The following is a 72,089-nucleotide window of genomic DNA, read 5'->3' as shown; positions in this document are numbered from 1 at the left end:
TTCTTAAATTGAGCACCGACTATTTGTCACGCCCTGAACCTGGTATCAATGGCAAAATGGATCATACATCCAATTTGCGAGTAAAGTAAAAATAAAAACAAAAAAGACCTTCTCTTATAAAATAACTTTAAAAATTTTACCGGACGTACAAAATAAATAAAACTCCTTAAACTTTTTGTTTATAAAGTATTTTCCTTTGTTTTGTTGTACCTTAAAGTTGCACCGCAAACGCCCTGTTTATAGTAGAATGTGGCGGCTAAAACTAGCAAACCCAATGAAGCTATCTCAGCTTTAGCCAAGATTACTAGGCGGACACATGCCAAGAAGAAACATGATAAAGTTTGATTGTAGAGGTAATGATAAGGAATTCATGCCACCTATGTAGCTGACTGTCTACCTCCAGCTCGTGCATGCAAATTCAATTGGGAAAGGGATCCTCTCCAGATCCCTTTTCATCCAATCCATCTAATTCGGGATTCAAGCCGTTGAAATTTGATCTAAAGGAGACAATTATTATTATTTTTAAAGAGCTTCCTGTTTGTAGCATTTGTATCAAATTTCAACGACCCAGATTTTGAACTAGGTGAATTAAGTGGAAAGGGATCCGGTGATTTGCATGTAAAGTTTAGACCACCTCCAGCTAATGAAAAGGTGATTGACATGGTTGGCTCCAGATCATCAGAGGATCCTCGTCGAATCCTTTTTGTGAGGATCCTGGCCGGATTCTCTTTGTGAGGATCATGGGGATTCTCCAATCATATCAGTTTATCGTACATTGTGCGATTAGAAATTATCGCAAATTTTTTTATTTAAAATTGAATATAAACAGTACTTGACAAAAGCTGACCGCACGATATACGATGAACATATGTGATTGAAGGATTCCCGGAATCTTCACAAAGAAAGATCCGGCGACAAATCCTCTCTCGATCCTGATCATGCCACATCCTAATAATAGGGTTGACACATCACGAATAGGTTTAAAACCTCTAGCTTAAAGCAAGCCACCTGCCAGGCTACCACTTAGTTTCCCTTCAACTGGAGCTAGAGATAAGAGCAGCTCCAGCGTTTACTGGAGCCTGATGGATAGGCGACTTTTGCAACCTAGTAGCCCTAGCGACGACTTCTAGCCCATGCGGGCGATTGGGGAGGGGGGCCGGAGTGAGAAGCCTGGCACGAATTGGTGGCCCGATAGCCTGATGGCCAGCTGACGTCAAGCCTGGCGCGTGCATAACAAGCGCGTGGGGCGTGTCCCCGGCAACATTTCAGGCTCTAGGGCTCGCGATGCAGATAGTAGAAATGTTACCATTGGTGGCCACGTGGCTTTGTCTTGTCTGTTGGATTTCAACGGTTACTTTTTTGGACCGTTGGATTCCAACGGTAAAAAAAAAATTGAAACCTTTTGCAATATCAGCCATTGGATTTGAGATCAACGGTCCATGTTATTCGCTTTTATAAAAAAAAAAAAATTCACATTAATAAATTTTGAAATGTTATCGTTATGCCTAGGGGTGGTTCGGTATGGGATCCCATACCGAAACCCTTGTCCCGATTCCCAAACCGAAATTTTTGGGAATCCCAAATTCAATACCAATCCCAAACCAAATTTTCGGGAATCCCAATTTTCGGGAATCCCGAAATAATTTCGGGATTTCGGGACAAATCGGGAATCCCGAAATGTTTTTGGGCTTTTGGACTAAAATTTGACATATTATGTTTTTGGGCTAAAATTTGACATATTATGTTTTTGGGCTAAAATTAAGTTTCAATCTACCCACTACCCATTTGTGCACAAAGTTTTTGGGCTAATGCCATCTCACCCCACATTCCAACTTTGATTCCTCCTCCACATAGTTGTAATTAAATGAAAATTTTGGCGGCGCTCATGTCTGAAAGAACAACTATATTGTGTACTCGAAAACAAAAGAAAAAAATTTGAGCTCAACTAATTGCATGCCCTGTACCCACCTTGTCTGTGTATATATATACAATATATGTATACTGATATGTTCATGCATGCATAATGGTCTTTGCTCCTTTGTTTCCTTGATTTGCCTAGGTATGCAGGAAACTAATATCCACATATTAATCACACTAGTGGCTAGGTATGCAGGAAACTAATATCCAAAGATTAATCACATTAGTTGAGACAACTGGAATATAGAAACAAACAAATTGAACAAACAAACATTAGTTATTTAGTTGAGACAAAGATTAATCACACTAGTGGCTACCAATACCATTAATTAAAAAATAATTCTCTTATAATTAAAAAATAATATATATATATATATATAATATTTATTTCTATTCGGTATGGGAATACCGAAAAAATGGAGATGTAATCCCGAATCCCATACCGAAAATTTCGGTTTGGTTCGGGATGACATACCGAAATTTTCGGGAATTTTGGTTTGGGATTTTTTTGGTTTGGGATCGAGATTTTTTCGGTTTGGTTTGGGATTTTTGGGATTTTTTTCCAGCCCTAGTTATGCCACATGGCACAATCTGGAGTGTTGGATTTCAATTTTTTTTTAATCCAAAGGCAAATATTGATTAAGTTAATAAAAAATGTTAAAAATTAATAAAAAAATCCGAAAAAAAATTAAAAAAAAAACTTTTTTTATAAATAACTTCTCATTATCTTCTACCATATACCACAATTTCATATTTTGTCAAATACTTTCAACCACATTCCAATCTTTCTCTCAAAGTTTCAATCCAATTGGTTTCCAACAAAATGACTAATGATGCAGGTACGAATTGAATGCTTCTTGAAGATATTACGTTGTGTTCTAGCTGGGTTGAAGTTGCTCATGATCCGATTACGGGTAATGAGATGCAGTTGCGAGAAATGTGGAGTCTTATTCATACCAATTATCTTGAGAAAATAGGTGGGAAAAGAACCAAAGAATCGATGTGCAGTCGTTGGAGAAAACTCAGCCAATCGTTTAGTCTTTGGAGAGACTCCTTGGCACAAGCTAGTGCTAATCTTCGAAGTGAAGACAATTTAGCGGATCAGGTAACAATATATTATTTATTTGTTTGTACTATACCCAAATTTACATTATAATTATTTGTTTGTATTATTTATTTGTTAGCTATTTTGATTATAATTATTTTTTCTCTCGCATTGTGTAGATACTTCAAGCACAAGCTTGGTATATTGCCAAAACCAAAAACAAAAACAAATCATTCACCCGGTGGGAATGTTGGAATATTGTCAAAGATTGTCCTAAATTTAGAGTTGTGCCTATCGGTCCAGATGTTGTCATGAACATCACCCCTTTACACTCTACGCCCATTCATGACTCGCATGTTCATGAAACCGAAATCGAAGAAACGCCGGAAACGCCCCTTGAACAAGCGTCAGGGTTGACCCGATATCCTATTAGGCTTCCAGGTAAGAAGGCTTCAAAGAGAACAGGGAGTGCTTCCAAGAATGATTATGGAAAATATATGGAAGAACTTACTCGCCAAGGTGAATTGACTTTGGCACGGGAAATGGTTAAATTTAAGGTTGATAAGGCTAGAGAGGAGACAAAAGCTGCAGCTGTTGAGAGATTATTTCAAGCTAATGAGAGAGAAAGAGAGCTACTTAGGCAAGAAAGGGAAGAGCTTAAAGAAGAAAGAAGGGCTCAACAAGATCGTGACATTATAAAGGAGCTTGTAGAGAGGAAGTCACCGAATTCTAAATATTTTTGGAATTCGGAGAAAGCGGACGTGGTGCGAAGGAGACGTGCAAGGGAAGCGAGAGCAATAGGAGATGGTCCTAGCACCACAAAATCGTTAGGTGATGATTTTCCATTCACGAGGGATTAGGGAATTTGTTTTTAATCAGAGCCCATAATTTTCCAATCACTTTGGGTTGTAATTTCTTATTTATTTACTTTATGTTGTTTCCAATATATTGAATTTAGTACTTTATTTAAATTAGGAGTATATTTATTTAATTTGGTAATTTTTATTTAAACTAAGAGAATCTTTATTCAAAGGGCATAAACACACCAAATAAAATTACATAAACATACCAAATAAAATTACAAACACACCAAATAAAAAAAAAACTCACTAAATGAACTTAAAAGACATATAAAATTAAATAAACAAACCAAATAAAAACAAACACACTAAATGAACTTAAGTTTCTTGAGCTTGTTTCAATTCCCACTGGTGCTCTATCAAGTCAATTTGCCAGACATTGTGCATATATGGGTCCTGAAGTGCAATATATCGTTGAATGAGCCTTTCATTGTAATGTCCATCCCTTTGTACTGGCTCGTGTTGCACGTGTTCTTTGGTAGCGTCATGAGCACAATATATTTGTGTTAAGGAATTGTTCATTGTGTCTGGCTCATATTCATCAACAGCATCATAATCATACTCATCTTCTACAATCATGTTGTGAAGAATGATGCACGTCATCATGATGGATCGAAGCGACTTTAAATCAAACATTCTGGCAGTACCCCTAACAATCGCCCAACAAGCTTGGAGGATACCAAAACAACGCTCCACATCCTTCTTACACCCCTCTTGATAGCTTGCAAAGTGTTTTTCCTTTTCACTTTGCGAACGTGGCACTATTTTGACAAACGATGACCACCTTAGGTAAATGCCGTCTGCTAGGTAGTATGGTCCGTGGTACTTATGTCCGTTGACCTAGTAAGTGACTATTGGGGCATTTCCTTGCAGGATATCGTTGAACACTGGGGATTGGGTAAGGACATTAAGGTCATTTTGAGCCCCCGTGACACCAAAAAAAGCGTGCCAAATCCATGTATCAAATAATGCCATTGCCTCCAAAATGATACTTTTTGCTCATTTTCTGTCCCCATAAGCTCTTTGCCATGCACGTGGATAGTTTTTCCAGGTTCAGTGCGTACAGTTGATGCTTCCAATCATCCTAGGAAAACCTCGCATCTTGACGATCTCATTCTTCTTCTGAAGCCTTTGCAAGTCCATCTTAGTAGGTCCTCAGAGGTATTATGTGGTGTAGATAGATTCGATTGCGGAGCAAAACCTTATCTGGGACTCAAGAATGGTTGATTTCCCCATCCTCGCTATCTCATCCACTTGGTATATAGATGCTTTATATGCAAGCATCCGCAAGGCAGCAATAATTTTTTGCTCAGGAAGAAGACCCATAACACTAAAAACATCATTTTCTTGCACAAAGTAAGAATCATGGTTGCAAACAGCAATCATGATTTTGTTGAACAAATGTCGTTCCATTCTAAAACGATATCTAAAGTACGTATTAGGGAATGCACTGTTACATACAAAATAATCGTCCAATAGATATGTACCTCGTCGTTGCCTGCTTCTTTCAATGTTTGCAGAACTGTTGGGTCTGGAGAACTGAGCCACAGCTTGGATGACTCGATGGGCATGTGTGGCTATTTGGCTTTTTGCTTCGTCATTTCTCCTTATACGCTCCTCATCCTCTTCTTCTTCCATCTCATTTTTGCTCACCTGGAGATTGAACATTTCTTCCCCTTGCTTAAACAATTCTTTCTCTTGCTCATCGATTTCTCACAACATCCTTGAAGAAGACATTGTAAGAATGAAGCAGAAACTATGAATAATGATAGAGATTTTGATTTTGGTATGTGATTTCTTAGGATGGATGGTGAGTTATATGGAGGAAAAAGAAATGATTAGGTTGTAGATAATGCCATGTGACATGTTGTTATTCGTTAAAAATCTAATCGAAATCTATCCTTAAAGATTGTAAAAAAATTGTGACACGTGGCGCGACGTGATTGGTTAAAAATCTTATCGAAAATCTATCCTCAACGGTTCTGAAAAGGTAATGACATGTGGCACAACGACATTGGATAAATATCTTATTGAAATCTATCACAAAAATTGTCTTTTCGGATAATGATATATGGCGCAACGAGAACGATTTAAAATCTTATCCGAAATTACAAATAAAATTATTTTGTATTATTTTATAAAATAAAAAGTACTAATATTTTATTGCCTATTGTCATGGCTATTCAGTTTAGGGGTGGAGATGCAAAAGACAATTACTGTTCATTGGAGGCTATTCAATAGTGAGTTGCCCTAGGAGGCCTTTGCAATGCTAGAGTTGCTCTAAGAATATACCTCAAGACGTTAGATACCACACTGCTCACAAAACTATGATACTAATAGAAAATAATAGGGTTTACGTTGAAAAAAATTGCAATGATTATAATATATGTATATCTATTTATATATACTTTCAGAGATACATATAAATAGAGGATGAACTGCTAATTTAGCCCATGAATTATCACTTAGTGAAAACTAGGTCCTTAAACTATTTTTTTTTCAAAAAAATCATCATTGAATTATAAAAATCTACCAATTACATCTTGAAGATTATATTCACAGCTAATTTATTCAATTTTCAGTCAATTTAAGTCACGTTAATTGCATATGATATACCTTAGAGGGTAGATTGGTAGTTTTTCATAAAGAAATAGCATATGGAATTAACTTTGGAGAGTAAATTGGTAGTTTTTCATAAGAAATAGTGCAAGTTAACTTTGGAGGTTAAATTACACATTAGATTTGCAACCTATATGAAATATTAAGGGCTTATAGGTGAGAAAATAACAGTATTAAACTCTAAAGTGTGTCAAATGACTTAAGTTGATAAAAAATTAGATAAAATAGTTTTGAATATAATAATAGGGATGAAATTAGCAATTTTTAATGAATTTAAGGACTTATTTTACCAAAAAAATAATTCAGGAACTTAATTTTCATTGGAGTGAAAGTTCAAGGACTAAATTGGCATTTCACCCATAAATATATAAAAGAAACTCAATAAAACTCTTTTTATTTAACAGGTATTTTTAAAATACGAGGTCTCATACTATTTCTTAAATTGACTATTTATGAAATTAAACACAGGTACTAAACAATTTTTGAAATCGAACACTAATTATTTTTAGAACTGAACATGGATACTATCACTATTTCTGGAACTGAACACTAACAATTTCTTAAGTTGAACACAAGTACTACACTATTTATGAAACTGAATACGAGTACTATAAATGAAACTGAACACGAGAACTATTTATGAAACTGGACATGAGAATTATTTATAAAACTGAACACGGATACTAATTATGAAACTGAACACGAAAATTATTTATCAAACTGAGCAAGAAAACTATTTATGAAACTGAATACGGATACTATTTATGAAACTGAACACGAAAACTATTTATGAAACTGAACACGAGTACTATTTATGAAATTGAACACAAAAACTATTTATGAAACAAAACATAAAAACTATTTATGAAACTGAACACGAGTACTATTTATAAAACTGAACACAAGAATTATTTATAAAACTGAATACGAGTATTATTTAAGAAACTAAAAATATACTAAATACGAACAACGTGCCATTTTTTTTCCTTAGTGAGAATAAAGTAGAAACATACAACATGTTGAGTAAATAAAGAAAGCATATGCCACCACCAGACTTATATTACAAACCTAACTTTTAATTTGAACAACATTACAATTTCCAACACAATAATCAAACTAATTACTCAAATAGAAATCAGGAGTGCAGATCTTCTGTATCGAAAATCATATGTGGCCTCTCATTGGCTTCCCTCAAAATTTACACTTGTCCCTCAATTGATTCAATATAACACTGTTAACTATCCAAATAAAAACTCTGAAAAAAAAAAAAGAAAAAAAGGAAAACAGCACCCCATTACCCAGTCTTCACCTACCAACGCCACTGGCGCACAATCCATTATCAACCCCACTGCGTCCAAAAATGCAAAACCAAAAAACAAGGGAATTTTTTTTTTTTTTAAGAAAAACTAGTGAAAAAAATTAGAAAATTTGATTTTTAACGATAAAGATAAAATAAAATGTAAAGTGAATAGTATCAAGATTAATTTTTTAATGTAAAAATATGATTTTCGTTAAAATGAACAGTACTGAGAGTTTTTCGTTAAAATTGTTCTTGTTTTTTTGGATGAGGAGGGTGAAAGGTCTGCGATTCTTTGTCTGCGAGAAAAACAACAAGGGGCTTTGATTCCACCTGCATTACCAAAGTAATTTTTTTGTCCTCATGGGAGGAAAAGAAAAAAAGAAAAGAAAGGAGGATAGGAAGTTTTATTTGATCGAGGGGATGGCTAAAAAGGGGAATCAGTTTCTGTTGCCATTGCGAATCCATTGCTGGAGCCCCCAATCACCAGTGGTTTCTCAAGCATTTTCTCGTCGGATTCCTCACTGATATGATTATCCAAACTAATCACCCACTTTGACAAATCCAGTTCCACCGAATCAACCTCCATCCCTCCAAATTGAAATACAAACCCTCTCCTGTGACGACGCCCTGTGATGACGCACCACCCTTAGACTACTCAAATTCAACACCCTCGTAGACCTCAACTTTTTTAGCTTTCTGACAGGGGCAAAATTAAACTGACTGAACAAAACTAAACTGACTTAACCTAAAACGTTAGGGGTAAAATCGACAAGTAATGATATTATTTTGGTTGGGCCATTAGTTGGATTGATTTAGCATTGAGCTTTATACTAACTGTTAAATAAAATTATAACATGATTTTTGGTTAAAACTCAAAGTTTTCAAACTCTTTTTATTAATTTTGCTATTAAATAAATATTGTTGATTTTTATAAAAAAATAAAATAAAATAAAACTATCACCCTTCAACTCCAATTATTACTTGTGAGCAGTGTTCTAAAAATCGCCCTAGGCGGTGCCTAGGTGTTCGGCGGAGGTCTCCCAATCCGATTTGGGGGAAATCGTTACAAAAGTCGGTGGGTATCTAGGCGCTCTAGGCTGTGCTCAAGGCGGTTTGAAATTCTTGCCAGCGTTGAAGGCTCTGCAACTATTGATGTCTCGAACTCTCATCGGATCTGCAACTCTAACTCTTGCATTTGCATCGAAACTCCCATCTGCATCCGCATTTGAATATAGCCATGGTTGCTTTGCTAAAGGTTTCTGGAAAAAGAATGAGAGAGAGAGATTTCTGGGATTTTATGTTTCATGGGCTGATAGGAAATAAGAGAGAGAAAGATTTATAGGATTTTGTGTTTCACGGGCTGATAGGAAATTAAAGTGGGAAGATAGTTGTGGAAAGATAGATGTGGCTGTCTATTTACCACGTCTATGTCACTAAGGAATAAGAAATTTATTTTTATATAAAGAAATAAGTGTTGTAAAATCGATGGTGTGCAGTGGAATAAAAGAAACAAGACACAAAATTTACAAAGTTCCTTTACAATCAGTGTGACTGGAGTACGTCATCGGGGCAGCATTGGTGCTTTCATTATATAAAATAATAGGAGTACAAAAATAACTTTCTCTATTATCTCCTCTCTTCTTCCTCTATTTTCTCTCATCTTTCTTCTTTCACAATCTCTTCTGTGAACCTCTTCTTCATCTCTCATTCATTTGATAAGCAAAAAGAACATTATTCACTTTACAAATTTTCCACAAATGAATAGTGAAAATATTGTGCATAAATAGTAACAAATTATTCATGTGGGTCATCCACATTATTCATAACACTCCTCTTTGGATGGCCACAAGTCTTCGATTGACTTGTTAAAATCTTGATCTGTTTTGGATGCTCCCCCTGATTTCAAATCATTTAGGCTGATCGTTGATCCTTCTGCTTCAGTCTCTTAGCGAGAAGAGTTGCCGAAAGAGGTGTTTTACTTGTTGTTAACTTTCCACAGGCTTGTTCTTGAAATGGGTTGAAGGGTCTTCTGCTAGACTTCCTCCAAATGTCTGAATTTACTACTTTTATCTGGAGCTGAATTTGATTCAAGGGTGGTGGACACTTGATCTTGAATCGGACTTATGATTTCTTCAAGGATCGTCTAGGCTTGATCTTGAATGAAATTGGACCATGAGGAGCTTCATGTGACAAGTGATCTTAGGCTTTGTCGAGGATGAACTGGCACATGTTTTGTTGTGCTTGTCTCCACATGTTTCAATATATCATTTTCACTTGCCTTATCTGTTCCCCTTGCAGAAGTGATATTTTTCCTATGCAAGTTTAGCATATTTTCTTGTAGTATTTGTCCTCCGATGCAGGAGTGGAATGCAAACCTTGCATTTGAATGGTCCTTCACTTCTTGGTGACTCATCCATGCGTGGCAGTTTCAGTGTAAATAGCCAACATTATATCAATAGTTGAAGAAGAGTACTCGAGAGCAATGCAAGGTAAGCAACCAGGCAAAGGTTCTGGGCAATCAGTTCCAAATCATGAGCTTAATTCCATGTGGCGACTGATTGCTCTCTTTCCCCTTATCCTGCAGGTGAGAATAAGGACAAAGGAAAAGACAAGGAGATTGCATGATATGAGATACTCTTGCTCTTGTCTCTGATGATATAAGATAATCTTGGTCTGGTGTGACTGGTTTTGAAGAGGCATTCTCGGAGAGGAAGAAAACTGAGTATTTCGAAATGCTTTATTGAAGATGCATTCTTGGAGATGAGGAAGAATTAGGTATTCTTGTAAGTCTGCCTTGTAATGGAGAATGAAGTTCGACATATATAAAGATTTTTTAATAGCAAGTAGTGGTGCTATGCCTTTACTCTTGTAATCAATTGTAGTGTAATTAGAATAGTAAGATTTACGCGTTTTCAACTTTGTTAGATATCTTTAACAAAGTTGCACACGATATTCGGAAAAGCTGAGATTGCGTCTGAAAAATGCCAACGAACTTTATTCAGGAAAATCTGGCTTTTGAAATTCGGAGAGCGGTGCCTCTTCGATCTTTGAATAAGTGGCTCTATTGCTTCTTCTTTTATAGAGACATCAATTGTGTTCAAGAGTATGTTCAGAAAGTTGCTGTCTGTAGAAAATTTCCCTTTCTTGCATTTTTGAGATTTTATTTGACCTCATTTTTCTTTCATCATTTCTGAAAATGGCTTGCCCATCTAATATTTGCTTAGATTTGAGTCTTATGAGTGATACAAACGAGCAGCGTCAGGATAATATATGGCGCCCGTCCTTCTTATCTTCTAATGGTCCTCTTACGGTTGAGGACTCTATGATGAAGAATAACATAACCGCTACTGTGGTGGTTAGGAATCTTCTCACTCCAAAGAATAACAGAATCCTTTCAAAACGGTCTGATAAGTCGGCTGTTCAAGATTCTTTGGCTCTCAGTGTTCAATGTGCGGGCTCTGTATCCAATATGGGCCAACGCCTACTTGCTCGAACTCACCAAGTTGAATCATTGATGGCTGAGGTGGCAAGTTTTAAACAAAGAGATCAGAGGGCTCAAGCACGAGAATAGAGTGTTACACGTGCTTGCAAATAATTACTCGACGAACATGAAAAGAGATCTTGACCAGCTACAGGAATCTGAAAGTTGGATTCAAAGTGATTACCAGAGGTTCGTTGCTAGATTCTGGAGGCAACTGATGTCTTCCCCTTCTGGTGTTTTGTCAAGTACTAGGGTGCCACATGATCAATCTCCAGTGCCTCCCCCTTCTGGGGTATTGCCTAGTATTGAGGCTTCACATAAGCAACCTTTGTGAAGGCTTCTTCCTGTTTGTTTGTTTTAAATCATGTGTATGCACATATCTGTAATTTCTCAGAGATATTAATAGATAAGCTTTATTTCATTCAATGTATTGTGCCAAATACAATAAAGCATATACTTCATTAAAATGTGGTACTTCTGGACCAAATATCAATTTATCTTTACCTTTACGAAGATAAATGATCATTCTTAGTGTCTACATCATTTGAGTATTCAACTCATAATTTTCAATCCATATGATTCTTTAATATCATAAACATCATGGATAAGATTCGTGTTGGCATATTGTTCGATCTGTAATTCGAGACAATATTTCTCTCAACACTTTATAATTTTTCTTGACTTTTCAGGAGTTGTAATTTAATGTCATTAACTCTTACAAGAGATTTTAGTATGTTGCAACAATATCATAATGATAGTACTCACTAAGGCAATTTATACCATTCATTGGTATTAAGTACATATTTTATGATTTACCCTTCGGGGGCTTACTTCATGCAATTTGAATCCTTCAGGGATTTTCTACATTTCATGACACATTTTCCTTTGAGATTTATACAGAGCAATTTGCTTCTATGTATACTTGAGGGATTTACTTATGGAGATATGATGTGGGTGGCTCACAACCCTTCGTATATAATTCTCCATTCATATGAACTCATTTATAACCTTGCGTCATATAATGTGAGTGTATTTCACGGTATTACAAATGCCCATATGTAACCTTCTAGGTTCAACATCTTTTGGCTATTTGTATTGTATTCAAGTATGTAAGTCTATTTTTCCACGTTCTTACAAAATTGTAAAGGAATTGCTTTTTTCTATTTTGACCAATAATTTTGTTGACAGAAAAAGAACGTGACTTAATATCAACACAACTCATTGATGAATTTAGTAGCTACTTATAAAAACCAAAATTACTATTGGTTATCATCAATCGGTGATCCCATATTCTCATGTGCATGCGCATGCATAAAAGCTTTTCATTTCTTTGGATATCCATTGCCTCTTCAAGGGCATTACACTATCTCTTCTAGGATAGTCATAAAGCTCATTTAGAGCGTTATAGAGCTTGGATTTTAATCTTCACTTCGGGAGTTGAGTCATTGGAACCTATACGTCTATCATGCTTCATGCATGAGACATCAACATTCCCATGTCCGCGGATTATCCTTTCTGGGACATATATCCACACGGCGATTGTCATGCTTCTGGCATGCAACAGTTATGATTCGGGAATGTAATTGTTCAGTAGTATCATATTCTTCTTCTTTCAAATGACTAAATCTTATGAGTCTGAAGGTCTGCCACGCTTTAGGCCTGCAACAGATAAATTATTTACTGCATCATTATTTTTGTCCAACAGGGACATCAATTCTTGTAGGCACATTTGCAGCAAGTATATGTAATTTCATCACTTTCGTTGCATCATTAAATGCATCTAGCATTTGATTTGTATATCGTTGCATCATTCAATTATTCTCACTTCGTTTTTATATTGATTGCTTCATGAATCAAATAAGGCAAATTCTCTTCGTTCTTCTGGAACGGTCTTTTCTCATCATTCTTTTGGAATGATATTTTCTCATCGTTTTTCTGAAACAATGTTATTTTCTCCCCCTAATGGTGAGAAAATTGTCTTATCAAAATGATAGTCCGCAAACCACGCAGTAAACATATCCCCAATCAAGGGTTTCAAATGTTGAATGATAGATGGTGAATCAAATTCAACATAAATTCTCAGTTTGTATTGATGCCTTATTTTAGTATGTTATGGTAGTACAACAGGCACATGTATAGCACAACCAAAAACTCGTAAATGTGTAATGTTTGGCTGGTGTCCAAACACGAGTTGTACTGAGAAATATTGATGGTTGGCAACAGGTCTCAACCGAATTAATATTGCATCATGTAAAATGACATGTCCCCATGTAGAAGCTTAGTAATTTCATTTTCATGAGCAGAGCGCGGGTAATCAATTTCATCCGCTTAATAAATATTTCTGCTAAACCATTTTGAGTATGGATATAAGGAACTTCTGGTCCTTATTTAATAGTCTCTAGACTGAGACTCTTATGACTTTTATTACAATTAAGTTGAGGCACTGCGGCACTTTAAAATTACTGTACTCATCAAGGAACTTTATGTCCTGATCTTGAGGATCAAGGGACTTCATGCCCGATCTTTTTGTACGATGGAACTTCGGGTCCAATCATTTTATATGATGAAGATCAAGAAACTGCAGGTTCTGATCTGATCAAGGAACTTTAGGTCCTGTAGATACTCATCGTAACAAAAGATAAGTACAATACGTAAATTAAAGCAATAGGCGGTAATTCCAGCCATAATGCATAAATTGCATTTAAGTAAATAAAGTTTGTGATAAGGGCTTTAATTCAACACCATTCACATAAATTAAAACTTAAAGTAGTAGTCGGTAAAACCGTTCCTGATAAATAAATTGCTTTAAAGTAAATAAAACTTGTGAAAGTGTTTTAAGTTAACACTATTCACATAAATAAAAAGTATTAAAACCTTTTATTTTGCCACTTCTTTTTGTCCTTTTTATTTGTTAATTAAATTTTTTTTTTCTGTCGGCACCAAGTTTCAAAACATTTTCTCACATGTTGTACAATTCCTTTGCCTTTTACCTTTTTTATTTTTTATTTTTTTTCATGCTCATCAGTTCTTTTCCCTTATCACTTGATGATGCACCATCTCCTTTTTTTTATTTTTTTATTATTATTGTCCTTGTGGTGCCATACATATTTCATAAACTTTTAGTGCATGTCAGTATTATACACCAAAAATTCCACTTTACCAATCCTTTTCACACGGTGCCTGAAAACATCATTCCATAATCTCTCCTTCCTTTTTCTTCGTTCTCTGTCTTTACCAGTCTCAAACCCAAGACCATCTGGGTTGTTGTGGAGGTCACACATAACCAATTCAATCCAATAAGGCTACTAGAGACTGGTGTTGTTCTTGCATGACCTAGAGAACATGGCATCGCAAAGCAAGAACTTCCCTATAGGGACATAGATGATAGCGGAGTTGATGGAGGTACAAGAGAGGGAGGCCTGTGTAGAGTTAGTCCTACCATCACCATCTCAGACAACCGAGTATTCATAGGAGTTCTCGAGATTCGTCGAAAATGACGCGATCTAGGTTTCCAAGTCTGATGAGATTCTTCTGGATCTCTGGAAACCAGTTGTCAGGTACAAGTTTTCTTATCTCGTGATGACTACAGGTCGTTGTAAATTTCAATTCTCACCGAAATTTGGTGGGGTGCTTCTTGCGCGGTGGGAGAGACGAAAAATGGACATACCTTTGCTTGTTTTGTTGTACCTTTGTTTGTCCGAATTTATGGTGTTATGCTTTCCACTGACATGAGAGCTTCTCGTGTTGATAATGTGTTGTAAAATCAATGGTGTGTGCAGTGGAATAAAAGAAACAAGACACAAAATTTACGAGGTTCCTCTACAGTCAGTGTGACTGGAGTATGTCCTCGGGCAGTATTGGTGCTTTCATTATATAAAATAATAGGAGTGCAAAAATAACTCTCTCTATTATCTCCTCTCCTCTTCCTTTCTTTTCTCTCTTCTTCATCTCTCATTCATTTTATAAGCAAAGAGAACACTATTCACTTTTCAAATTTTTCACAAATAAATAGTGAAAATACTGTGCATAAATAGTAACAAATTATTTATGTGGGCCATCCACATTATTCACAACAATAAGGTTGTTTATGAAATGAAAAGCAAAGCCCAATCTTGATCAAGAAAAGAAGCAAAGTCCAATAATAATTAAAATATGTGGGTTGAGTCAATGTTATAAAACTAACATAAAAAACCCTAAAAATTTTACAAATATGCTCATATTTTATAATATATATAAAATCCACCTGGGCACCTGCCTAGACCCCGCCTAGGCGCTAGGCCCCTGCTCGCCGTCCGACTAGCGTCTAACGTTTTTTAGAACCTTGCTTATGAGATGGTGTGGTCATGCTATATTATCAGTTAACAAGATGTTTGAAAGTCTATGTCTACTAAAAGGCATGGAAGGGGAAAGGGTGAGATAAGCCTTACAACTAGGGTTTCACTTTCATAAGCATAAAGTTTTGATGTGAGTTGTGGACCTTTGGATTGATAGGTAATGCTATTTGAGAGTGATAGGAGGGTGATTTCCTTAAGTGGGGTTGTAACTTGCAACTTTGAAGTTCTTTTGTCTACGCACCATTATTTTCCTTTGAAAGTTATGTTTTTGGCAATTGAAATGACCCCAATATTATTAGCTCCCAACACTCTTAAAAAGGTAAATGATTTACGTACACTCATATTGTCATTGTGCACAATTAAGAGGCCAAACATAAACAAAGGCGTTCAAAGAAAGAAAATGAATGCGGAAATTCCCCTTCGTTAAAAATGACTTGTTTTAAACAATGTTATAAAATGATTCATTTTGGAGTCACAATGATCAAGATAATCTATTTCTCTTTTCTCCTGATCTTGGATATTAGAGCGAATTTTGCTATTAGCTACTTGAGTTATAAGCCATTTGCTAATGTAACTCAATTTAAACTAAAAAACAAAGATTGTAAAGATAATTAAGCGGTAAATATGATATCGTTTAGTCATTCAACAATTATCTAATGAATAGATGAACCATATTTTTCCCTTAAACATTGAATTACAAAATTTATCTTTTAGGGATGACCTAGAAAAGTAGATAATTTTGACATATTTACAAGATGACAAAGAGCCAAGAAAATAAAATAAATTGTAACTTATAGCTTCCAAGCTCCTTTACCCGCAATTATTTTCCTTTGAATATGTTTTTGGCAATTGAAATGACCCCAATACGATCAAGTCCCAATGTCCCACATTGAAAGATGACTCTTTTAAAATTCAATTAAATGATTCCTTTGGAGTTGAAAGGACTTCGATACAAGTAGTGACCAAGGAGAATAAATTAAACAAAGAACTACGGATGTAAGCGCAAAATGCACTTAATCACTGGAACTATAAGTTCCTTGACACGATAACCCAATTTAAGCTAAAGATAATCGCGGAAGACCAAGATAATTAAGGTAGTGACAACAGCTGCGAAATCAAGATAGTCGCAACAAATGTAGAGCCGAGATAGTTGTAATCTCAGATATTTATGTAGACATGCTAACAGTTGTAGATTTACAACTAGAAAATCAGCAGCACCAGGTTTCTAACACTGATGTGAGTGTGTACTCTTGCGGATGAGTTCACTTTTTGATTGAAAAAAGTACAAAAAAGTCTGTCCTATGTGGAATGACATCAAATCAACCAAGAAAACTTTCAACTAAGGTGAGGTTCGGTAATAAGACCGAAATTTGTTCTAGTTTTAATTTCAAGATGAACGAGGAGTGCTCAACTGAAATTTCAAAACATTCTAATGCAGCAAAATTCTTCAAACGATTAGAAAATACTGAATTAGATTGCAAGTGCACGTACCTAATAGATTAACGATCAAGGCTAATATCCAATAGACAAAAGTACACTGAGTAATTATCAAGTACTGATGAAAACTCATAAAACTCCGATGCGAGATAAAGAGAGTTACCCTTCCTTAATTTGAGGTTGTTGATCACAAAATGGCTGAACGGAGAGTAACAACGGCAAAATATGAAAGGCAAATAGAAGAGTAGCTTACGCCTAGCAGAGTCCATTAAACTGTGGACAAATCCAAGCTGCGCGCGGGTTGCCTTTCTGCCAAGAAGTCAGAGAGTAAAATGGTGTAATGGTTTCGTTCTCTAAATTGTAGACAGCCATATCAAATGGCCTGCGCTCAGGATGTTGAAAATGCAGAAGATCACATGTGTAATATATGGAATTAGGCTGGCACCCAGCAAAGTTTGAAGCCAAGAAAGACATCGAATGATTGTCACCAACAAACAAAGCCTCATCTCCAATGCTTTTGACCTCAACCTGCTCCACTATGGATCTGTCTTTCTTATCAAACACCACCTTGTAAACCTGGAAGCTATCAGTCAAAGTTCCATCACAACCTTCCTTTCGTTTCACAGTTCTTCGAACATGCCACAAGTCTCCCTCGGTTGATTCCACAAGATATGCCTTACGTGCAGACCTTTCAAACACTGAGCCTGTAAGCCGTGTGGCTTTTGGAACCCGTGGATGCTTAATTTTGCTCTTGATATCGAATAACACAATTTTTCCCCGAGTTCCAACTGTATATACCTGGCCCTTATAAAATACAGCATCAGAAATACACGTTATTTCCTTAAATTTGCAACAGGACCAATATGTCTGTCCTGCTTTATGGAAACACAACCTCAAATTCGTTTGGTAAAATAGAACAACCCAATAATCCTTCGGTTTCAAATATGGATCGGCAGACAAGATAACCTTTGGAAGGTAATTCATATACCGATCTTCAGTCATGTAGTTATCTTCTTGATCAGGGTTTAAGTCATAATAATCAATGCCAGAAAGATTAATGGGCGCCACATATTTTCTGAAAGGGTCCATGAGAGTTACGTAAAGGTAATCTAGTCCTTGATCTACCACAGCCAACCAACCATGGCTAGAGCCACAATACTTTTGACCATCACAAACCGATAGCTGAATATTGTTGAAGATGTGTCCTTCATAAACACTGTACACAATGCATTGGTTGGTCTCGCTATTATCCTCTTCTTGAGAAGATTTGGTAGGGATCATGAGCATGGGAAGTACCTTACGCCAGCGTCCCGTTGTTTGATTATACTCTTTCGAAACAAGACACCAGCCCTTGCAAACGGCAGCAAAACGAACATGGTCAATGGGTTCCACCAGCTTATCCAGAACATCAAAGCTTACTGGAAGACTTGCCCATTTCGATGGACAGCCACTGCCATTGATGATGCTAACAGCCTTGTCAGTATGACAAGGCTTCTTGTAAGCCCTAAATCAGTACATGACAATACAAGTAAGAAGCAACCAACAAGAACAAGGGAAGAAGAAGGAAAGAAAAGGCCTGCTATATGAGTGTGTGCGCGCATATGTGAGGAACTCTCGATCCTCCATACACATACATGTACTTTATTTTTATTTTTTTGTTTTGTGTAAACATCCATATAAAAACTCAAAAGCCAGAAATCAATCTGGAGCATTCTTGCACTCAGCAGGTTATTCACAACAAGAGGAAGATTAATAATAATAATATAAAATCACATCAAGCAATCAATAAAGCTGAAGAAGAGAGAGAAAGCAACATTACCCATTGTCTTCGTTCATGTTTTGGTTGGATGACAGTTACGAATCAGAGAGAATTTACCGATGAGAGGGATTATAGAGTGAGTGAGGGAAGTAAAGTGAGAGCCTATTGGAGGGAAATGAAATTAGGGTTTATCATTAGGGCAAACACATATTTGGGGTTTGCGTTGTGGACTTCAACAGTTGTGGGCCAAATTGATTGGCCCTCATACAATATATGCGAGTTCTTTATCTGTATTAGAGGTTGAAAAAAATCGTATATAGACTTGAAAAAAAAGTATTGTGCATGACGGTAACATTTGTTTAATGTCGTACATTTTGAACAAAAGATACATTGTTGGTGATCACTAAAATCAAGGGATTATATTCCTCTCCTTAGTATCTTTCCACTTTCTTCCTTTAGGAATAAACACTTAACTTTGAATCTCGAACTGGTTTTTTCTCCAACCATTACTTACGACTTTGAACAAACTACGTTGATGAACATATTTTATGTGCCTCTCTAAAGTAAGTGAACAAGTGACTTCTCGCGGCACGGTTCAATTCAAGCCAAAGGACATACTTGATTGCTCCTTGGTTGCTTTAGGGTTGAAAACATGACTGATAGCAAAATGTAACGCAACATGTTTTTTGACTCAATAAGCTTGACGAGCTATGATTTTGATACAATGATATCCTACACAAAGGCGCGTGAGAATTTATGTTGAGAGACTCTATGAATCAACTAAAAAAAAATACCACTAAATCTTAGTGTTGTGACAAAATACCACGAACAAAGAAGGCCCATATCCTAAAGACAAATTTATCCTCGAACCGTCGCAGCAAAAGCCCAAATTCGCACACAAAAACCTCTTTGTAAAACTCCGCAAATATCAAGGTCATTTCCGAGAGTTTACAATATCCATCCCCGCAAAACCCTAGCATATAATTCACAGAATTTCCCACACTCCGTCTGTCGCCTCTGTTGGAAACCCTAGCTTTTCACTCTCTGTCCTTCGCCACCATCAGCTACAATGCCGCCAAAGTTCGATCCCTCACAGGTCGTCGACGTCTACGTCCGAGTCACCGGCGGTGAGGTAGGAGCCGCCAGTTCTCTCGCCCCGAAGATCGGCCCTCTCGGTCTCTCCCCAAAGAAGATCGGAGAAGACATCGCCAAGGAGACCGCCAAGGACTGGAAGGGCCTCCGCGTCACCGTCAAGCTCACCGTCCAGAACAGGCAGGCCAAGGTTTCGGTTGTGCCGTCTGCGGCGGCGCTTGTCATCAAGGCCTTGAAGGAGCCCGAGCGCGATCGCAAGAAAACCAAGAACATCAAGCACAGCGGCAACATCTCACTGGATGACGTCATTGAGATCGCCAAGGTCATGAGGAACAGATCCATGGCCAAGGAGCTCGCCGGCACGGTGAAGGAGATTCTAGGCACCTGCGTCTCAGTGGGCTGCACGGTCGACGGCAAGGACCCCAAGGATTTGCAACAGGAGATCGCCGATGGCGATGTGGAAATCCCTCTCGATTGAGCTGCTGCTGCAGTGAGGCTCTTTCTTTTTCTTTAGCTGAATTAAAATTTTGTTTTGAAGTGTATGTCATTTCGGATAATTTGGGGATTAATTTTGAGTACATTGGTCAGATCGTTAATCACTCGTTTGGTAATTTAGATGAGTTGCAAGATTTTGGATCTCATTTTTAGCATGTTGGGTATGTTGATTATGATGTTGTTAGGATTCGGAAGTACATTGGCTTTTGTGTTTTGGTAGTTATAATGCTTTGATTTATTCGCTTTTATTTTGGATTTCCATATGAATGTTCATCTGTTGAATGCAAATTATGTTACTTTTGGTAAATGTTTATCGGCTTAAGAAATCATATGTGGGTTTTATTTGGATTAAATCATATTTTAAGAGTTTGCTGCTGCAAAAGCAGATGTAAGTGAGATGAAACATGAAACTGGGTTTGGCAGTTGAGAGTTGAGCTGAGAAAATGGGCTAGTGTTTCACTATATCATCCTTTTGTGTTCAATCTGTTATTGAATTTTCATAACCTTGGTCGGAGTATATGAAAGCTTTTGTAGGTCGAGGAAATGAACCTTCACTTTTTTTAATCGAAGATTTAGAATCTGGTATATTTTCTAGTTACTGATCCTTCCTCTATAGTCGTAGTTAAGTCTTACTTTGTGTTGTTCTTTGTCAACTGTGCTTTCACATGTTTTGTTTGAACCTCTCATTGAGATTTTTCGTACATATTTTTTAAAACCCTCTTCTCTACACCCCCAGTTGTATTTTAAACTAAAACACTGCACGATTGATTAGTTCAAGTGCAACTTGTCATTTCCCTACCTATTTTTCCATGATTTCTGTTTTTTGTTAAATATTTACTGTATATATTAAAGTTCATTTCTGAAAGCTTTGTCTTGTACAGTATTGCAAAGCACCTCTTGAAGCATTGTCTATGTCTTTGAAGTACTTATACTGTGTTGTGGTGTTCATTTCGCACCTAGAATCCTTGTTACCTTTGTCGGTTTTAAGTTCAAATTTAGTTTAGACTGTCCCACTTACGATGTGATAACCTTAATTTGATGTTGTTTTTTTATTTTATTTTATTTTTTCATCTGGTAGCATGTTTGGAGTGCTGTTGAGAGAATACACAAGACAATGGGTCTCCTAAATTGTCGGCTGCTCGTTCAACATGAGTCTCCTAAATCTACAATGTCAAAATGTATATTATTAGTAAAATTGATTCAAGGGGAAGACATGTTTAATGGTGTAGGTATGCAATGCAGCTTCACATACATTCTGTTTTTTTTTTTGTTTTTGCAGTTTCTTGAACTCGTTCAAGGTCATTGTAAGTTGCAACCCTGGTAAAGATAGAGTTATTTCGATGTTTTATAATGTCATTTTCAAGGAGGGCAACCTCCATATTTGTATTGATTCAAACCATAAAGATATGAATGATCCCTTCTCGCTCTCTTGAGTTATGTCCGGCACCTGGTCTACCATATGGAGCTGGAGGAGTTTTACTAATAAAGCAAAAAGTAATGCAGAGAGATGTTAAGGTTAAATCCCATATAAATAATTAGCAGATATGTATAAGTTTTCACTTGGTTTTGCTCTTGCTTTGATATCTTTAAATATATAGATTGAATTGAAAACTCATGAAAAAACTGGAGGTTTTGTGGGATCTTACGAGTCAGATACCAATATGGAGGTTCCCCTCCTTGAAATGGCCTTGGAAAACTTGGAAATGCCTATCTTTACAAGGGTTGCAAGTTACAACGAGCTCAAGAAACTGCAAAAACAAAAGAGCTGAATGTATCTTGCACCAGTAAAACATATCTTCCCTTTGAACAATTTTGCTAATAAGATGCATTTTGCGACTGTAGATTTGGGAGACTCAAGTTGAACGAGCAGTCGGCAACAGAAAAAAAGACTAAAGGTGCTTTGTCTAGCTATGTATCCAAGTTGATTAGATTAGACTTTCATTGGCAATGTGGTTTCTCCTTTTAGTTCTAGTTATGCATCCAAGTTGATAAGACTTCCACAGACAATGGTTGGATTATTCATGTTTTTGGTATGGTAATTCTTCAAATGTGCACTTTGCACTAGAATCTCGTTTTTGTTTTTTTGGGTGGGATTCGGAGTATTGGATAATGAAACAATACTTGTTTGCATGGATACGTATGTGTCCGATACGTAAAATCAAGCCTTACCTCTGAAAATCATATGTTGATTTTATTGAGTGGACCTTTCTCAAATTTCAAGTAAAATGAAAATCAACGAACAAAAATAAACAAGGTTGTTTATAAGGAGCGGAAAACGTGCTTTGAAGTCATTTCCCAACCTAAAACATACCTTCTCATATAGAAAAGTTCGCTTATTTTGGTCGAACCTTCTAGATAAGGCAGTCAAAACGAAATTCTACTAATTCATGATTAGGAATCAATTTGGCCGAAGGCGATTTTATGTCCCTACCCGAATAATAGGAAGAAAAAAAGGATTGTAGATTCTCATTTAGAATTCTGCTGCTAAAGTTGGGCTTTTGGTTTAATTAAGAGCATGGCCATTTTACCAAAACACAAACGTATATAAACCCCCAAACCCGCTCAAATCTAAATCCACTCAAAAACCCCAATTCTCAAATCTCTTGAAATCCCTTCCCAGCCTCCTCTCTCTTTCTCAACCTTAAAAACCAAAAGGAGAAAGAGAGGCATCCGTTTAGCTAAAATCTTCCCCACACCACAAAAACATACAAACTTCGACATCAAAACCTACGATTTCGCTTCATATTTGCTTAGAAGCTATGATGATGTTATGTTACAAGGTCGCAATGCCGAAGGAGCTCGTGCATACGAGGAAGCCTTGGATTGAGGTTGCACCGTCCCTTCTTGATTTACCATGGAAGGGTTCTAGCTCTCCGAAATTGGAGACGATCGAGGAGCGAGTGGAAGAGTATAATGACGACGACGACGATTAGTGTTCTTGGTCTTGGTTGGAGAAAGACTTGAATTTGTGCTGGAGAATGAAAATAGCGTCCTCGTTTAGGAATTGAATGGGTGATGACAATTATCAGAGATGATAATGGCTTACATTTGTGAGTCACTCGTTGATAATGTATTTGTTATGTACATTTCTGAGTATATTTTTATCGTTGTGCGTAAAGTGTAATCCAACTATTTTATAGTTTATTGAGTTTCCTTTTATTTAATCAATCCTAAGGCAAGAAACAATACAAAAGAAGAAAATGAGAGTACAAAAATCTCACTTTATATTTCGGATTTTAGAACTTATGGACCATTTGATAACCATTTCATTTTTTATTTTGATAACTTGGTTGATAACTAACTTTATGAAATTATTTTAGGGATTTCTAGAGATTCTATGTAAAATTTGAGGGATTTCTAGAGATTCTATGTAAAATTTTGAGTGAATTCTCTCAAATTCCCAAGGAGAGAGGTGATATTTGAGAATGCTTAAAATACACCATGAAATCTCTCCAATTCCCCAACTTTTTAAAACCCTTTAAAATATTTCTAATTGAATCTAGACTTTCAGAGAATTATATGTCTCAAAATCTCAATTGAATACACTCCCATAATTTTTAGATCCCAAAAACTAAAAAATTATTTTAAAATGTAGCCAAATTTTGAAGATCACAAAATTAGCTTTTAGATTTCGGTTTTAGTTATTTAAATGAAAACTGAAAACTTGAAATAATTATCAGACAAGTTCTCAATTTGAGAAATAAAATAAAAATAATTATCAAACAGACTCTTAAAATTACTTGCTCACATTGTAGCATTCCGATCAAGCAAGAAGGGCATGTATCTAAATCTTGGTATATGTTTGGTATACTATTCACCATGTGGCCTATGTGCCTCGTATTCTACATTCTCTTTTTTTACGTCACCATTATAGTAAGAGTTGTTTTCCAATGTGTAATGTTAGTTTTAATTTGTACCTTCCACATTTTTAGTAGCATTCTGGACCTTTCGTTTTTGTACATGTACGATCCATATCGGCCCACAGGCCGAACAGAAAATTAAGAAATATATGTTTTTACATATATTTGAAATAGACCGTTAGCATTAACGGAGTTAGATGATTAATTGGTAGGGAAAAATGAAATCGGTGAGAATCGAACTTACATCAAAATGTATAATATGATCATTATTATTTTTTTTGGTCAAATGATAGTTTTTGTTATATTAGATGTTAGATTAGCTATCGACGGAGCTTGAACCCATGCTGTTTGCAAGGGCTCAACACCTTTTCACCACTGTGGTAAAAACCCACTTGCATAATATGATTGATTTATTTCACTGCGTAAGACATCATTTGCTTTTTAAAAATATTTTTTGTTTTGACAAACAAAGGCTTAAATGTTAAAATAGTTCCTGCGTTTTAGTCATTGGATCAATTTAGTTCCTATGTTTTCAATATAACCGATTTGGTCCTTGTGTTTATCTTTGTTAGTCAATTAAGGACATTTCCATCTAATTTCTATAACAAATTTTTTTATAAATTATTTTAAACATATTTATTTGATTTAGAAAAATTTAAAAATGAAATAAAATTAAAAATTAAAAGAATTTTGATTATTCTTCTCCCTAACATTACCCTCTCTCTTTTCTATGTCACAACCTTAATCATTTTTACAGATTGGAAGCTTTATCTCTTATATGTGTTATTTATCATTGATTTATATTTTTTTGTAAAGAGAAAGGGTAATATATCTCATATAATTTTTCTTATGAATTTTTTAAATGAGATTGAATTAAATGTCCTTAATTGGCTAACAGTGACAAACACGAGAACTAAATTAGCCAAACCAAAAATACAGGGACTAACTTGGCCAACACAGGAACCATTTTGACATTTAAGCCACAAACAAATGTAGGAGAGAAAGGAATTGAATTTAAAATTTTGGACTACAACGTAAATGCATTAACCACTTAATATGCAAAATATGACAAACCTGTCCCTAATTTTATGATTTTATAAATTTTAAAAGCGTGAATTAACGAAAATGCCCTAGATGCGAGATTATTGACTTTCGTTGACCGTTAGTTCGTGATGTGTACGAGCCAATATTTTACCGTATTCTTGAAGTATTCTACGATACGAACGCATGTGCACAAGCGGAAATGAAATTGGAGCTACGATGAAGATTTTACAGAACTATGAAACGTGAAGGGTGATTTAGTAATTTCATATTTAGGGATATTTTGTGTTGTTTTGTGAGCCATGTGGGGCCCACACCCCACTCCTGCCCTGTCCCGTGTCCTCTCCCTCCAACAATCACGGTTCCTTTCTCTTTCAAACTCTCTCATTTTTTTTTTAAACTCTTAGAGCAGTTCCACCCATAACACAAATGCGCCAGCACCCAGTGCATTTATCCACTTAGTGAATAGTGATAGACCCCAATGAATAGTAATATACCAAATGCATCTCCACACCTAACAAAAAATAGCCTAGTCTATTTTATTAAAATATTATTATTATTTATTATAAAATAATAAAAAGTAATAATTTTATTTTTAATTTCTGACTTTATAAAAAATAAAATAATAATATTATTATTAAAATATTTTTATTTTCTCATTCCCACTGCCCCTGCACTTCCCTTCCCATTCATGCATTTCCTTTCCAATCCCATCGCTGCTGTATCTCCACACCAAATGCCACGCCAAATCCACACCACTTCCCTTCTCATCTTCTACACCTCTTCCTCATCCCTACCACCGTCCACCCCTGCGCTTCCCTTCCATTCCTTTCTTAACTTCACCGACTCTTTCCTTTATTGACACACCACTTCATTCTTCTGCCATGCACGCATTCTCAACTACCACGGCCTCCACCCTCTTCCTCCAACTCTAAAAGAGAAATGAAACCCCAAACTCATCGCCTATCCACCTGTCACCATCACCCTACTAAACCCATCACCGGATTCTTCGCCCCATGCCTAAACAAACGCCTCGCCGACCTCGACTACGCCGCCGCCGCCGATCACCATGAACCCCCGGCCCAAAACCTTTATTCTGGAGAAGCAAGTCAGGTTCCGGAATGAGACAGGAATTGTCGTCGGGCAACGCCCTTGACCCAACCTGGTGTGGAAAAAAAAAAAAGGGTGGCTGATGTCACGCTGGCGTCAGATGGGTCGATCTCAAGGTCTGTTAATTTTGGGTTGGCCTGGAGACCAGCTTGGGTTGGGTGCCAGCCAATTTGCTGGGTTGGAAAGGCTTCCTTAGGTGCCGGGCCATTTTTTTGGCTGGGTGCTAGCCTATCCCACGCCCGGTGGAACTACTCTTAGACCATACTCTTGTTGACACCTCACTCCCTCTTACTAAGTTTATTATTTTAAAACTCTCTATCTCCATCATTATCATTTTCTACTTTGAAAACAGAGAGAACAAGAAGGTCATGAACGAACCATGTCATTCCTCCCCTTACTCGTGTGTCTCCTCTCATTGTCTCAGCCTTCCATTTTTTTTCCAACTCTCTTGAACCTCTTTCTCTCTAAAACTCTTTCATCTCAAACTCTCTCTGCACTCTTCGTGAACAGTAACACCGAACCACTACCACACGACCACTCTGGTGAGTTAGACCATCGGACCACCACTGCGCCTTGTCTTTCCTCATCTTTGTTAAGCTCAGACCATGAACATCAAACCTAGATATGGAGCTTGCATTGCATAGTCGCCATTGCCACTATTCATCATCTTATTCGACGAGTTCTCGTTGATTTTGACCAAGGTAAGCATCAGGAACACTCTTTTTCCCTTCCTTTTCAATGTTTGTGGAAGATCTTAGGGTTTTGTACTTATTTTGGTAGGAGTTGGAAATTGTAGGGATGAAGGGGAGACTTCCCCAGATTTCTGGAAAAAAAAAAAATAGAACCGTGACCATTTGGCCACTTTTAGATCATTTTTCCAACCAACACTGATGATAACTTGGCCCCACTTTGGTATGGCTTTGTTCTCCACATTTCTAGCTTCAAATCGGTTTTTGTATCATTGATTTTGGTGGTGAATTGAGCTAGATATTAGCTCTGAAAGTTGGCCCAGAAATTAGGCCGAACCTATGCTTCGCGAAGACGGCGAGTACGTTTGTACTCACAGGCACGTGGGCTCGTGTGGACATGTGAGGATTGTCGGCGCGTATGGCGATTGACTGCCAGTGCAGCAGCGCGTGGAGGAACCCGAGATCTCTCATTAGGTTTCTCGACATGCTGAATTCGAATCCAGCCTCCGTTTTTCGAAATTTGACTGTTTTAAAATAGTTTCTTTATTAGTTGTACTTTGTACGAAAACACGTTTATATGTTACGTATTTACATAAATGGTTTCGTTTCTAGGCGAAATGCATCGCAAGGACTCTCGATGTTACTAGGCGGGTTCAACTCGACGACATGATCTGTGAGTGGGTATTTTCTTTTATATAGTATATATATAATTGTTAGTTTCCATTTATACATTTCATAAAAAGTTTTCCACAATACGCCTAGATTAGTGTGACGTCTATAAGATTTAGCGAATTGATAAAAATTATGATGTTATGCTACATCCTACGGGATGCACATGTATGCGTATTATTATTAATGCCTTAATTATATTTATGGCCGTGAATAATATTATGTTAACTAGAATTATCGAATCACTGTGACATGACTATATTTATGTTATCTGCTCATTGCTCGGGTTAGGGCCAGTCTTTTATGTATATGTGCACATCCCACCATACGCTCACTTTGGATCCATTGTATGTGCCAGTCTTGTCCTAGATTGCTATAGGCAATTAGGACTCGTATGTGCTGTGCATAGCGCCAATCTTCATGTGATTATAGTACTAGAGCGTATATCATTGTTACACCCAGTTTTGTTTATGTCAAAATATCTCTTCATGAACTCATGTGTCAGCATGTGTCGATGAGCACTCGATATGATATGTTTGCTTATGCAAGATTATGTGATTACGGACGTCATGCGCTTATTTGTGAAATATTGTGCCGTATTGAATTCTTAAGATATTGCAGGCTAGGTAAGTATTTTCTTACTATATGTAGTTGTTTAGGCCTAAAATAATATTATTGGGCCGAGTGTGGGTTTATGTTCGGCCCAAAGTTTTTCAATACTACGGGCTGCCTGGCGCCACCGGGTCATTCAGCAAGGATGGTCGAATCCTATCTCAAGAAGGAGTAGTTCGGGTAAGTGAAAGGGTCGAAGAAGTCCTGATACGATAAGGGGTCTTAGTGCAATTTGGATTATCTCCAGCAATGAATATGGCCTAAAAAGGGGGTGAGTTCAAAGTCCTAATAAGAGTAGGATTGGTCGAAGTGGAGTTGGAACAGAACAAGAACTCTCAATCCAGGTATGATTTTGACTCGATCCTAATAAGGATTTGGTGCTATAAATACAAGACATAATGCAACAATCAAGACATCCAATTCAACACATAATTGCCCTGCGCAACGCCCTCAAACAACTTGAGATTTTTCATTTTCTTTTTCCGCCCACACATCTTCAGTTTGGACAAACAACACTGTGAAGGCAACCGACGAACATCTTCAGTTTGGATAAACAGCACTGTCACCGTAGAATCAGCCGACCATGGGGCACCTTCAGTTTGGATAAACAACATTGTGTTGAGGCTGACTGGTTAACTATCCAAGTCTCGGTCGAGAAGGGTTTCCGAATCCTTATTGACATAGGTCATTTTATTAGCCTTTTCGGCAAAGTAAAGTGTTACGAGTTATGACATTCGGCACATTGAATGCCGAGTGATTTTATGATTGGATACTCACAAGTAAGTTTCTGAGTTTGGCATTCTGATGGCCGAACCATATTCACCATCAAGACATATATCACCTTTAAGTACTTGTGTCTATATAGTCTGGTGTCGATTCGACGTGCTTATACTCTCACGAATGTAATCACTGTGAACAAATCCGGCGCCGACAATTCATGAACTTCGCAAAATTAGCAGCCTTGTCTTTAGGCTCGAGAATCCAAAGGCCGAGACTTGTTCCTTCCTCAGCCATAGTCGCAAGATCAAGAAGTCAGTAATGCGCTTAACGCAACATGAACAAATTTTACTCCTCGGCCAAGCCCGGTCGACGAGTTAGCACACCCTACATCAATCGAAGGATGTAGTTAGGTTATTAGTTATTCGACCTGCGCTCCACGTAGGCTTTGTAATTTTTAGGGTTAACATTTTGGCACATCCGGTGGGACGTTGTGTTAAACCTTCAGAGTTCATGACCATTGAGACACGGTCCGTAAAGAAGAAAACAATCATGGGAAAGACAACAACTGACTTACCAGTACAAGGCCCTGGACAAGATTCGTTTCAGGCACAAAATCCCTTCATTGTTGTGCTACCCGAGGCTACAAGTGCAACACGCCGAGAAAAGGAAATTTGTCTTGGCAGATAGCCTCGCAAACCAGAAATTCCCAACCAAACGGCAGGCATTTTCGTCGAAGGAATAATGGAAAATTGCGGTGAAGATGGTGGGGAAGGTTTTGATCAGCCAACTAGGTCGTTTCTTTGAAGATGACTTGATGAACAATCTCGGCAGGTCGAGCACTCGATTGGCTAGAAAATGAATGATTTACTTGACGCAATACGAAGCAATAGTGATACACAGACCAGGATGCTTGAACTATTGGTCAGTAAAGCCTTCGAAGATGGCCACATTAGCCAACCTCGACAGCTTCCCTTTAAGAATGTTTCATTACAAGTCGAGAAAGGATCCGCTCGGCTTCAACCAATTGACTTGGAAAAAAAGAAGCGGATCAAGCAGTAGATTTAATGAGCATGACCAGAAAGTAGAAGCAATATCCGTTAATATGACCGAGGTCCAAAGAATGATCAACTCGGCCTTAAAAAAAAGGCTGAAGTTCCCAAAGTTCATCCATCCGTACCCGGCTTATGTGGAAAAGTTCGAATACCCTAAAGGCTTCAAGATTCCCGACTTCAGTCTTTTCGCTGGAGAATCGTCCTTATCTTCGTTAGAACATGTCGCTAGGTTCACTGCACAATGTGGAGACGTTAATAACGACTTTCATAAGGCTATTTAACTTTTCACTAACAGGTTCAGCCTTTGCATGGTACATCAACCTCCCACCGAACTCCGTCCAGAGCTGGGAGGAATTGGTCGAGAAATTCCATGAACAATTCTATCGACCAGGGATGGAAATGTCTGTTTCATTGTTGGCTAGGATGGCTCAAGCTTCAGACGAATCGCCAATGAAATACTTAACAAGGTTCAAGTTGGCCAGGAATTGGTGCCGAGTACCTCTCTGTGAAGTTGAATTCATCAGAATTGCTCTAAACGGCCTGGACGTGGAATACAAAAAGAAATTCCTGGGGGCAAATATTCGAGATATGTACGAACTTGCTTATCACGTTGAGCATTATGATTATTTGCTCTGAGAGGAAAAAATATCAAAATCTTCATCCCGGGGAACGATATACAAGAATCCCACGATCAGCTACGCATTGGCCGAAAGCGAGGATCCCCAATACGCCAGTGTGGATGCGGCTGAAATAGTGATAGATAAACCATACGTTTGCAAGGCATTAGCTCAAATCAGTCCCAAAGATGCCAAAACCGCTCGGTTTCTGAAGAGATAATTAAAACATCAAAAGTTTACACTTTTGATATCACCAAGGCCGACGTAATTTTTGATTAGTTGTTGGTAGCAAAGATCTTAAAACTTCGACCCGGACATAACATTCCTAAGGCCGAAGAATTGAAAGGAAAAACATATTGCAAGTACCATAATTCAAACAAGCATGCTACCAATAATTGCGTCGTGTTCCGTGATGCGATTCAAAGTTAGAATGAGAAGGGTAAGTTAAAATTTCCTAAGAAACAGATGGCGGTTAATGTCAATCCCTTTTCCTCGACGACAGTTGGTATGGTGGAAGCTCATCTCCCTAAAAACAAAGGAAAAGGGAAGGCCGAATTCGTCACAACATGTTCGTAAGCAGGGTGGTCAGCCAAGACTCAAGATTGGTTTATTTTCAAATGCACCACCCACGGAGTCATAAGGGTCGGCCATTGTTGAACCCATGTCAGGTTCTAGTTCCGAAGAAATTGATGAATTAATGGTTATGTGCGGCCGCTGTAAAACACGAATTAAACCTAAAAAGAACAGCTCCGGCTCCAACTTCATGTCTATCGTCCAAGGCTGCAGTAAAACCTCTGAAGAAACTCGGTGCCGGCGAACGATGGCAAGTGTTTGAGAAACTCGGCCCACATGTACAAGCAAAAGACCCAACCCCAGTCAGATGACATCTTGACTTTCACGAGCCATTCTATAATGAGGATTATTACTCGTGTAACTCTAGCAGTTCGAGTTCATTGGTGGGTTGAAAAACCTTCAAGCCACTTAAGCCATGTGACTAACGTTGGTACAGTTACAATTCTTCAACTGGCATGTACACAGCATTATCCAAGTCTCAAAAACGTCGTCGCTAGCGGATAGATTGCATGGCTTGACGAAAAGAATCACAAGCTAATTCGACTACTCGATGGCAGCCAAAAGAGGCAGCAGAAAGCGACGACGATCGATCTACCGCAACCATTATGGCCGAATTACTTCAAGAGAGAAAGCCAGTTGATTGCGACTTTGAAACCACCATTGAAGAGTCCGAAAAACGCATCAAACTCCTTCTTCGGCTCGAAGAGATGAAAACTCGTCTCGAGCATTTCAGAAAAGAGGCCGAAAAAAGCTTCCCCCGTTACCACCGCAGGAACCGTTAATAAAAGTACGGCGCAATCTGCACCCTCCATTTCTTGGTGGTCATTGAAGTACATGCAAGAATTTCATAAGAAGTATTCTGCCAATGACTTGTATGGATTGCCCAATGCGTGTCAAAAAGCCCTCGACCTAGCACTAACTTGTCCTGATGCTGAATAGATTATTAAAAAAACCACTGATCTGACAATAAAAGCTAGGTTCCAGCATATATGTGAGCCCCGAGTCCTCAGCTTTGAAGTCGACTTATACACAGATATAGACACCATCGAGCTCCATTTTTCACTCGAAGACCTTCAGTACCTACGATATCATTTCGAAGTCTTCTCGGTCGTGTTTCTTTTTGGCCTTATAGATGAGGAGAATCGTGTGGCACGTTTAGATGCATACCTGGACACAAGGAATGCCCGAATCGCCTATGAAGAACGAGCCCGTAAAACATTGCAAGAACAAAATCATTCTTCGGTAATAAACAGGCTCGAGGACGAAAACCAGAATAGAGTAGGTTCAGTCAACACGCCCCAAGCGTAAACACATAATGAGGCGAAAGATAATCCGGTTGAAGACATTCCAAAGATCGATACCACACCCATTAATCTGGAAGACGACAACCAAGACCCGATGGGTCCTCTAGTCCTCGAGCATATGGAAATTAGCATGGTCCATGTCTTACCGGCTGAATTTCAACCGAGAACCCACCAGTCAAATTTTTTGGATGGGACGTAGTCGCCGAAGAAGCAACACAAGTTGATTTCATAGCTACTGAGGAAGATAGGGAAATCAGTAATGGTGACAAACTTAAGGCAGCCTTGGCCGAATTGTTTCCATGCTCTCATTCTGTTAATCTCCAACACCTAAAGTCGTTATACATCACGGCTCATATTGAAGAATACCCCATTTCCAAGGTGTTTGTCGATTGTGGAGCCACAGTCAACATCATGCCGATTTCCATCATAAAGGCATTACGTCGCTCCAATGACGAGCTTATACCGTCAGGAATAACGATGAGCACCTTCATCAGTGACAAGTCTCAAACCAAAGAAGTGCTCCCGTTAGAAGTAAGCGTTGCAGGTCGCAACCATATGACTGCATTCTTTATAATTGACTCAAAGACTGACTATAATGCATTGCTCGGCCGTGATTGGATCCATCAAACAAGTTGCATTCCTTCATCACTATACCAAGTTCTCATCTTTGGGACGACACGTCGGTAGTAGTTCATCCAGTCGATAATCAACCATTCGAGACCAACATGATTCAGGCTCGCTGTTATGACGATCACGTTGGCTACATCACCCTACATGGTTTTAACGAGGAAGGACGGCCAACTCGAATCTCAGTTCAGAAAGCCATCGAGGTAGGCACCGAAATGTACAACAAGATTCAACGAGACTCGGCTTGGTAGGTCTAATTACCAACACCGATGACTGACGCCGTCAAACAAGAAAGGCGTCGGGCTACGGTTTCATCCACCATGGAACATCTGTTGGCTCACTGGTATGCTATTTCCAAACAACCACACTCGAGCATAAACTTAATCAAATTTCTGGCAGAGGGAGATAACGGCCCAGTTTTATCGTTGGACAAAGTTCAGGCCGCACTGGCCAAACTGATGCGAAATATATAAGCACACAAATTAACACCCTATTTTGACAATTGTAGTATATGCATAAGTAGGGATCGTTCTAAACCGGGGATTATGAGGGATTGCTAAATCACTTGAAAACTGACTCAAAAACGTAAAACAAAGGTTAAAACACTAAACTAGACTCAAAGAATGCAAAACTAAACACTTAAAACACTAAAACAAACCAAAAGACTCAAAACAGCACCAAAACACTCAAAACTGCCTTAAAAACACAATCTGGGCAGTTTTGAGCACTTACACTAATTTGGACGAATTTGGGTGATAAATTGAATCAAAACACATAGAAACACAAACTAAGACACTTTCTAACTATATTGAACACTAAAGTAAAGGGGGATTTAGTTTTGATGAAATTAAACAAAGTGCACAGATTGTAATAAAAACAGAATGTAAATACGAATTTAATGAAAATATGGATGGAATGCTAGCTAGAAGGTTCTTCTCCACACATGTCACACTTGCATATAAGATGATTTTCAGTTGGTGTTTCGATGAATCATGAAACTCAACACCCCGGGTTAATTAGGTTCGCTTAAATTAACCTTCAAGTTCTCCTTAAGTTAATGAGTTGGATGGGACAACGCATACAACAATTCAAAACATTCTCCAAAAGTCCTTTACGTGAAAAGCACAATAAAGATACAATCAAAGATCATTAAGCAACATGAAAACTATAAGTGTTGACGAGGCATTCGTTACTATGATGAGCATGAAACTAGTGCCAAGAATTCATTTAACGCGATCGTTTATAAGCGACCTCCACTACTTGTGAATATAATATTGTAACTATTAGGTGAAACTCACTTATATTCTAGCATCATATTCATGCATGAAAACTAAGCGTGCACTCTCAATAAACATACACAAATAAGTTATCAATCAAGCAGTTAAACAAATTGAATCCACAACTCATGAAATTCCAACCAAAGGTAATCAATTTATATTGCAAGCATAAACATGGTTTCGAATCAACCCCCTAGCTAACTAGGGATTTAGCCTCTCATGTTCACAGAAAGAGAAACAAAATTGAAATTAAACATAGAGAACAAAAGATTGATTACACCTAAAACGCCTAACAATTCCACGTTGAATTTCTGCACGTCTAGCTCCTCTTTCTTCTTCTCCTTGCTGCGGCAGAGAGGGTTTAGGGGGGTTTTTGGATATTATTTGGGTTTGGGAATGGATTTAGGGAGGTGAAGGGTTGCGGCAAGGGGTGTGAGTGGTGTAGGAAGGTTAGGAATGGTGGGAAGCTACGGCAGGGATGTAGAAGGTTGATGGTGGCTGCGGATTGAAGGAAGAAGATGGAGGGTTGACTGCGACAGAGAGTGCTTTGTGGCTGAATGATGAAAGAATCATTAAAAGAGACTCCCTAGGGTGCGGCTAGGCTTAGAATATATAGGGTTTCAGAAAATAAAACCCTAGCTTATTTTGGTTAATTAAAATTAAGTTAAAGGCTGCTAGAATTAGGAAATTAAATCAGAAATTAAAAAGGGAATTGGCTGCAAGGTGCGGCTAGGGTTTTATTTAGGAAGGAGCATGTGTTTAAATGCATAAACTAGGACAAAAATGCCCCCTTGCACGGCAAGGGAAGGGGAGAAAGGGAAACCCACGGCAAAGGGGTTTAAGGGGGCTAGAGCCTTTTTTTGTGTCCTAAAGTGCATACAAGGTCTTCAAAGTGGTTGGAAAATAAGGATTTTCAAGATTAGGAAAGGTTACCAAAATGGGAAACCTAGGGTTAACTTTCCTACTTCAAGTAGGAATCCTTGTTGTTCTAGGAATCCATCTTTGATTAGGAATTCATATTTCTTCAAGTCTTCAACTCATTCATTCATCTTTTGCTCCAAAAGACTCTAATTTGCATCTTCTTGCACACTTTGACTTTATAACCTGAAAACACACAAAAGTGACTTTAAACACTAAAATAACTAAGGAAACACAACATAAATGCACGAGAACAAGCTAATTAAGTCGCATGAATATGCTCCTATCACAAACTCAAAGACAATCGGTCCCAAGTCAAATACCCATTAGAAGAAATAAATGTTGGCATAGTCGATGCGCCTCGACCGTTGTTTATTAGTGCGTTGTTGCCGCCCCCCATGAAGGTTGAGCTTTGTAAACTGCTCCATGAGTTTAAAGATTGTTTCGCGTGGAATTATCATGAGATGCCAGGCCTTGACTGAAACCTCGTCGAACATAAGTTACACATCAAAATTGGTTGTAAGCCTTTCCGACAACCCCCTCGCCGATTCTCGACAAAAGTACAGCTCGGCATAAAGGACGAATTAGTTCGGCTTTTGAAAGCCGAGTTATTATGACCGCTTGGTAAGTCGAATGGTTGGCCAATATCATCCCGGTGTTAAAGAAAAATGGAGCCTTACGCATTTGCATCGATTTTCGTAATTTGAATCTGGCAACTCCCAAGGATGAATACACAATGCCAATCTCGAATTTATTAATTGATGTCGTAGCCAATCATGAAATGTTGTCCTTCATGGACGGCCATGCCGGTTACAACCAGATCTTTATCGCTGAAGCTGACGTTCACAAGACCGTATTCTGTTGCCCGGGGGTACTCGGCATCGACGAATGGGTCATCATGCCATTCAGCCTCAAGAACACCGGTGCCACATACCAATGAGCTATGAATACGATATTCCATGATTTGATCGGTACAATTGTAGAAGTTTATATCGATGATGTGGTTGTGAAATCAAAAAGTCGCCGAACGCACCTGGATGATCTTCGGCAAACATTCCTTCGTATGCATTAGTATAATCTCAAAATGAACCCGGCCAAATGTGCCTTTGGTGTATCGGTCGGTAACTTTTTGGGTTTTCTTGTCACCATCGTGGCATCGAAGTTGACGAAAATAAAGCCCGCGCAATCATTAGTGCTCAACCCTCGACGACCAAGAAGAAACTTCAGTCGTTGCTCGAGAAGATAAATTTTCTCCCCCGTTTCATAGCTAATTCGGTAGGCAAAATGAAAGTTTTCCCTACACTCTTGAAACTTAAGGACTCAGATAAGTTTGAATGGTGTGACGAACACCAGGCAACTTTCACGCAAATCAAGGTCTCCTTTACCACACCACCAGTACTAGTACCGCCTCGTTATGGTAGGCCTCTCAAACTGTACATTTCAGCAACCGACGAGTCCATCGGTTGCCTTATCATGCAAGATAACGATATTGGGAGTGAACCAGCTATCTTTTATCTCAGCCAGAATTTGAATTCACCTGAGATCAATTATTCACTCGTTGAGAAACTTTGCTTAGCTTTGTTTTTCGCCGCATCCAAACTTTGACATTACATGCTCCCATCAATTACCCAAGTCATCGTCCAAACAGATGTCATTCGTTACATGCTTACTTGACCTATCGTAAAAGGTCGAATTGGGAAATAAACAATGACATTATCCGAGTTCAGTTTGCAGTACATACCCCAAAAGGCCATCAAAGGATAAGCCGTAGCCGATTTTTTGGCCTAACACCCATCTTCTTATGGATTTAGGGGCAGCGAGGTCGACATCGGTTTAGTCCAAACACAAGACAACTACTGGACGATGCATTTTGTAACACTTCTACCTCAACTGGTGTTGGCATCGTCATTCAATCTCTCGACCACTACTGTTGGTATTTCTCTCTTAAGTTGGACTTTAGCTGTACAAATAATCAGGTCGAATATGAAGCTTTCGTCATCGCGTTTCACGTTCTCCACAACTTACAAGCAACCCATGTTCTCGTCCTTGGTGATTCCGAACTAGTAATTAACTAACTAAACGCCATTTTTTGTTGTATGAGTTGTACTTTGGCGCCCTGTCACATGGTTGCCACCTATTTGGTCAAGTCATTTGAGCGGATTCCATTTGAGCACATTTCACGTGTTCGAAACATTGACGTAGACGAACTCGCACAAATAGCCTCCGGAGCACAACTCACGGTGGTCAAGTTAGGCCGGGTAACACTCACAGAACTGCGATCTTACCCAGCCTTGGTCAATCAGCAAGTCCTCTAGCGCAATCACGTGATACGCATGAGAGTGATGTCTTTACTATCGTTACTAGAGCGAGGAGACCCCGTAGAAGTATGTGCTGTCGAGACACTACCAGACGATTAGAGAAATGCGATTTTACGATATCTCGATAACCTCAACGATAAACATGACCGGAGGACGAGGATCCATGCCACGAATTACGTGTCATACCAGAACAAATTATATCGACAAGGTGATGATGGGTTACTATTATTGTGCTCGGCCCACATGAGGCTGCCTAAGCAATGGTCGAGGTGCACGAAAAGATCTGTGGAGCTCACCAATCTGGGCGTAAAATGCGTTGGCTGCTTCGTCGACACGGCTATTTCTGGCCGAGTATATTGAAGGATTTCATCGAATATGCCCAAAGATGCATACACTGTCAGATTCATGGGCCTACACAGAAAGCCCAGCCGAATTACTCCATTCGGTTACCAAACCATGGCCGTTCAGAGAATGGCCAATGGACGTAATTGGCAAAATCACACCGTCTTCTGGAGTAGTAAAACACGCATGGATATTAGTGGCAACCGATTACTTCACAAAGTCGGTCGAAGCAAGATCATCCGTCGAATTAACGTCCAAAGAAGTATGCAGTTTCATAGAAGAAAATATCATGACTCGATTCGACGTACCAAAAATGATCATAACTGACAATGACACAATCTTTACAGCCAAAGGTTTAAAGAGTATATGGCGAACCTAAGAATTTGACTCGAGCAGTCTACGCCGTATTATCCACAAGTGAATGGGCAGATCGAAGCAAGTAATATAGTTTTGATTGGTATTCTTGAAAAAATGGTAAGAGAGAGGCTAGGGATGTGGCATTTGAAGCTAAATGAAGCATATGGGCCTATCGAACTTCACTCTAATCAGCCACCGGAACAACTCCATATGCCTTAACCTATGGACACGACGCAATATTACTAGTTGAGCTTAGTATAAATTCGTTGCGAGTAATTGAACAGAGTAGTTTGATCAGTGATGAATACAATCAGGCCAAGAGGCAGGAGTTCAAAGATTTGGAGGAGGCGCGACTTGATGCTTATAACTTACTAGTGGCGCAGAAAAAGATTGCCGAGCAAGCCTATAATCAACGGGTTAGACGGAAAACGTTCGGTGAGGGAGAATTAGTTTGGTAAACTGTGGTGCCCGTAAGAATTAAAGACCCCAGGTTCAGTAAATGGTCGCCGAATTGGGAAGGGCCGTTCGTCGTACATAAAGTTCTCGGCAATGGGGCATATCATCTTAGAGACTGGACCGGTTTAATTCACAAATTACCAATCAATGGGAAATTTTTAAAGAAATACTATCCAGTCACATGGGAAATGCAGGAATAGAAGTTCATTTCATTAAGATCATAAAAGAGAATACAAATTGAGTTGGTCGATCAGTTTACATCCAAATGAATCTAGGGCGATGAAGGAAAAAGAGTTTCAAGAATGGCCTTCAACTCCAGCCACCTTACTTCGCCCATTATGATTTCGGCATGCCAGTTCCTCTTATCCATCTTTAGCTGCTCGATCCGATTCATGCTTGCCACGTATTCGGTTAAGCAAGATTTACCGCTTAATTCAAAGTCCTTTGCATGTTCAGAAGCAACTACCGACCTTCGATGTTGGAGTTCGGCAATTTCACGGTCAAGGTCAGCCAGTGTTGGTTTCTTTGCTTTCAAAGCTTCGACTTTTGGGTGAAGAGCTTCTTGAGCGACAGTTGCAGCTTTGAGGTCGTTTTTGGTTTGAAGAGATATCTCGAAAAAACCAAAATATTCTCAAGTTCGTTCTAGGGTGGAAAATGCTCAAGTGACAGCTTCGGTGCTCAATTGACCCTCATCAGTAAGGTCGTTCAGGCATTCCTCCATTGAGTCGAGGCCATTGCATTCGAGGACTCGTGAAGCTAAGAGAGACAGGAGCTCCTGCAGTTTGACCAAGAAGTTTGACTCGGCCGTTAATACAGAGGGCCTAGCTGTAGCTGCCGAATGACCTGCTGTTCTTGAAGTGTTTGAAAGAAAAGCGTCGAATTCGACCTTCGATGAAGGTTGCACATGAAAAGAATTTAGGCAAAAGAGAGCCGGAGAAAAGAACATAACAGAAAATTTGTTATAGACCTGCCGAGAGAAAACTTCGGCCATATCTCCTGGTTCATTGCTCGAACCTAGAAAGCTTAATGGCCTAGCCCAGTGTTTTAGGCTGCTTCTCAATTCAGGCGGCCGATGAAGGTTATCTACGTTTGACGACCATTGGGGTGGCTAGGAAATATAGATAACACCTTTCGGCGCATAGAATTTTCGGTGGAATAAATTTTCAAGCACCTGACATTTAATGTTTTTCGGTTCAGACTCGTCATAACAGGTTTAGCAAGAAAGTAGTTTGAGTCTTACACAAGCCGAAGTCACTTCTTGAAGAGGGAGGTTGAGGTCTTGGTCTTGCGGATGAATCGGTGTTTCCACTGTTGCCTCAGGATCGACAGCTGACCGTTTTCCACGATCAGCTGCAGGCGAATTGATCTGGTTCATTGGCCCAACCACAGAAGAATTGATGGAATGAAGATTAGTTGGTCGAGGGTGACGCTTTAGTTGAATCTCATCACTCTCATCATCTTGGCATTAAGATGGTTAGCAATGTTGAATTTATTGAAAGAAGAAAAATACTAACCACTAAATTATACATCTTCCAGGATGATTGCCGACTGTTTTGGATTTTTGAAAGAAGTTTTCTTCACCGATGGAGCCACATCCTTCAAGATGAGGGCAACAACTGGCTCCGGAGCTGCCGCTTCCTTGACTGGCGGAGCAGTGGCTGGCTCAGCCGGCTTCGGAGCTGCCATTTCTTCAACCAGTGGGGTAGTTGTTAGTTCGATCATGACTAGAGGAACGGGTCGAGCTTCAGGTACCTAGCCAGTTGGAGCTGGTTGCACGACCATGGAAGTGTGTACGACAGGAACAGAATGAGAGACATTAGGAGTGGTCGTTCCTGTCGACTGGTTGGTGGATTTCCTGTTCCCTTTTCTTTGCCAATTTCTTGATGTATTTTGAAAGACAAGGGGCTGCACCTGCTGTCTCAGTTTCTTGGTGAGTTTGTTTGCTTGTCTTGGATGAAGGAATCATTTTTTTCTTGGCCGCGGTTGAAGCCACCACTTCTCCCATTTTCGGCGCTCGGCTATCTGCGAAAGTGAAACCAAGTTAATAAAAATTCGAATGACGGTTTACAAAGAGGAAGTAAAAGTAGCCACATACCTTGAGTCGTCTCTTTGGTTTGGGGAGCAGTAGCCTCATTCGGTCAATCACCGCAGTCTCTGAAGATCTTGTTGATGACCTCTTCGACCAGAGCGCTAAAAAAGTTATGGGTATACTCTTCTTACCAATCACTGAGGGTTTCTGGAATAGTTGGTCGAAGGCAGAATTTTTGGCATCGTTCGTAAAACTCCTTCTTGGCATCCGTGCATTCTCTCTTTGAAGAACTAGATAGGCATCCTCGACTTAGGAGAAAGCGAGAGAAGAGAAGAGGTACCGGGCAGCCCTGGAGGTAGCTGAGCTGTCGAGCGGTGAAATGGGGGTGGTATACTTCCTAGCTTGCTCGACGAGCATCGCAATCGAGATGAAGGTCATAGGTATGCACGAACGATCCTTAGGATTAACGGAGATCAGTATCTTCGTCTGCATTCCATGTAGATGTGGGGAGGTTAATTGATGACGGATATTCTCTGGTCGAAGGGGGGCAACTGAAAACCGAGTACTTCAGTGGGCGAGAAATTAACGATCTTTGGTCGAAGGGGGGCAAAGTAGACCTGCAACCAGAGTTGGAAGACCGAGATGGGCCGTTCTGGTGTGGGTCAATTTTATGGAGGGTCATCTCGGCCAGACAGCGCAAGAGATTAGTAAGAATGGCCGGGCTAAGAGCCAGGGCTTCGACTATTGGACTTGGTACAACAAATAAATTTGTTGTACCAATAGAAAAGGAAGGCTTCGTGTTCTCCTTCCCGCATGTTTTCTTCTTCTCGACCGGTGAAGTGAAGATAAAGGTTGTTGTAGTTGAAGAAGTTTTTGTGTAGTTTTTGAACTTCTTCCTTTAAGGGTGCTTGACCTTTTTCGCTTAACGTTTCGAGGGCCTGTTTATCAAAGAGCGCCTTCAGGTTAAGATTCGACGGATACCCAGAGAGGGTGGCGTCGACTGGTATACCAAAGGGGGAAGTCCCTAAGATGGCGGTAACGTCGAGAATAGTTGGACCAACAGGGCCGAAAGGGAGGACTATGGTATTGGTGGCCGAGCACCAGAAGCTTGAGGCTGCTATAAGAAGTTTTTTGTCCATGACAATTTCCATGGATGAAAGACGAATGACATCGTAAATGCCAAGAGCCTTCTATTGTTTACTGAAGATCCTCTCCATTCGTGCAACCCAAGTTGCCCAGGTTGCAATGGTCGAAGGCTAAGAACCTTGGGGTTTTGCCGAATCCCACTTCGACCATTCAAACCCTTGCAGTAAGGGTGTTAGGCATTGATCCTTGAAAAGTCCAGTGATAGATGATGGTACTGTATCTTTGAAAAGTGGACCAAGGATCTGGTGAGTGGTACTCATATTACTTTCAAAGCGTATGGTCTTGATTGAGCATCGATCAATAATCTTCTCGCATTTGTTGCATTCCTTAGAGAGCTTGGAAACGAAGGAGGCCATTGGAGATAGTTTTGAAGGTTTTCTAAGTAGAGCTTGAGGGTTTCTGGTTTTCTTGAGTAAAAGAGGAATTTTAGAAGGATTTGAAGGCGTCAAGCATAAGGGAAAAAATTTCGATATTTATAGACTTGTGGGAAAGAAAACTGATCGTTCAAAATTCGAAATAAAGGGTAAAATTGACCGGAGAATTCCCTAATCATCACGAATATTCAGAAATTTCAGGTGAAAGGACCGAGGATCTCGTGGGTTGAGGATGCACGATTGTGTGTGGCAGCGGAGTGTGGGTTTATGTTCGGCCCAAAGTTTTTCAATACTATGGGCTGCCTGGTGGCCCTAGGTCATTCAGCAAGGATGGTCAAATCCTATCTCAATAAGGAGTAGTTCGGGTGAACGAATGGGTCGAAGAAGTCCTGATATGATAAGAGGTCTTAGTGCAATTTGGATTCTTGACCAGCAATGAATATGGCCTAAAAAAGGGGGTGAGTTCAAAGTCCTAATAGGAATAGGATTGGTCGAAGTGGAGTTGGAACAGAATAAGAAGTCCCAATCAAGGTATGATTTAGACTCGATCCTAATGAGGATTTGGTGCTATAAATACAAGACATCATGTAACAATCAAAACATCCAATTCAACACACAATTGCCTTGTGCAACGCCCTCAAACAACTTGAGATTTTTCATTTTCTTTTTCCGCCAACACATCTTCAGTTTGGATAAACAGCATTGTGAAGGCAACCGGCGAACATCTTCAGTTTGGATAAATAGCACTGTCGCCGTAGAATCAGCCGACAGCGGGGCACCTTCAGTTTAGATAAACAGCACTGCGTCGAGGCCGACTGGTTACCTATCCAAGTCTCGGTTGAGAAGGGTTTTCGAATCCTTATTAACAAATGTCATCTTATTAACCTTCTCGGCAAAGTAAGGTGTTACGAGTTATAACATTCGGCACATTGAAGGCCGAGTGATTTTATGATTGGATATTCACAAGTAAGTTTTTGAGTTCGGCATTCTGACGGCCGAACCATATTCACCATCAAGATATACATCACCTTTGAGTACTTGTGTTCATATAGTCTGGTGTCGATTCGACGTGTTTATACTCTCATAAATATAATCACTGTCACCGAATCCAACGCCGACAATTCGTGAACTTCGCAGAATTAGCAGCCTTGTCTTCAGGCTCGAGAATCCAAAGGCCAAGACTTGTTCCTTCCTTGGTTGCAGTCGCAAGATCAAGAAGTCAGCAACGCGCTCAACGCAACATCAACAAATTTTACTCCTCGGCCGAGACGGGCCAACGAGTTGGCATGCCTCGCATCAACCGAATGAATTAGTTAGCTTATTAGTTACTCGGCCTGCGCATCACATAGGCTTTGTAATTTTTAGGGTCAACAGTAGTAAGTGCATTTTGGAAACTATACTTGTTTTACAGCAAGGGGTTATTATGTTTTCGAAAAGGTTTTTACAAAGCTTTATTTTTAGGCCCACTCACCCTTCCAGGTTTTAGTAGCTGAGTTTTCGTATCGACGAAGATTCTTGGAAAATCTTGGTATTGGGGATTACCTTCTATGGTATAATTCTTATCATTCTTTACTGTACTTTACTTATGCTCTAACATCACGTGTGAAATGAGTTCATTCCCGCTCACGAGTACACTCTTATACTTAGGCACTTTTAGGTTTAAATTTATTCACATTTTCCACATCACTACACTTTATGGCTTCATCACCCTTCTGGTGTCAGCCAACACAGCTCGATTCGACGTCCATGTGGACATTCCAGGTCGGGGTGGGTCACAAAAAGGTTTTCATCACAAATAGTCCCCGAAGTTCGCCCACCCCTTGAAGATGGTCCCTAAAATTGAAAAACGATCATGTAATCCCTGAAAATAGGTGTTGGAAATCAATGTGGTCATTCCGTCATAACTTCATTAAAATTTCTGTTATGTGTTGATGTGACGCATAATTGAGTTCCATAAATCTAATTAAAAATATTTAAATAATTAAAAACAAGTTTTATTTTTATATAATTAAAAACTTAAAAAACAAAAAAAGAAGAAAAAAGAAAAAATGACTGTTCATCATCTTCTTCCTCTTGTACTCGAGCACTACGGCCCCCACCAAGGTTGAGGGGAGTTATTTAATTTTTAAGGTTTTGTTTTTTAAATTCTTTAAATTCCATTTTCTTAAATTTTTGAAATTTCCTCAGCTTGATTTATGTTTTTCCATCTAGGGTCTTTCTGGGTTCTTCAAGCCACTGGTTCATCTAAGAAAAGAAAGAAGATGAGAGGGTCCATTGGTGAGTTTATTGACATGTACGACCAGAACTCTCTGTGGAGGAGGTGGCGGTGGCTTGGTGCCTATGTGGCAAATCAGAGCAACCGGCGCGGTTGTGCCTTCTTCTTGTTTCCGAACACTGGGGCGATTCATAACCAGCCTCAGTTCTGGGCGATTCATAACCATGGGTCTGACTTTCAATTTCCAACCCAATCCCCTGTCCAATTTCATCTCATTTTTCCACTGAGGGTTCAAGTTGGTGATGTAGATGAATAGTTGCAAGCCTCTTCTTGTTCGATTTCGAGCGGCGCAACCACGGGTGGTGGTTGTTATATCCCACATCGCCCATGGGAGTGGATCATGTAAGCCTTATAAGTATATTCCCATCTCTACCTAGAACGAGGCTTTTCGGAAGCTCACTGGCTTCAGATTTTATAGGAACTCTGAAGTTAAGCGAGTTCGCGCAAGAGCAATCCCAGGATGGGTGACCCACTGGGAAGTTCTTGTGTGAGTTCCCAGAAACAAAACCTTGAGGGCGTGGTCAGGGCTCAAAGTGGATAATATTGTGCTACGGTGGAGTCGAGCCAGGGATATAGTGGGGGCCCGGGCCGGGATGTGACAATTTGGTATCAGAGCCGATCCTTGGACGGAAGTGTGCCGACGAGGACGTCAAGCCCCTAAGGGGGGTGGATTGTTACATCCCACATCGCCTAGGGGAATGGATCTTGTAAGCCTTATATGTATATTCCTACCTCTACCTAGCACGAGACCTTTTGGGAACTTACTGGCTTCAGATTCCATAGGAACTCCGAAGTTAAGTGAGTTCGCGCGAGAGCAATCCCATGATAGGTAACCCACTGGGAAGTTCTCGTGTGAGTTCCCAGAAACAAAACCGTGAGGGCATGGTCGGGGTTCAAAGCGGACAATATCGTGCTACGGTGGAGTCAACCCCGGAATGTGACAATGGTGGCAGGGGAAATATTTAATTTTTAAAGGGAAAATTAAAAAAGAACAACGACGGGATGGGGGCTGTAGTGGGAGGTGAAGAAGATATGAACAATCATAATCTTTTTCTTGGTTTTTTGAGTTTTTAATTATATATATATATATATAAGTTTTTATTTATTATTTAAATATTTTTAATTTGCTTGGCAATATTTAATTAGATTTTTGGGACCCAGTTATGTGCCACATCAGCACATAATAGAATTTTTAATAGAGTTGTGATGGAAGGATCAAGTTGATTTGCGACACTTAATTTCAATGACTACATTGATTGATTTCAATTTCAAAGACCATCTTGATTGAATGGATCAACTTCAAAGATCATTTGTGATAAATAAAAAAAATAAAAAAAAACCTATACAAAATTCATTCAAACAGATAGTCAACAAAAGACACAATACTAAAATGCCTTTTCAATTGTCTGCCAGGTATGATGTTTGTACGAGGCCAAGAACTTCAAGCGAATTAAAGGATACATCATTACTTCTTTATTCAAAGTCTTTAGATTTGAGCTATCTCGAGTCTATTTTATTTCTAATTTCCTGCTCTCTCATGGTCATGAATTTTCTGCAATGAATAAAACAAAAACACGTTTACAAAATAAATTCGGTGGTTCTTTAAGAGAGTGGTAAAAATGCAGAGAGTTTTCTTATTGTGTAGAGTGTTTGAGAGATTGAGGGTCTGAGGGATATGTGGATGTGAGGACCCTTCTTTATCTTAGGGTCTTGTATTTATAGGTCTCTCCATGTCTTGGTTGAGGTTTGATTTGATATTAATTTGGACTTGATTAATTGACGAAAGGGCCAAAACTTGATTTGGACATGATTCGTATCCAATTTGATTTCATCAAATAATGTTGATTTAATCAAATTATATTTGATTTGATCAAATAAATCAATCAACTTCATCCTTAATTCGGCTAATTGTTAGATTTAAATCAAGGTTAATTAAAGATAACTCCTTAATTATTTTCAGCCAAATGTCGACACGTGTCACTCTTGATATCTCATACTCATTCGATTTTGATGAGTCACATGCATTTGTGCAATTTGTGAGACCCACAATTCGTGTCACTTAAGTCCTAACATGTCAAAAATTTAGTTTGTTAGTGAGTATTTGTTTCACCAAAATTTACATGTCTACACAACCATTTAGCAATCACTTAACATTAACATATGGCTAAATGCAAGTGAATTGTAATTCAGTTGGTTAAAAACATTCGTCCTTACATTCGAAATCTCATGTTCAAATCTGACTCCCCATTAAAGTAATGTAAGTTATCTTACCATTTATAATAAAAATTATTATTTAAAAAAATTAAAATATGGCTAAATCGTGTACTAAAAAATTGGAGGAGGCACCGACCAATGAGAAGTCACTTGCAGCCACACAAAGCCAAAAACACAAATAAAATTTTTCTTTCAATTACATCATCCACCCTTCAAGTTTTTGGAGTGTTGCATTTTGAGCCATAAATTCAAAGGGGAAAAAAACCACACAGAGAATATTGAAAGTAATTGAAAACAAAATGCGGAATTGTGGAGAATTGGGGAATGTCAAATTGTCAAATTGTCAATTGGAAAAACAATCCAAATGGGTTAGAGTAATAAATTATATTAGAGTGGGGCGGCCATGGCCCATGGTTGTCAATTCATGGCGTCAACATTTCACCAAAAATATAAATTAAATATGTGGTTTATGTATGGTGACGTTGTCATGAGCTATGTATTTTTGTACGATGTTTGGATCCTAAATTTGTTTTATTTATGGTGTACGTAAACTTGGCTTAGAGCATCTCCACCCTTTTTAGGAGGGTGATGGCAAGTCAAGGGCAAGAAGTGCCCTTATTATGTAGTGTGAACATTAACTGTCATTGTGCGAGTTCATCCATTTGGGAAGATGAAGGGCAAGGGTAATGACGATTACTATTCTTAAATATAATTTTTATATTTATGCCTTATAAGTGTGTACTTAGTAAGTTTGTTCTTTAAAAATAAGACTCCCTATATAAATCCGATAATTTAATTTTAAATACAAGGCAAAACATGGCATTACAAACAAGCAATAATTAATGAAAAAATAAGGTGAAGAAGAAGATTGTTTAACTTTGTAAGTTTGTTAAGTGTTTAATTTTAGGGTTAATCTCTGTTTACTACCCTTAAGTTTCGTGGTTTTCAATATTTGGTACATGAAGTTTTTTTCATCCCAGAGTCATACCTCAAGTCTTAATTTTAGGACATTTTCATACATCCGTTAAGTTTTCCGTTAGAACTTCTGTTAACTGATGACGTGGCGTCCACGTAGACAATAACTGAGCACCACGTGTCAATATGGGCCCACTTTAATATTAAAAAATACAAAAAAAAAAAAAAATTATGGGCCTCAACCCTCGACCTCTTCCATCCCTTTTCTCCAAAGCTTGAGCTTAACCTCCACCACAACCACGAACACCACCACCACCAAGTTTCTGGGCCTAACCTCCTTCCCCATCTCAGTCCCTCTCCTCGTTGCTTGGCGTCTCCATTTTCTTCTATGTCTCTTATATTTATTGTCTTTCAACAAGCTTCAGAAAACCCTAGAGAGAGAGAGAGAGAGAGAGAGAGCAGGAATATGCGAGCCTTTCAGAGCAATCGGCTACACAACCAGCTCCGAATCCACGCTCCCGCCCTCTGCCTCCTCCTCCGCTCGCCTCCCGCCTCCATAGTCCCCAAGTCCCAACCTCACTCCTCTTCCTCTGACCCTCTTTGGTCCACAATCTACAAGATTGGATCCGAATCCCCGATTCAGCAACTCTCCCTCTAACCTCGGCTCTGGCGACATTGACTCCGTCTACTTGGCCAAATTGAAGTCCCCTGGTGGGGCGCAAGGGTGCGTATTTGCGATGAAGGTGATGGACAAGAAGGAATTAATTAGCTGGAGAACGGAAAGGCGGGAGAGGACATGGTGTGTAGAGGAGGAGGGAGGGATGGGGTTAGGGGTTGCGGGGGTCGCTGGTGACCGAAACGACGGTGTAGAAGACAGAAAGGAGGAGGTTGGGGGAGGTTGAAGACGGGTGGGACTTTAAGGCCCATAAACTTTTTTTTGTTATTAAATTTTTTTTTTGTATTTTTTTAATATTAAAGTGGGCCCATATTGACACGTGGCGCTCAATTATTGTCCACGTGGGTGCCACGTCATCAGTTAACAAAAGTTTTAACAGAAAACTTAACGGATGTCTAAAACTGTTCCAAAATCAAGACTTGAGGTATGACTTTGGGATGAAAAAAACTTCATGTACCAAATGTTGAAAACCATGAAAATTTAGGGTAATAAATAGAGATTAACCCTTAATTTTAAGTGTATCATTAATATAGGCCGTTGATTTATCAAATTTTGTTTAAATTAGGTGCACCAAATTATGCCACTTGGCACAATCTATAATATATATATATTTTTTTTTATCTCTGAAAATCCAACACTTCAGATGAAAGGACCGTTGGAAATCTAACGGCTGTGAGAGCATTCCAGGCCAATGCCTACTCCCAACGAGCTCAAGCCCAAGCAATTGTTGCAAGGGTAGTCTAACAAGCACAAGCCCTTGGTCCAATTGCCCTCCCATTTCTGGACCGGTGGAAAAAGTTTTTTGAAACTAAGAACAATTCAACTCAATTGCCTTATCAATCAGCCAATCGACAAAGATGCTCTTACATAAAATACTTAGTAAATATTCAAAAAATTTCTTCATCTAAACAACAACTTAATTTAATCTAGATGAAAATCGAAATTTGAACATAAGTGCAAGGGAGTTGTACATTGTTCTAGTCCATATGTAGATAATTTCGATATATAAAAGTAACAGTAGCTCTTTAATTCTAAAATACACACGGATTCCCTACTTCTCAATCAGAGCGAGGGGAAAATGGATTTTATTTCAAAATGACTTGTACATATTATTATAGTTAGCCACTTACTTTCATGATGATGTAGATTGTTGTGCTACTTTTCCGACATGTGGTGAAAGTCATAAGCATCCACAAGTTGCATCTAACCACACAACCATAGCATTCTCGTCCTTTAATTCTACTAAACCTAAGGAGAATTTACACAAAATTTTAGGATGCATATAATTCTAAGTTAAATTACTTTCATGTTCCAAATTGTTGTGGTACTTTTCGATTAGTGGTTAAAATTTAAAGAGAGTTTACTCAACAATTTTAAGATACATACAAATTCTAAAGTCAAATTACAATACGATATCAACTTAACTCCGAAACCATATTTTTGTCTGAATTTTCTAAAGTTCTAATAAGTCTATTTCTAATTCTAAACTCAACATGTTTTTTGTGTTTGGGTTATAAAATTAAAGGAAAACTAATTAAAAGTACTTAAAAATTTTGAGTTTTAACGATATGGACAAAATAAAGGGTAAAGTGAATAGTACCAAGATTGACTTTCTAGTGTAAAAATGTGGTTTTTGGTTAAAGTGAAAATACCAGAAGTTTTTCGTTAAAGTTCCCTAAAATTAACCTGAATCTTAGGAAAGAAAAACACCATCGGTTCCATAATTGAGATGACGAGTGGTGCATAACCACCATATATGTATACCATTTGATTTTAGGTAGGATCCAGATACGTTGTTCTGGCAAACCGTCATCAGCTAACATATGACAATACATTTAGGAATAAAATATCCATAAATAAATTAATTAAAAGTTTAGAGATAATGGTTCTTTTCCTTTTATTATTGAATTCACAATGGTAGGCTTCTTATTATATATGTGAATTTCCCCAACCTTTACAGGTTCTTTTTCTATTGTTTTTCACAATTGGGGGTTGCATATTTTCCATTTAATTGTGGATGCAATTCTTACCAAAGAAGTTTTCTTTTGGTAAAAAAATTTACATGCACGAAAGCAATAAAGAGAAAGGAGAAGAGAAATCTTTACATCGAATTTACAATAAAAAATAAAAGGGATATGAAGGGATGTGGATATGAAAGATTGCATATGGGAGAAACAATCCTCTCTTGGTAATCTTATACCTCGGTTTTAAGGAATAAGAAGATATGAGATACTTGAATTCCATTTATATTCATTCCTAAGTTAACACATGAACGAGAATCATACACATTTTTTTCAATTTATTGGTTGTTAATAAGCACATGAACAAAAAATGATACTCATTTCCTATAAATCCATCCATCGTAAGTAACCAAAGCAACCAAAAATAAAAAATGTGAGTGTTAGCATTAGACCGTTGGCTACCATTTTTTAGGCTGGATGACCGTTTTATATTTACCATTTTGTTTTCAAGCGCATTATTCTACCCACTACATTTGCCATTTTAAATTGAGTAACATTTGTAAATAAATAAATAAATAAAAAGAACCCTTGTAGGTCTAACAACCACTCTTTATTTGTCTCTAGGACCCTGGGTGATATATTATATCTCTGAAGTGATGAAAGGTGAGAAACTAAAGTAAAACCCTTTTATTTTTAGTAACCGTTGGGGGACAAGAAGGGGACCCATGCAAGCGAAATCAAGCTAGGGATTATGGGCGGCATAAAAATAACATAAATCATTTTCATCATCATGTATTATTTACTTAAACAATAACATAAACATACTTACTTTCGTAATTATTGTTTAGCATACAATCACTCTTATCTGCCCCATATATACCCCTCTACACTCACACCTCTCCATCCACACTCACAATCCCAAACGACATCTCTCTTCTCTCATTCCTCAAAAGCCAAAAGCCACATAATTAGTCACAGAAGCCATGGCAAAAGATGTAGAGGGAGCTGAGCACGGTGAGTTTGCCGCCAAAGACTACCATGACCCTCCTCCAACCCCCTTGTTTGATGCTGAGGAGCTCACCAAGTGGTCTTTCTACAGAGCTCTCATTGCTGAGTTCATTGCCACCCTCCTCTTCCTTTACATCACAGTTTTGACCGTCATTGGCTACAAATCCCAGAGCGAGGCTGACCAATGCGGCGGCGTTGGCATTCTTGGTATCGCTTGGGCCTTCGGTGGGATGATTTTCGTCCTTGTTTACTGCACCGCCGGTATCTCAGGTATGTCTTCTTTTTTTTCTCGGTCCTTAGCATAAATAGATAAAAGTGCTTTTGAAACTTTAGAAGCACTTATGGAAGTGTTTGACAAAAACAGAACTTTTTTTTATGAAATCTCAGAAGCACTTGAAAGAAATTCCTGTAAACATATGATAAGTGCTTTTGGAGGAAGTTCGAGTGACTCTAGGGTTTCAGAAGTACTTGAACTTTTAATAAATTTCAGTGTTTACATTAAAAGTGCTACTAACAAAAACTGTTACGGACTAAAAGCGCTTTATACAAAAGTACTTATAACAGAATCTAAGTCTTGTTCTATGACAATTGCAGGAGGACACATTAACCCAGCTGTGACCTTTGGGCTGTTCTTGGCTCGCAAGGTTTCACTGATCAGGGCAGTGATGTACATCATAGCACAGTGTTTGGGTGCTATCTGCGGTGTAGGGTTGGTGAAGGCCTTCCAGAAGTCATACTACGTGAAGTATGGTGGTGGAGCCAACGAGTTGTCTGCTGGCTACAACAAGGGCACTGGTTTGGGTGCTGAGATTATCGGTACCTTTGTTCTTGTCTACACCGTCTTCTCCGCCACTGACCCAAAGAGAAATGCCAGAGACTCTCACGTCCCTGTAAGCACATCTCTCACTCAATTGTCAGCTATGAGATTTGAACTCGTGGCTCAAATAAATTTCAGACCGAGTGTCACTACACCAAATCATCACTCAATTTTTGGTTCATTTTAGGCAATTTTATTAACTCTACAAATTATTTATCGTCTTAAATTAAGGTCTTGGCCCCACTTCCCATTGGATTTGCTGTGTTCATTGTTCACTTGGCCACTATTCCCATCACTGGAACTGGCATCAACCCTGCTAGGAGTTTAGGAGCTGCTGTCATCTATAACAAGGACAAAGCTTGGGATGACCAAGTATGATCCCTCTCAGTTTTCCCAAAAATTGACTTAATTATTTTATTTTCTCTTATTAATTGGTTTTGTTTTATATCTCAGTGGATCTTCTGGCTTGGACCTTTCATTGGAGCTGCCATTGCTGCCTTCTACCACCAATACATTCTGAGAGCAGGAGCCATCAAGGCTCTGGGATCTTTCAGAAGCAATGCTTAATTAATTAAGCCTTTTAATTTCATCCATGGTTTTCAAATGGAGATGGTGTTTCTAAAGGAATAACAAAATAGAGGAGTGCAAGTCTCTCATGGTCTCAAAAGGAGAAATTTGAAGGGCTGTGGAACTGTAGATAATCACGGCTTTGGGCAAAGAGTGCTATTTTGTATCCCTCTCTTCTTTGTTATCTTTGCTTTGCATGTTTGTGCTATTTTCATTTCTTCTGTGTATTCTTATCTTTTATTTTATTTACTACTTTCTCTTGTCACCTTTTCAAGTGGTTGTGTATTTATATTGATGCCAGAGAAAGCTAATGAAATACGAGCTGTACCTTGTAATGCTTATCCTGGTTTTAGTTTAATGAATATTCCTCAGCACAATTATCAGATTAGGTAGAGTTAATTAATCAGGTTTGAAAATGGGGTCATTTGATTAAGAGATAACGAAAGATACACTTTAACTTAACTTTAGTTAAATGGTGGGGTTTATAAATAAAATTTTGGCTAAATTACACTCTTAATTTGTCTCCATGGTATGAGCACTCCACGTTTCCATTGGTGTAATTTGGTAGAAATGTGATATCATATCCCATGATGAAGCGACGACCTAGCTTTTGTTAGTACATTTCTCTTCTTAACGTTGAAAGAAGTATTGAGTTCGAATCTGATCAATAGATAACTCATGAAATTATATATATTTATTCATCACTTAATCATATAAGAAACTAATTAAATTAAATCCATCGAAAAATGCTAATGAATCATTTGGATGCAGTTTTTTCACCTTGTTTTCTTATCTATCAATCTACGACCTCTCTTTCGAATTGGGATTGTGGGTGTAATTTAAATTTTAATTGCAATAATATAATATCAAAACCAGAGATGAGTTGAGTTCTATACGTTCTTATCGTTTCAAATATTTAAAAGCTGCTGATGAGATTGTTTATATCATATATTTAACTGGTGTTGATAAACATGCCAAAAAATAATAAAGATGCTTTATGTAGCTAGGGTTTTTGTGGTAGTGGTGGTCCTTGGCAGTGAGATCGATGGTGCATTTGATTTCCATTATCTTTGGCATGCAGTAGTTAGGGCCATAGCCTATAGGGACAACACATGTATAATGCATGCCAGGTCATTAGAGCTGAGTTTGTCTATCTTTTTAAAAGGTGGATGATGTTACATGAAATAATTATTTAGAGTTTTTTTTGTAGTGATTATTCTATCTTATCTTCGTCGATATTCTATGGCTTTCTGGTCGTTTTCTGGGGAGGAATAAGTAGGTAATGCTTTAAGCTGCTTGATGATGCAGATATTGCTTTAATTTAAAGACTTTTGGTGTTGGAGTTACGTATGTAATGAGAGAGATGTTTTGCTGCCACTCATGTCACTCTTATTCGTTAGGTTAATTAGAAAATTAATAATTTTTGGGTAATTTAATGATAGTTCATGTCCAAATGTTTATAAGTGAGAGAACAAATATATGAATTTGGATGCAAGAATTAATACTCTTTAATTTACTCATGAATAGAAGTTCGTTATGATACTTACTAATTTTTCGATAAAAATAACCTTCATTTTTTTTAATTGATTGAATGACATAGGCTCATAGCATATGCTGAGGATAATGAATACAAGTATTGTACAATGTCAACTCTTACATACACTATAGACTATTATCTATTTTCGTAAGCAGTGACAAAGCAGCAAATAAATATCATTTAGGTTATACGGTTTGTGATTTTCTTCTTTAAATTATACTTTTTTCTACTTATTTGTTTAAGGTGTTTGGCGAAATAATGTTCTTACTTCATCTTCCGCATGCTTTGCGGTATTCTATGAATAAATTAGACACATCACATGTTTAGTAAATTTAGTCTAAAAAATTGATCTACTTAGCTGTTGGTTTTAAAAACTACCAAGCCTACGTGGCACGTAGGTCGAGTAACTAATGAGCTAACTACATCATTCGGTTATGTGCGGGGTGTGCCAACTTGATGGTCGGGCTCGGCCGGGGAGTAAAATATGCTGATGTCGCGTTAAGCGCGCTACTGACTTCTTGATCTTGAAACTGCGGCCAAGGAAGAAACACGTCTCAGCCTTCGGGTTCTAAAGCTTGAAGACAAGGCCTCTACTTCTGCAAAGTTCACAAATCGTCGGCCCCGGGTTCAGTCACAGTGATTATATTCGTGAGAGTATAAGCACGCCGAATTGGCACCAGACTATATAGACACAAATACTCAAAATAAATGTATGTCTTGATGGTAAATGTGGTTCGGCCGTCGGAATGTCGAGCTTTAAAGTGTACTTGTGAATATTCAATCATAAAATAACTTGGCGTTCAACGTGCCGAGCCTAGTAACCTGCAACGCCTCACTTTGTTAAGAAGGCTGATGAGATAACCTCTACCAACAAGGACTTGAAAATCCTTGTCGACTGAGATTTGAATAAATAACCAGTCAGTCTCAAAGCAATGATGTTTATCCAAACTGAAGGTGCTCCTCAGTCGGCTGATTCTACGGCTCCAGTGCTGTTTATCCAAACTGAAGATGTCGTTGGTTGCCTTCACAGTGCTGTTTATCCAAACTAAAGATGTGTAGGCGGGAAGAAAGAGGAGAATGATAAAATCTCAAAGGTTGTTGAGAAGCTTTGCGCAGGGCAATTTGCATGTTGAATTAGAGAAGGCTTGAATGATGTACTCCCTTCTTTATTTATAGTAGCAAACCCCTCATGGCCGAGCTGGAATCATACTCGAATTAGAACTCCTCAACCTAATCTGATTAGGCCTCGGCCAATCCTAACTTCAATAGGACTCTGAACCAAGTTCTTTAACAAACCAGATTCATCTCCTAATTCTCAGCATCCTCATCCTTAGCCTTAAGACTCCTTGTTGCACTAGGTTTCGACTACCTTACCCTTATCTAAATCAATCCCGCTCGCAATAGGATTTAGCCGACCTTGACTAGATGGCCCATGATGATTGGACGACCCATAACAGGATTCTAAATGGTTATTGGGCTGAGAGCGCCTCTAAACTCGGCCCAAACTATCATTATGGGCCCAAACATTAGCATTAAAATTTAAGGAAAACTAATGAAAAAGACTTCAAAACTTTGAATTTTAACCAAAAGCTATCCTATAATTTTATTTAATGATAAGGACAAGATAATGAAAAAAAAAAAAAAAACCTAAGTAAAGTGCGTGCAATACTTCATCATCGCCTCATTATTCTTCATCTCCTTCTCCTCCATCAACTACTCTCCCTGACAACAATGCCTTTCCTCTTTCTCTCTAACAATTTTATATTTTCCAATATTTTCTTTGTATCGGTATTAGACTACTACTTGTGCATGAATTTAGTCAAATTCGTCCCTTGTAGATTATATATATACATAAAAGTAGGATTAGGAATTTTATATTGTTTTTACACATATGTTATTATATAACTACATATATAATTAATCTTCATCTATCGTTAAATTTCATAAACAATGTAGTACTATTAAGTTTCATAAATAGTGTAGAAAGTTTCACAAACAGTACAAAGTTTCATAAACAATAATGTACTAAGTTTCATAAATAGTTTGTATGAGGACACGCAAGTCCGCGTGTTAGTTTTTTTTTTTTAATTTTTTTTAATATTAAAATGATGTCTTTTTCATTAAAATTTAAGTTATCTTGTCATTTTTATTAAAATTTAAGAATTTTTCATTAAAATCTAAATCTTTTTTATTAAATAAATTTATAACATAATTTTTTATTAAAACAAACTTAACCCAAACCCTTTTCATGAAAACTCCCTTAAATTTACTCTAATAAAAAAAATTGTGTAGAAAAGTTTGGTGTTTATACATGAAACATAACTTTGATGGGCATTCACTATTTTGAAAGCTTCTTTCGGCCAGAGTTCATGTTTCACATACCGAGCCGAGCTCAATGGATTTGAAGTCAAGTTCCGTCATCATCATTCGCATGGAATGGGTTTAAATGTTGCTGTGTCGTCTAAAAGATTGTCAAAATCCCACATTGTCTCGTGAAAGTCATTTTGATCTAACTTGCTCTCTAAGTTCTTTTTTTTTTCTTTTTTTTTTTTTTACGCTAGGGCCTATTCTCGAACTTCTTGTTCTTCGCCACCACCAACATTTAGAGGTGGGTTCGGTTTCATTCGGTTCCGTTTTTTGCCAAAACCGAAACTGAATAGAAACTTTGGTTTGGTTCGGTTCGGTTCAATTTTCTTTCAATTTTATTCGGTTTGCTTTTTTTTTTTGTTTGGTTTTATTTAGTTCGGTTTCGATTTTTTTAATTTTATAAAATTTGATCATTTTTTAATATGGAATTTAGAATAGAGGCTTACATTGGTAGACTAATAATAAGAAAATAGGAAAAGTGGGAAGGTAGTTGTACATATACAAGATCATATAAACCAATTTGATGCTATTAACAACCTCAATTGCACAGAAAAAATGATAACCGTATCCATTCAAAAAGCAAACAAATAGAGAAGCTTTTCAAAGTTTCAAAGCCATTCAAAACTTTCCTCGATAATCAATGAAATATCCTCCCTAATTGAACCAAGTATGCTCCTTGAAAAAGCCCTAGACCTAGTTTCAAACTTGCCAACAAAAGTTTCACAAAAATGGGCATACATTCATAAAGTGTAAAGGGACACGGTTTGGTTTTTTTTTTTTTTTTCGGTTCAGTGTTAGGTCCGATTTTCTTTTTCAGTTTTCAGTTTTTTGAACCCACCTCTACCAGCATTGTCAGTAAAGTGCCAGTCATTCATGGCCGTTGCTTGGCCGAGGGCTTGATCTCTTCCATGCTCCTGATGATCGCATTGTGGCGTTACTACTCACGCTCATCCTCCGGCTCTCTACCAAAGTCTCCCTTGAGGAGTGCAGCAGGATGATGTAGGAGGACTCTACCGGACTACTTCGGTGACTCCGAAGTTGGGAGAAAAGCACACCAGCCAAGGGCTTGGAGCCTTATCCTCCTTGGGCTTCATTGGGCTTCGGCCCACCTCGTTGATCTAATTTTGTACAAGACCAACTGACGTGTCATATCACATAACATTTTCGTACTCTATGCCAATAAACGAGTTCTATAGAAAATAGATTAAAGGGACACCTAAGAAATTGGGATAGATAACCCGTCCACTATATTAAAGGGACACCTAAGGAAGAAATGAAATAATTGTGTCGAACTTGAAGATAGAAAATATATTACTTATTAAGAAGATATTTACATTTTAATTCCTTCTTCAGAATAAAAAATAGTAAAATTAATAGACGTATGTCTCTTCATGTCCAAATTTTTTTAAATAAAAAATCATCCATCTCTACCTCTAATATACCTTGAATTTTACTACTGGATCTATCCATGTAATTTCTAAACACCAAACGAATGGTATTCACGTTTAATGCCGAATGTTGGAAGGATTTAAACTAGTGATATCTAAGTGTTTTGCTTACAAAACACAAAAACAAAGACATGTTTGAAGTAGCCAACAGAATGAGATGTTTATCACAAACAATCAAACTCTTGTGATTTGGAAGGTGCATTGCTCAAACATGTGATGCCCTGATCCAATTAACACGGATCTTGTGTATGCATTAAGTGAAGCCTCAGTGCCACTGTGTCACAGAGAGAGAGAGAGAGAGAGAGAGAGAGAGAGAGAGAGAGAGAGAGTTGAACAAAAAGCTTTGAAAGGGTGTGATGAGTCATGATTGTAATGTTAGAGTGGAGGGTGAGGATAAAATTTTCATTGAGATCGGAACGTGAGTGATATATCACGTGTTTTTATATAAATTATGAGAAATTTTAGTTTTTAAGTTATTAAATTTTTAACACACATATTCTACTATTTGTATAGTGACACGTAGTGTATCATTTCATGTTCCGATCACACTGAAAAAATCTCTCGAGGGTGAGGGAGAAAGGAAATATATTTATTTGAGGTTAGTGAAATTGGCAATGGCATGCGTTTAAACAAGTTCAATAATGTCAAATATCAAGGCCGGTGAAACGCACACAAAGCTTGGCTGCCATTATGATTACAATTATACACATCATGAAATGGATATGAACGCACGTTGCCTTTTCTGTCCCTCCAATCTAAGAAACCTTCATAAAACCACATCCACGCTTGTTTCCAATGGATGTATAATTGTACTTGTACGGTATTACAAGAACAATTTAAATGAACTTTTTTTTATTTTTTATAATGATAATTAAACTAGACTTCAAACTTGATCGTGAAAATTTATTTTTGTACTCAGAAATTCCGTATTCAACTCCCCTTCTCATAGCATCTTTGATAGAGGTATACAAATCAGATATATAAAACCACATCTGTGAGATATAAAATCATATGTCATTATATAAGTGGACAATAAATTTTTTTTTTCCCTCAACTTATATAATTACATATGGTTTAAAGCATCATGTTCCGGACACATTAAAAAATCTTTCCACATATACATTTCATTTTACATTTATGAGATATAAAAATATATGTTTTACTCAATGACGGGGCACAACTTCTAAAAATTGAAAAAAAAAAGAATTTATATTTTTACTTGAGTAATGCTACACTTACCATCTATTTGTATCATCTCTCTAGTAGAGATAAGACCTATCAACACATGTGAATCTCATCTCTATTAAAGAGATGATACAAATATGGTAAGAATGACATTTGTATTTTTACTTACATTGTCTGGCCAATAGGTGTTTTACATCTCGTCCATCGGAGAACTTACCAATAAAACATCCAAACTGCTCATTAGGGATGCTCTTAAAAGATAGAAGGAAGACTTCGAAAACCTAAACAGAAAATAATTAATGAGATGGGTTGAGAAAAGTGGTTTGCATGTGACAACCATGAATTTAATTAGTATGTTAATATGATTGTGAAAACCTATCAATTGAGTAAGGACATAAAGGTTTGGAGAAGATTAATTATATTCCACGTCCCCACTCATGTGTAAAATTAAGGCACTCATTAGTCGGGTCAAGAACTTGGATAGATTAGTGTAAAAAAAAAAAAGCAACGAAATTGACCTTGAAAAGGGTATTTCTAGAATTTAGACATTTTTATTAGGGGATGGGGAAGATCAATAGAGTACACCATGCCACCACCATCATTCTGTTCCCTCCCGGACCTCTTTTTCACAACCAAAATTCTAGTCCAAGCAACCACCACCCCCTCCTAGGATCTTATAAAAGCCACACTAAAGCACCCACAAGTTTCATACAAAAACACTAACTACTACTACTACTACTACTTCATTAGCAAGTCTGAAAAAATGCCTTCAAGGGTTTCCATCTTTCTCTTCTCTTCTCTGACCTTTCTCTCCGTTGCTTTTGCTGACGAGAGAGCCCCCCACGGCCTTGCCAGAGCAAACCCAATGGGAATTTCACCGTCAGCGTATGATTTCTTCAATCCAACGTCACAAAACCCCATTTCCAAAGACCCATGTGTTGCATCCAGTTGCTCACCATTGCATGTGGCAGCTCAAGTGCAAGCAACAGAAGCACACGAGAGCAAATACTCTACATCACAGAAAGGCGGTACGGGATACGGAGCTGCTGGGGTTGCTGGCATTGTGTGCGGTTTAGCATTTGCAGTCTTTCTGGCAATGGGGGCTTACCATGTGTTTGTCACACGCAGATCACATATGAGTCGACCCAACACAGTTCAACCCGATGTATGAAGTTCTCTTCTCACTGCATGAACCATCGTGGCTTGACCAAGCCATCTACAAGACTACAACCCTACTTGGATCTCTCTCTGATCTATCCTCCACTGTATTAAAACCAGACTATGTAGTATGTATCTATAATCATTAGTGACCAGTGCACGGTATTTACTAGTAAAAAGTACTTATTAAATGGTAATTAATTTCGTTCACCTTTCAGCATTCAAGCAACTAAGGAACCAAATGATTACTAACGCAATCCACATTGAGAGCAATATGAAAGAAAATGGAGGTCACAAGTTAACAAGTTAAATGGCAAGTATCATACAATAATGAAAGTAAAAAGTTAAAAAAAAAAGGTTTCATGATTCTGTCCTACAATTTCTAAAAACGTCAACATCGAACTCTTATCATAACTATGGATACAAAAGTACTCTACCTTTGAGCTAGAATCCGCAAACGCTTGTGTCCTCATTTTTCAAAAGGATGAAAGGCATTCCTAAAGTAAACCAAAAGTGTCACAAACAGCAGAAAGGAAAGTCACAGTCAAACCCTAGGTGAGGAATTTGTAGTAACAACCATAAAGCTAGATATATGTTTAGTTAGAAAGCAACTTCCAATGGTCGCAATGGAAGAAAAGAATCAGATGGATTGGTTTGACAATAAGGGCCAAAACCATTCGGGTTCCCTTTTGTGTATTATCTTTCGTACATGTTGAGGTGTCTTGAAAGTCACGAATCATGAAGAGAAAGACAAGCATATTCACTGATATAAATTCAAAAATAAAAATATAGTTTGCCAGCAAAACTATTATGCCTTTGAAATCATGGTCTGGTTGCTCAACATATGCAAAAATACAAAAGTGGGGCAAATTCAGTTTAGCATGTATTAATGTCACGAAAGCAGTGCAGTACGTATATCTACCATCCAGATGAACTAAGAGACTCGATCGCAGGTCGAAATGTCTGGTCCACAGCTTTGTTCCAAAGGTGCGCCAACTCTGCACGAGATTTCCTTCCAAAATGGGCTCTGTAATCTGCAGAAGTTTGAAAGTTGAAATTATTAGAATTCAATCACAGCAAGCTAGGAGCTAAACAATTCAGTGAACATTCATTCTGTGTCAATACACACTTATTGGCAAGTAAAGTTCACAGTTTCCTGCTACATGATAAGTTTGATAGAGAAGACCCAAGAAACAAGCCAAATACGCAAATGCACAGAAGTCCATAACATAAAGGCATAAATCCCAAGTTCGCTTTCGACCAAAAAACATCCCAAGTGCGCAAGCCAAAACAAAAGGGATTCTAAACTCAACCGCTTATTCTTCAACTTTAATGAGCTAAGAATTTTATGATTCACCAACTTCTATTACACAAGCAATAGCTGCATCAAAGAAATTTAAGCTGAAATTAACCTAGTTCAAGTTCATTTTTCCTCCTAAACGCACCTGATTAAATGTTTACGACGCAATAATTCTTCCTATAATATCATTAATGGAAAAGCCAGTATTTAGATTTACAAAAAAAGAACGAAGGTCATTTTGGATTTTGCCTAATAATTATTCCTATAATTAGCAATGAACAATGACAGCTGACCATGAACAATTTCAAGAAAGTAATAACTCTTTTCTTAAAGTAATGGATATTCCGCCAAGTAGATCATTAATCTTCAGTTCATTGATCCTATATTGCAACACAATACTCATAAGTCCGCTAATGTTTTCTATACATAATCAAGAGAATTGCTAACGATTATGACACGACACATTTCAATTGATCCCATTCCCAAAAGCATGTACCATTTTTCGAGAAGACGTTGCTTTCTTTGCTATTACTGCTCAATTAACAAACGTCATATAAGGAACAAACATTTCTATCAAGCAACCATTAAGACCCTAAATTGTAAAAAAAAAAAAAATAAAAATAAAAAAAAACATGTATGTAATGCCTTAGACATTTGTGATTAATACAATGGAATTAGATGTATATGTCGAGCTATACGCCTAACTATGAAATTACAATTGTACATCATCAAAGTCAAAATTTTTCATATCAACACATTCCAATAATCTTCTGATAAGTTACAGGAGAAAGGAGAGACAGAAAACCCATACAATTACCAGCCGAAATGAATAAGTACAGATATCCATCCCCTGATTTTCCCACCGTTTCATTCCCCACATAACTCGTGAATCGCGATCATCGCCAATTCCGTTCTACATCGTTATAGACTTATAGCACAAGACCCTTTGCAAAAGTTTTCTAGTGTTTTAAGAATCACCCCGTTATTGACATGGCCACGTAGAGAAAATGATTATCATATAAAAATAAAATAAGATAAAAATAATCAAAATATATTTCCACAACAAATGAGCCAAGTATGCTGATTAAGCAATCCTAATCCTCCCCAAAAGCTCATCAACAGGTTAATATGACCAATTGGGAAAAGCTACAAATCAACAAGATTAAGACTTTACACACTAAAGCTAGGGTTTTCAGTCGCCGTAACGCAATAACTAGACAAGGAAACTAGTAACTACCTAGGAAACTCATAGAGGTTTGGCGCCGGAAAGGGAGTTGTAGATGCACATGCGCTGCTCGAACATAACGATCCCCGTGAATATGCAACGCTTTCAGATAACAAAATGGCTCTAAGAGAATGCAGTGTTAAAATCTTCGGTTGAGCATTGTTATGTTAGACCATATTTGAGGTGAATACAATCTCAAGAATCTCTATTTATCTTAAAATGATCTTCATTTGAATGCACTATTCGAAAAAGTTGAGGTTTCACTCTAAAGCTAATTTCAACGGAAAAAAGTAATCACACTCCATATAAACTTATTTACAAATTCTTAGCTTTTCAAGGTAAGACCTTGTTGAATATTTGAGACAACTTTTGTTTTTTCAAAAAGTTTTTTATTGTTCGGCTGTTTGGTAAAGTTGTTGTGTAAGAACGTTGTGGTGTGAGAAAGTTAATTTAGAGGTAAACTTCAACAGTAGCTACGATGCTGCATTCATTTTGGCTTTTAAGCAAACCAAATTGAAAAGACGCGGATGAGTTAACGCAATTTTTGAACTACCAAATTAAAGATGTGCAACTCAAATAGTTAAAAATGTTTATCATAAAATCCTCCTCCCAATATATAATGCCTGCGTGAAGGAAAAAAAGGGCTAGAGTACTTCTTTCTTCCATAAAAACCAACTTTTTAAAACAAGGATAAAGATTAGAGTAAGACCAAATTGGTTTATCCTTCCACTTCTCCCAAGTTGAGAAAATGGGGCAGACAAAGTAGGGAAGGCATTTTGCATGTGAGTCCCCTCTGCCAACGCTCGGCAGCACAGCCGCCCAGTGTCATGTGACTGTTGCTGGTTGCGAGATTTTTTGGACTCCGTCTCCATGAACCGCAGGATTATGCAGGACCAGTCCGACAATCACCATAAAACTATTGCAGAATATATTCATTGCAGCGTGACAAACTTTTATGGTGCTCCGAAGTGTCTCATACTTTGGAGGACCATGTGGGAAACCTCCGTTAGAGAAAAGATCTTAACGGCCTTGATGTTGAATTTAGGGTGCTTTAGATTTTGGTCCTTACAATTCATTATTTCTAGATAAAAACCCATCTATTTTTAAAGATGTTGAATTTAGGGTGCTTTAGATTTTGGTCCTTACAATTCATTATTTCTAGATAAAAACTCATCTATCTTTAAAGATTCAGTTTAAGCCCAAATTTAAAATTTGCAAACATATAGGAACACTATTGACATATTAATACAATTTATTTACACTCATGCCACTCATACTTTATGATCCCTTTTCCAAATTCCTAAATTTATGCCAAATGAAAAGTAGTAGAAAAGTGAAATAAAATGAAAAAAGTGTTTGCATTAACCGTATCTATGTCAAACTAGAAAAGTAGTTTTTTTTTTTTCGTGATATATTTTGTAGCAATTTTATCCATATTAATTGGTAGGTAAATTAGTTTGTTCCAATTATTTAAAAAAAAAAAATACTACACCTATTTTATATATTTTGAATCAAATAACATTCCTCTAACTTGTATTGTTATATATGTATTGTTATATATGTTAGACATGTTCTGTTGTTGTATAAACATGAGTGGAACATAATATTTTTGATTTTATACATCAAACTGCATTTCTTTTGATATAGATAAATTATTTTCCATGTACAAGTACTTATGTTAGGCAAGTTTTGTTATTGGTACATACAATATTTTGTATCATTGTAAAGAAAGATGTTATATTACACCCATGGTATAATTGTTGTAGGTTAATTATTGGAAATTAATTAGTAGTTAGGTAATGAACATTTTGCATCATTGGAAATGAACATTTCAAAGAGTAGATAGGTAAATTAATTTGTTCTAATTATATATACAAAAAATTACACTACACCTAGCTATATTTAATTTTTCCAATTATTAAAAAAATTTATACTACACCCAACCAAATAACATTTCTCTAACTTGTAGGTAAATTATTTTTCATGTATTGTTAGATATGTTAGGCACGTTTTATTGTTGTATAAACATGGGTGTAACATAGTATTTTTAATACTATACATCGAACTACATTTCTTCTTAATATAGGTAAATTATTTCTTCTTTTTAATATACATCGAACTACATTTCTTCTTAATATACATCGAATTACACGCATGGTATAATTGTTCGTAGGTAAATTAATGTGCATGTAGATAATGAAATACAATGTTCTAATATATTAATAAACAAAGGATAAATTCAAAAGTATGCAAGAGTAGGGTGAAAAAAATGAATCGAATAGTTTTATGAAAATTCAATACCTTTCTAAAAAATTAATATGCAATAAATTTTTAACATTAATGTCTTTTTTTTTTCTTGTTCCAATATCATTTACTATTTCCTTACCATTAATTGTCTACATCAAGTATGTAATAGGGGTATTTTAGGCATGTGAAAAATGTAAAATGTGTGAATTAATATGAAGTTAATGAATTTGCTTACGTGGATCCTAGTCATTGGGTTTTCTTTGAGTAAAAAATTTATGTAGGGTTTTATATAAAGAAAATTGAGTTTGAAGGGCTAAAGTCATATTTTCACTTTTATAAATTGGGTTGGAAGTTGGATGTTGAAACTTGGAAGAAGTTATAATTTGGTTATACAACCATCTCAAATTTATGAGAGAAACTTAATTACATGCAACTAGTGGAAGTACTCATGTGTAATTAGTTTGGGTTAGTGTCATATTGTCGTCCTAGTTGTATGTAAGTTCTTCTCCAAATTTAGAAGGCAAATTTTTTTGTTTTGCTGCGGATACAATCCCAAATTTGTTCCTACTTTGAAAAATAAAATTACAATTCCGCATTCTTCTTTGAATCTCAAATTAAGTTCACTTGTACATTTAAGATATATAATTGGACAGAACATTTCATCCAAAATGTCTATGTCATTTTTCATTATAATAGTTTTGCTAGTAATTGTTGTCCATACACGTGAGTAACTATCATCCATTAATGAACTATGAGATCTGCTTGCATCAACGGCTAAAATCCACTCTTATTTAAGTGACTGTTCTAACCCATCTCCTCATGGACTCACTACAACTTATATCATGTAAACTCAAAAACCCTTTATATATATCTATCTATAAATAAAGCCAATGGAAAAGGTGAATAGTGATTTTATTGTCAACAAGTTTCAACAAAAATATTTGGACAAAAACGCTCTCAAGACAAAAAAACTTCAAAGGAATCCCAAAATAATGCATCAAATAAGGTAGAGGCATTTTCGTCATTTTAATAGTATTTTTTTAATAATTTATTTTTTTGTGGTTTGTTTGTTTGTTTTTATTTTTATTTTTTAAGTAGTACCTCACAATAGGCTAGCAATAATGTGATTCAAAACATCTTAAGAGGCGTGTAATGCCGGTTATAAAAAAAGTCATTCCCACACTGATAATAATGTGATTAAATTAGCTGGCAAATGATTGTTTTTATTTTTTATTTTTTTTATTTTTAACAAATGATATTATCTACACTAAGGGGGAGGGAGTGGGTTAGCAATAATGTAATTCAATTAGTTGTTTATTAAATATTATTTTCTCTATTTTAAACATGTTCAAAATATTTTAAGAGGCGTGTAATGCCAATTATAAAAAAAGTCATTCACACGCAGATAATAATGTAATTAAATTAGATGTCAAATGATTGTTTTTTCTTAAATGCATAGATAAATGACGGTGTTAAGTTCATATCGTATTACAAACTATACTAAAGAGAACTCAATGTCCTGTTTAGATTAATTTGACGCTTTTATAACAAAACGAAAACGCACATCCTTCACAGAAACGAGAGAGAAAAATGAGAAAGGTGCTATTATTAATTTCTTCAGCTCAAGTTTCTTAAATATCACATTCAAAACCTGCTTGCTGCAACTCCTAAATTTTTCTCCCGATATCTTTTCGAGGGGTTTAAGATTCAAATTTGAGATTAACTTACGATTTTTAATCTCCCTGTTTCTCTTCTATGTGATAACTCTCTCTTTTCTACCACACTCACATAGCATACACTATTGTATTCCTCATAGTTCATCCTTCGAATCGTCTGCGCTGCTGCTGCTCCCTTGGCTTTCTGTTGCAGCAGACCCCTCTGATTTTGGCGTTGATGCTGGCTTCTGGAGCTTGAAAGGGATTGATGCGTTTTTCTTGAGAAACTTGTAGAATGCCACCACTGTACGGTCACAGTCTACGGGAATCTGGTTTATCAAGGAACCAGATATTCTACGTCAGACGCAAACAAGGATGAACAAGAAGATATATGCAGAAGCACATAAGAGAAGAATGCATTTAACAATTCTACATGCCACTTACTGGATCAAAGCTCTTATTTCCCGCTGGGAAGAATAGAAGTGTGGGGAACCCATCAGCCTGCAAAAATTAAAAGAACAGCAATTAACCGCAAAGCTCTTGTTTCTAACAGACATTCAGCCTTTACCCCGAGACGTGGACATTGACTTTAGATATTAAAACCATAAACCTAACACCTTTTTCTTCCAACGAAAATTTTGGCCCCAGAATTCTTGAATAGGCAATTAATATACGCACCCTATCTAAATAACCCACAGCAACTTGACATTACCTTTCCCCTGGGATGCTCATTTGTGGTTCCGTCCATCTTGGCTATAACAATAGAGTCAATGCCTCGTAAATGTTTGGCAAGCTTGTTGTAGGTTGGCTCCAGAGATTGGCAATGCCCACACCAGGGTGCATAAATCTGAGAAGATAATCCTTCAAAACATGAGAACCTTGACAAATTTTAATCAAAAATTTGTTTGTTTCTTATTTTGCAGTTTTACCTCAAGAAGAACATCCTTTGACTCGTCCAAGACAATGTCATCAAAATTATTCCCAACCACTATCTTCACATCCCCGTCGTTCTGTGCCAATCAAATAAGACATATAAATTTGAATAGTGGACCAACACAACAGAATTAGGTGGATGAACAAAACTTAACACTTACAGTTTCAGGAATTGGATCTGACTTGTAGAAAGGTTTAAGTTTGTCCTCAATAAAGTCCTCCCCAAAAGTCTAATAAAACATAAATTCACAAGATACAGTTAGAATGTATAGAATGGAGCGGGCGCGCACACAGACGCAGAGAGAGAGAGAGAGAGAGAGAGAGAGAGAGAGAGAGATGCAACCTTTAAATTAGCCAAGGTCACCTCTCCGTCAAGAACAAATTTCCTACCATCATCATTTCCGGTATACCCAAGAACCTGTTAGGAACAAAATTATCAACTTCATAGCACAAATAAATACTGGAGTATGTAGAATTACAAATATACAACTATGTTTCCAAATGAAAAATAATTTAATTAAATACAAAGGTTTGGAAAAGCTCACTGTTGGAGCTTCACTAGTAACACCAAAATAATCTGAAACTGGCTTTCCGATATCTTCGTTATCCGTTTCCACATATACAAAGATAAGCTGCAAGCAACCACACACACATTATACAAACATAGGTTGCAAGCTCTGTCCTTTTTTAACAAAATAAGACTGCAATGGGTAGCTTAGCGGCCAAAAAGGATCAGATGCTCAGATTATGCAGGTCATATATAGTGGCCACAGAGAACAAATGAAGCAACACATTAGAAGTTAATACAAAATGACCAACCTACTTAAAGGACAAGGTATTTGTTTATTCTGTATCTTTCTATTGAAACAATATTCTGTTAATACGAAGAGATGAGCACAAACCGAAACCACACAATTTAGCAGAGCACGAATAAAAAATCCTAATAATGCCGAGAAAAAGAGTTCCTGGAAATTTTTCAGAAACCAAAGCCCACAAGGATTACCAAATTGAAACTTTACACGACAAAACATCCTCCCCCTGTCCCCTAATGCACTAAAAAAATAAAAACAACACGATGCTGGAACAACAACCACTGTCAGCTTCTCCTTTACACGTGACGCACTAAGAACAAGGTATTTCAAGCCTAGACTGTTTAAAAACCTTTATGTAATTGTTATTTTAGATGCTCTAGAACAATTTCTATGACAGCAACCCAACTCATAGAACATAGCTAATGGTAACCATACCTTTCCTTTGAAAAGTTGTGCAGCCTTTTGAAATTCAGGGAGAGACTTCTCTGAATCTTTTGAAGTGGCAAACAGCAACAGCTGAGTATAGAAAGATTATATGTCAATCAGCATGAAATGTTTAATACTCTGTTGTAAAGCGTTTCTGATTGAGGTCACATCCACAAAGGAAAAAATCAAAATATTTAACAAATTACCTGTTTCTTGATTGTACTTTCAAAAATTTGTGGGGCATTATCCCTAGTAAAAGTGATAACCAAAGGAAGCTTGTTGGCAAAGACAAACTCGGCAATTGCAGATTTATCAAATTTACCATCTGCAGAAATGAGAAACTGAGTATAAAGAAATTCAACCCAAAAACTCTATCTGAGACATCAATGTGATAACAATATAGAAACTAACCAAAATAACTTAGTTTCTCAGCCTCCTTCTTTAGCAGGACCAAAGCAGGGCGCTTAACTTCAGCATCAAGATGGAAAAGTTTTGCCACCTTGGGATCTACAGTTTGGTAAAAGGTGACCTCATCTTCAAGTCTTGAAGCAGCAGCAAGCTCGTCACTCTCAGGACCCTTTGAACATAAGAACAACACAAAATTAGAACAAGTATCAATATCATGGGATATGGAAGACAAATTACAATAGCTAACAAGATTAAATTAGGAGATCTTCTAGCCACCTTTCTTTTCCTTTTCTGTTTCGATAATTCATTTTACATATATCAATTTTATTCCATTAAACAAAAAATAGTGTTTTGCATGCCTCATCAATCACCTATTTCTGAATTCCTATTCTATATTCTGTGTAATTACGGCCAACCAGTGTATTTATGCACATTAATCATAATCTAATACATTATCATAACAATCAAAAGATTAAGAATTTTAGATTTCATAAAAATTTGACAAAAACGGGGCAAAATTATGAAAAAGCAAAAACCATACCACCAGAGAGTTGAGGTAGCCCAAAACGACTTTACTTTCAGCAGTCAAAATACGTTCAGCATCTTCCAATGTGGTCACGTTTTGAATTCCAGGTCCAATCTTTTTCTTAATCCAGGTTACAATTCCCTCCCTGAATTCACATTTCCATAAATTAAAAACAATCCATAAAATTTTAAAAATTAAAAATTGGGCTTTGTAATTTTCATAATTCTATCAAATTAATCAAAACAAAGAAACTCACTTGGTTCTTTGGCCTGTGTAAGGCTTGTGAACACCATCAATGAAGAAGAAGATAGTCGGGAAACCCTCGACGTCGTACTCCTGCGACAGCTCGTTCTCCTCCGTGGCGTCAACCTTGGCCAAAACTACATCTTCGCCCTTGAGCTCCGTGGCTGCCGCCGCGTACTCCGGGTTCAAGGCCTGGCAGTGTCCGCACCACGGCGCGTAGAACTCGACCATCATGAATCTATTCTTCTCCACTGCATCGCTGAAGTTCGCTGCCTTCAAAACGACGACGTCCTTCTCGTCTACCTCTGGCTGCTTGTACGAGTCCTCATGATCGCCACCCTCGTCGAAATCGGAGTAGTTCTCGAGATCGTCGAAATTGTCCTCGTCGTAGTGGTCCGAATCTGGATAGTGCGGCGCGGCGTCGCCGTGGTCAGTGGGCTCCTCGAGGAAGCTGAGATCCTCGTCGTTGTCGTCGGTAGGGTGCGAGTCCTTGCAGAGAACCGAGTGGGAGAAAAAGAGGAGGGCACTGAGTGCGAATGCGAGAACGAGTCGACTCGCCATTCTTTGAGTGAGAGTGAGATCTGGTTTTAGCAGGGGTTTATAGAGGAGGGGGAGGAGGAAGGGAAGACAGGAGAAGTCAACGCCTGGTGCGACGTCGTTTGGGAGGTGTTAAAGAACCGCTTTACCGTTGCAGCAGTTGCTGCTGGATTTGGTTTTTTCAAAGCGTAAAGCATCTTTCCCGTTGATCAGAATCAAGAGAGTTTTAATGAAATATTTTTAGTACTATTTAATTTGAATCTTGAGGGCATTTTTACTTAAAATGTCATTTATATTATTATTTACTTACTATACATTTTTATTTTTTTGGTTAAAATTCAAAATTTTCAATCATTTTTCATTGATTTTTCTTTAAATCAAAGCATTTTGTAGATTGGAAGGTGACTTAAGAAATTACCAAAGAAAAAAAAATGTAACCTGGGTAGTAATTTTTCTTGATAATTTTCCTATTTTAGTGTAAAAATTGAACATATAACTCATCTAGGTATGGTTTGATCAGGATGAACAGTTTAGGCAGTGTTTCGTCCCGAGTAATGTTAGGTAAATTAATTTTTTAGACCAAATTTGCAAACTATTATTGTGTTATCAACTTATCAATAGTAAATAAGCACGTAAATCAATACTTAAATAATAACTCAATCGTCAACAACCAAATTATATGTTTCATAAAATCATTGAGTAAGGAAAGAAAATATCATTTTTGTAAATGACCAATTCAAGTGGTTAATTTTTGTAGAAAACAAGTTCTCTCAATATTCCTGTCGTCGAAAAGCTTTGTAAATGAGCAATTCAAGTGGTTAATTTTTAGGTTCAAATCTAACCTCTTCATTGACTAAAAAAAATTGGTAAATTTGCAACAAGATTTTAAAATCATAAATTGAAGTAGTGCACAAAAATATATGCATGATATAAATAAATGAAATTATTAATTCTATAACCACGAGCTGGTGGCCTAAGTGGTAAATGGCGGATTGTGAGGCTGGTGTGGAAGTCAAACTTGTCACCAAGAAGAGGTTGAAATGCTTTTGTGAGTCTTCTCGGTCCCCGAAAAAGGTGTATAACCGTGATTTGCCATCAGTTATCCCCCTTTTAAAAAAAACAAAAAAAAATATTAATTCTATGTTGGAGATGTGGTTTACACGATCTGCAGCTTCAGTTGCTTGGCATGGAAGCAGCACAATGTTAGCAAAAGCTAAGG

General features: G+C 37.6%; 5 protein-coding genes across 7 annotated transcripts; 3 read left to right on the top strand and 2 right to left on the bottom strand.

Moving 5' to 3' along the window:
- Positions 1-17,058: 17,058 nt before the first annotated feature.
- Positions 17,059-18,942, bottom strand: LOC125479510 (F-box protein At4g35733-like). Its single transcript, XM_048588922.1, has 2 exons — positions 18,813-18,942; positions 17,059-18,497 (listed from the first exon to the last, which is right to left on the bottom strand). Exons 1-2 carry the CDS (start codon positions 18,827-18,829, stop codon positions 17,249-17,251), a joined length of 1,266 nt encoding a protein of 421 aa, XP_048444879.1. The 5' UTR covers positions 18,830-18,942; the 3' UTR covers positions 17,059-17,248.
- A 795-nt stretch (positions 18,943-19,737) lies between these two features.
- LOC125479511 (60S ribosomal protein L12) lies at positions 19,738-22,406 on the top strand. Of its 3 annotated transcripts, none has more exons than XM_048588934.1 (2): positions 19,738-20,334; positions 22,182-22,406. In XM_048588934.1, the coding sequence occupies exon 1, from the start codon at positions 19,822-19,824 to the stop codon at positions 20,320-20,322; it is 501 nt and encodes a 166-aa protein (XP_048444891.1). In that variant the 5' UTR covers positions 19,738-19,821; the 3' UTR covers positions 20,323-20,334; positions 22,182-22,406. The 3 variants fall into 3 exon arrangements, with proteins under 3 accessions (XP_048444891.1, XP_048444890.1, XP_048444889.1); XM_048588933.1 differs by lacking the exon at positions 22,182-22,406 and adding an exon at positions 21,619-21,725; XM_048588932.1 differs by lacking the exon at positions 22,182-22,406 and adding an exon at positions 21,418-21,602 and having other exon boundaries at positions 19,739-20,334.
- A 28,958-nt stretch (positions 22,407-51,364) lies between these two features.
- Positions 51,365-53,204, top strand: LOC103927853 (probable aquaporin PIP2-2). Its single transcript, XM_009336816.3, has 4 exons — positions 51,365-51,749; positions 52,074-52,369; positions 52,528-52,668; positions 52,750-53,204. The coding sequence occupies exons 1-4, from the start codon at positions 51,455-51,457 to the stop codon at positions 52,861-52,863; spliced, it is 846 nt and encodes a 281-aa protein (XP_009335091.2). The 5' UTR covers positions 51,365-51,454; the 3' UTR covers positions 52,864-53,204.
- A 6,959-nt stretch (positions 53,205-60,163) lies between these two features.
- LOC103927861 lies at positions 60,164-60,571 on the top strand. The gene has a single exon (XM_009336825.3). The coding sequence runs from the start codon at positions 60,164-60,166 to the stop codon at positions 60,569-60,571; it is 408 nt and encodes a 135-aa protein (XP_009335100.2).
- A 6,350-nt stretch (positions 60,572-66,921) lies between these two features.
- Positions 66,922-71,036, bottom strand: LOC103927850 (protein disulfide isomerase-like 1-4). Its single transcript, XM_009336811.3, has 12 exons — positions 70,347-71,036; positions 70,106-70,235; positions 69,568-69,733; positions 69,363-69,481; positions 69,166-69,246; positions 68,464-68,550; positions 68,262-68,336; positions 68,080-68,148; positions 67,915-67,995; positions 67,698-67,832; positions 67,430-67,486; positions 66,922-67,314 (listed from the first exon to the last, which is right to left on the bottom strand). Exons 1-12 carry the CDS (start codon positions 70,892-70,894, stop codon positions 67,141-67,143), a joined length of 1,722 nt encoding a protein of 573 aa, XP_009335086.2. The 5' UTR covers positions 70,895-71,036; the 3' UTR covers positions 66,922-67,140.
- Between the last annotated feature and the right edge of the window lie 1,053 nt (positions 71,037-72,089).

This window comes from the organism of the source record quoted next, unplaced genomic scaffold, assembly GCF_019419815.1.
Source record: "Pyrus x bretschneideri cultivar Hongxiangsu unplaced genomic scaffold, Pyrus_bretschneideri_v1 Contig29, whole genome shotgun sequence".
Lineage (NCBI taxonomy): Eukaryota > Viridiplantae > Streptophyta > Magnoliopsida > Rosales > Rosaceae > Pyrus > Pyrus x bretschneideri.
This window is presented reverse-complemented; position numbering and strand designations above follow the sequence as displayed.

Excerpts from the sequence above, each read along its gene's own strand:
- LOC125479511 (XM_048588934.1), top strand. The coding sequence starts at position 19,822 with ATGCCGCCAAAGTTCGATCCCTCACAGGTCGTCGACGTCTACGTCCGA.
- LOC103927853 (XM_009336816.3), top strand. The coding sequence starts at position 51,455 with ATGGCAAAAGATGTAGAGGGAGCTGAGCACGGTGAGTTTGCCGCCAAA. Across the intron at positions 51,750-52,073 it reads CTGCACCGCCGGTATCTCAG|GAGGACACATTAACCCAGCT; the intron begins GTATGTCTTCTT and ends TGACAATTGCAG. Across the intron at positions 52,669-52,749 it reads ACAAAGCTTGGGATGACCAA|TGGATCTTCTGGCTTGGACC; the intron begins GTATGATCCCTC and ends TTTATATCTCAG.
- LOC103927861 (XM_009336825.3), top strand. The coding sequence starts at position 60,164 with ATGCCTTCAAGGGTTTCCATCTTTCTCTTCTCTTCTCTGACCTTTCTC.
- LOC103927850 (XM_009336811.3), bottom strand. The coding sequence starts at position 70,894 with ATGGCGAGTCGACTCGTTCTCGCATTCGCACTCAGTGCCCTCCTCTTT. Across the intron at positions 69,482-69,567 it reads TGAGAAACTAAGTTATTTTG|ATGGTAAATTTGATAAATCT; the intron begins GTTAGTTTCTAT and ends TCATTTCTGCAG. Across the intron at positions 67,487-67,697 it reads ATGAGCATCCCAGGGGAAAG|GCTGATGGGTTCCCCACACT; the intron begins GTAATGTCAAGT and ends TAATTTTTGCAG.